At 38.4% G+C, this 72089-nt stretch overlaps 1 protein-coding gene across 1 annotated transcript; it reads left to right on the top strand.

Moving 5' to 3' along the window:
- Positions 1-24824: 24824 nt before the first annotated feature.
- LOC117416160 (myotrophin) lies at positions 24825-61804 on the top strand. Its single transcript, XM_034027232.3, has 4 exons — positions 24825-25120; positions 42856-42969; positions 46850-46933; positions 61102-61804. The coding sequence occupies exons 1-4, from the start codon at positions 25049-25051 to the stop codon at positions 61186-61188; spliced, it is 357 nt and encodes a 118-aa protein (XP_033883123.1). The 5' UTR covers positions 24825-25048; the 3' UTR covers positions 61189-61804.
- The last annotated feature ends 10285 nt before the right edge of the window (positions 61805-72089 follow it).

The following is a 72089-nucleotide window of genomic DNA, read 5'->3' as shown; positions in this document are numbered from 1 at the left end:
CCACAGGTGTGGCCACTCACCAATTAGTGCAGATTGGTGCTAATTGGGCAGTGGCCACCTCATAAAAGCAGGCAGAAATGCTGTGCCTAAAAGGAGGGAGTTGGTGAGTTACACTGTGTTGTTGGTATCTGTGTTGTAGTCTGTGAAAGTGAATGCCCAGCCAGCCTGATGTTAGTGTTTTTTTTTAACTGTTTATATTGGCCCTTGTGCCTGCTCCTTTTTTCCTGTTTTTGTGTTATTTTGTTAGTGTGCGTTTGCACTTTAATCTGCAGCTTACTTGCCTCTGAGTCTCTTTCTTGCCGTGACCCTGCTATAGACACATATTCAATTTACAAAACAAAGAACTTGTGTTTTAAGAGTCTAGGGGTTTCCTGAAGGGGATGTGATCAGCCAATAAGAGATCTGCATTTCCCCCGCATAAGTCTAAAACATTGACCAGACGCTAGAAAAAAAACACTTGAGGGTATTCTCCATTTCAGTTGAAGGTCTTGAGTGAGTTTAACCAATAGGCGAGTCGAAGAATGTCCTTTTTTTTTTTTTTTTTAGACAGGCGACCAATCAGGAGTGAGCAGAGGCGGGCCATAAATCTCCCAGGGTATTCTCTGCCTCTCTTGAAGGCTCTGCTTTAGTAACCAATGAGAAAGTCAATCATTAGTGAGCAACCCCAAAACATGAATATTCCTTGGTTAGCACTACAGTTAGGAGGATTTCGCACGATATTGTTTATAAATATACATTGATAAATACAAATACTTTTACAACATCTAATTATTTCGAATTTTATTTGACACTAAAATAAAAAAATATGAGAAAACAGAGACATCATAGTCGATTTGGTTACGAATTTGGTTACGAGAACTTTCTCTGAAAAATTGGAGATTGTTTGAAAAAAAGGAGATATACACCACAGATCCCTGAGCTGACCCAGGAAGGGAAAGGATATACTCGGCACTTTCAGGATTCAAATTATGAAAGGTATCTGTGGCTTACAGGTAGCTGCCACTTAAAAAAGGCGGGGGGCAGGGAGCGGGTTGCGACGACTGCTACCCCAGTCCATTTTGTCACGACACGCCACTGGAACTTACAGCATTTCATTGGATATCTTAAGCAGTCTCAGATTGTCTGTTTCTCAGTTTTGTACATTACTGTTGAATTTGTATCTATCAAAAAAATAGGATTTAATTAAATACTGTTGTAAAAGCTTTGAAAATATGGCTGATTTTGTTTATGAGGGCATCCTGAAGCAACAAGAGGCAAAAACACAACATAAGAGCTGCTTTTTCCATAACATGTTCTTAAAAACACCTACAGTCCTCAAGTGGTCTATCACCAGATCTTGAACAAATATGAATGTTGGTCATTGTTTATTTCAGAAGGTTACATTTATCTTTGGCAAACCCATATATACCTGCAGTTCCCTCCAGATTCAATAAAAATCACAATGACATTCCACTCCACAGAATTAACCTGCCATTCTTTCCTAGAATCATGCCAAATAATCTCCCTTTTATTACAGAATCAGAGCCCTTCTCCTCTTGGTATTGCACTTTAAATGATTTATATGCTGCTGTTGCTGCTGCTTGTACCTTTGCATTATTTCCTTTCCCGAGCTAATCCTGCTTGCAGTGCACACCGGGACGGGGCGTTGTGACTTCAGTGAATAATGCTGCCCTTCATGTCTGTCTCTTATCGCAGCTCCCCACTTGTGCTCGTGCTCCCAGCCTTGCTTGACAACAGTCAGAGTCGCACGGAACAATTTATAATCCACAATTTTCTTCTGTTGAAATATAATGGAATGCTGGAGAACCATTTTTGTCATATGCAGATTTATCCTTTTGTTGCTAGGCAGATCTATTATTTAATGTGAGTTGGCAGATATGGTAATGTATCATTATGATGATGATTATTATTATTGTTAGTTAATCCTATTGTTATAAAATGTCACCTTGCACAGGGGATTCATTTCTTATGAATCACAAAAACAAAGATTCTACTCAGGAACTTGTATTATTCCTAAAACGTTTGTTGTCATATGTTGTATGCATAGGGTGACCAGATTTTCAAAGCTCAAAACCAGGACACACTGTTAAATAATTGATGAGACTATTTATATAATTTATATATCGGTTTTTTTAAATAGTTATTTAAATAGCCATCCTTGTTTTAATAATGTATTATTTGTATTTTATTTAATTTTAACAGCTTTCTTAGGCCACCCAATTTCAGTACACTCCAGAGTATATTTGTGGCTAAGTTTCACTACCAGTATTGTGTTAGATATGTATTGCTACTGTCTTTACTGTTTTAACTAAATCCTGCTGGTATTGCACGTAATTGTAGTATAATTGAATATAAACTAAATGTAACCGCATGGCAATAAGCATGTATGCCTGTGTTAATCACTTTATATAAATAATGTTCTTGAGTACACAGTTTTTTAATTATTATTATTATTTAGTTTTCAGCTTGCCAGTTACATAAAATGCTGTTCATGTTATTTTGACAAAAGTTATTTTAGAGTGAGCCGCACCAAAGGAAGTGGCTAAAAGCCGAGACTTTTTTAAGATTTTGAGAAACATGTCAGGACACCAGGACCTTTAATAGAAAACAGGGACTGTCCCAGCTAAACCGGGACGTCTGGTCACCCTATGTATGCATGGGATGACAACAATATATACTGTAGCAGAATATAGCCTACAGAACACTGTAGTGTCTATGTTTACAGTGTACTTATGTTTTTAATTATTACAAATATGTTGTACAGAATAACAGTTGAGAAGTAATTGTATTAATGAAGACTATTGTTATCAGTGCAATACCTAGTACTGTATTTCATTTCCACAACAGAACAGGCATATTTGTTGTATCAACACTTTATTTTATTGGTTTATTGTCACTTCCAGATAAAGTCAACTCTGCTAATTTTAAATTTTTTTCCAGGCTCTTGTTGAAAAATATATAATCTTGTTCAGTTTGGTATAAATGTATTATAAATAACAAAATCCCCTGCAAAGGGGATATAGTGAAACCTGTCATGCACACATATGCCTTACTTCGCACATTTTTGCATATGTGGAGAATCTTTTATCCAATTGTCGTGAAACAATAAGTGTTTGAGAATATCATACCCTGGGGATACGTGGGTGTCCGTACATCTGTCCATCTGTAAATTGCACTTGCATTTTGGCATATATCTGGAAAATTGCTTGTCCAATTGTCATGATATTGGTATTAACACAATTTAGCTTTTAATTTAGTTATTGAGTGTTAGATTCTAGTGATTATATGGAGGTGTCTGTGTGTTTGTTCATCCATCCATCAGTACGTCAGACTTACATTTTTCCATTAATCTAGAGAATTTGCTAATCAAATTGTGATGCTAATTTCTATTCTACACTATTTTGTAATACTGTTTATGTCATGATCATCAAACTTTGTGAATAAACAGTTGTGACAAGGGATGTATATTACTGATATACTGTTAATATTATTATTATTATTATTATTATTAGTCATATTAGTAGTAATATTAATATTATTATTATCAGGTACTATATTTTATAATGTCCTAAACACCTGCAGAGCCTTTGTTTCAAGTAATGAAAAAACAATACAAGCTTGTCCCTTCTCCTCCTGATAGATGGCGTCAGCATCTCCTCGCTCAGAGCAGTCAACAAATTCTAGAAATCTTTCCTTAATTTCTAGATTTTCTGTGTATCTCACTGTGACAGAAATCAAATGATTCTTGGTGTTAGATCTCCCTCCCGACCTGTGAGGGGGGTGTGTAAAAGGAACAGAGTACCCTTAACTAAATGGCATGACAATTTATTCCTTGGGGTAGGTGGAAGTCGGTCATTTAGAAGGGGGCGGAGCTACGGTACACAAACTCAGTGACTTGAATGGGAAACAGCGTGGCATCCGAGGACTGGAGGAGCGGATGCGCTCGTTAACCTAGGGGTCATGAGCAAGGGTATAAATAGGGGTCGTAGTGTAAGTGATCTGTTCCTTTGTAAATGGTTAGAACAACCTAGAAGGAGACCGCTGTGATAATAAACGTGAGTGTTGTGTTTGTTTGTTTGCCGCAGCCAGCAACAAACCTGGACACCAGCACTTCCCTGTTTCACAAACGAAGCACTAGTTTCACGCACTAAATAACTGTGTTTGTTTTCTGTGTTACGTGTGGGTGAGGAAAGAACCTGGACTTTGTTATTGGTTTCGGGTCAAACCCGAGGATTACAAACGAAGTGATAGACGCCATGGTATCACTTCCATCATTTATTATTTACAGGTGTTCGCCCTAAGGCTCTGGACATTGTCTAATAAATCAATAAACACCCTTGCACCTGGAAATCATTGTCTGTCTGTTTTTGTATCCGCTCTGCACTGCACTCACCTGTAACCACTCACCACTTTGCCACACTCACACACACTGTCATTTTTTCTTGTCTGAAACTAAGTGCTTCACCAATGAGAAAAGCCATTATCTTGAACTTTCTGAATTATATTACTTCTGACTACATCAGCAGCAATTTATAAGAGCTTGTTTTGAGTTGTGTAGCTTGTGAGACTGAAAGATCCCCTCATTTGCGTTGCGAATGCTTCATCATATTTCGAAAAAAATTGCATAACTCTAGAAAGTTTACATGGTTCGATGACTCTTCCCTCTCATCATGCCCCTGCAATGCAATTCCTTGTTTAGCTAGGTAAAGTAGTAAACTGGTCATTTTTGCAGCATACTCTCTGTTTTCCTGCACCACCGTTTGACAACTGTGCCGCTATAGAGCCTGCTTTCTTTGATTACTTGAAAAAATGCCACTTCTTAGAACACTGCTTATGTATGCCAGATTCTACATGCTTCTGTAGCTTTTTCTTTGTATTTTTCCAGTCCCTTACCCCTGTTTCAGTGAAAGCTGGGTCTTTCAAACCACTGGAAAACTGTTTGCAAGGAAAGCAGAAAACTGTGTCTGCCTGCATACTGTATTCTAAAAATGAAAACATCTTGTAGTATTCCAGTGTAAATGAACGGTTTTGCTTACCAAAAACAGCTTTCAGATACTCTGGTAATTGAGGCTGAGATGGCCCTGTTGCGGTACTGCCAAGGTTAGAAAGAGAGGAATTAAAGCCGGGTTGTTGGTGTCAGCTGAAAACACACTGTGAGCCTCATCTGACGAGCGTTCTTCCCGATGATCAGGCCCAGCACACTTCTGCAAGAGGCAGCAAACAAAGTCTCCGAATCCCATTCACTCGTTTCCTTGACTGGAATGTCTTCCTTGCATTGCCTACATTCATGCCCGCTGCAGACATGGCTTACAAGCAGCTTTTCCCAAACCTGACTTTTTAGAGCTTGGCCCGCTTGAGCCAAAAACATTGTGAATATCCATATTCTCGACTCTAAACTCTGCAACTGACACGCACTGTACAATGTCAAGTCTGTCTGAATTGTTAGGCGTACATGCGCAGTTAAGTTTGCAGGCAGCTACGGTATATCATATACTATATGCGCAGTCAGGTAGGCTTGTTGAAATTTATGAAAGGGAAACATTTTACTAATGAAGTAAGCTACTTCATTAGACATGGTTTGTGATGGTTCGGGCAAATTATTTCGGGACGGCTTTGCCTCTCCCCAAGCCTCTTATATGCGCCGCCCATGCTGTAAACACAATTCTTTAACCTAGATTAGTACTAGATATCATTTTAAAATGAAAATACATAATTTAAAAAAAAATCTTTATAAGCTACATATTTGAGACGTACAGTATATAATGGCATATAATTTATGGAATCTTTTCTTTGCCACAATCACTTAAACCCACCAGTTACCTCCCCTAATGGCTGGTGTGCTTTGCAGCCAGTGAGATGTTTTGACCCCAAAGACATAAGTGAAATAATAAGTGAAAGTGAAGCAGTAGTGCAATAGTAATGGACTATCTGAAAGCAAGTCATGCAGACTTTAACCTAGAATGGAACCAGATATAATTGGTTTAAATTAAACTGCTATACAATGCTTCTTTCAAAGTGGTAACACTGTACTGTAGGGAAAAAAGGAAACGCACAATAGGTAAGAGTTTCCCCCGATCTTCTCCCCAACGTAGAATGTTCAAATGCAGTGAATGACTAGTGTCATCCACCAACTTTGATGGCTTCAAAAGGGCTAAAACTAAGAATAAATAGAAGATGATGAATGATTGTTCGTGGTATACGTTTTGTGTTCCCCACAGAAGGATGTCTCCTGCAGGGAATAGAAACCGTACACCACGAACAATCATTCAGTATTCTGTGCTTTGATGTGGGCTCATTTCTAACCCTGTTATGGCCTCTTTACAATCGTCTTTTTAGGTAGAACCTTGAGCTCAGTCTGTCAATGTATTCGGATAAGTCAGGGGTCCAAATCAAAACAACAATAGACATTTTAGTTGCTATAAAACACATATCGGTGGAAGTATTGTTTGAATTATCAAAACGCAGCTCCATCCTACTGGGCAGCAGTGTGGAGTAGTGGTTAGGGCTCTGGATTCTTGACTGGAGGATTGTGGGTTCAATCCCAGGTGGGGAACACTGCTGCTGTACCCTTGAGCAAGGTACTTTACCTAGATTGCTCCAATAAAAACCCAACTGTATAAATGGATAATTGTATGTAAAAATAATGTGATATCTTGTAACAATTGTAAGTCGCCCTGGATCAGGGCGTCTGCTCAGAAATAAATATTAGTTACACTCCCTTATCACAGCACTCCCACAACAGCTCAGGACGACCTGACCAGCCCTGCAGTTGCACACTTGGACAGGAGGTTCTGCTGTAGCACGATGAGGAGAAACGGGCCCTGTCCATTCTTCCTCGCTAACCTGTGGAGAGCCAGGTGAGCCACTTGGGGACCCCCAATACTATGTCATTAGCTCTAACATCTTGAATTATACTAAAATTAATGGGGACTGAAAATGTAAACATACAGTTGTAGTTAAAAGTTTACATACCCCAATGGAAATGTATAACAAATAAATAACAAATAATTATAGAAAAAATCTTTTGAAGAAAAAGTTTTGCTTTTGAGGATGAGGAAAAAAATTACAGAAATAGGTATCTACAATTATTTATTTCAGCATTTTTTTTGCAAAACTCAAAAAATGCTAATTCAAAAGTATTCATACTGTCACAAGGAAAATTTAATTAATAGCTAGTTGAGGCACCTTTAGCAATAATAACCTCTTTTAAACCATTAAGATATTTGTAAATGAGCTTTTGGCATGATTCTTTAGTGATTTTTGACCATTCTTCAATGTAAAATTGTTCCAGTTCATTCAAATTACGAGGGCTTCTCTTGTGCACAGCCTTCTTCAACTCATACCAAAGATTCCCAATCGGGTTTAGATCGGGACTGAATAGGCCATTCCAGAACCTTGATTGTATTCTTCTTTAACCATCCTGAAGTAGATTTTGATGTGTTCTTTGGATCGTTGTTGTGTTGAAATGTCCAGTTGCGCTTTAAACCAAGTTTTGTAGCGGAGGGTTTCAGATGATTGGCCAATATCTTTTGGTATGCTATGGAATCCATTTTACCATGTACTGGAACAAAATTCCCTGTGCCATTAAAGTGTGATGCATTACCGTTATGGATTCTATCTCTCAGTGAGATGAGACTAAAGTGCTAATGTAAGGATAGGCATAGTGCAAACAATTGCGGCTGCAAAATCCAAATTGCAGCTCTTAATTACTCGCTTCTACAATGGTTTTTGGAGCTTTTGGAGGGTCAGCAATTGCCCAAGTGCAAGGCAAAATTGCGCCTGTTTAGTGTTCCAAAACCCCGCCCAATTCCATGCTCTTTTCTTCATTTGAATGTATTTCAATATAATTTAAATTGATTAATGATGGCAACGTGCTCATTTGATAGCGGGTGCAGAACGCCAGGTGAAAAACATTATTTACATATGCCACATTTTTAGTGGCCACTAAAGTCCCACTTGGTTGCAATATGGGTGTTTTGCAGCTGCAAATCACTGTGCACATATCCTTACATCAGCCCCTAAGAGCTCTATAGTCATCTTCTTTTGCATACTGGTTAAGATGCTTGCTTGCAGTGTGTATGGACACCTGTTTGCGCCCAGTCTTCGCCTGGTTATGCACTGAATGATAACCGCCTCTAATCAATGTTATGACTGTTCCTTGTGGAACATAATTTAAGAAATACTAAAAGAAACTAAAATCCAATGGCAAAATTTTGACTAGAAGAGGAAAAAGAAATCATCTGCCATTGAATGCTTGTTTCTTTGAGTATTTCATGAAATTTGTACAGTTTGACCTACTGTCTTACACATTATGACTGCAATTTACTTGCCACAGTGATGCAGCTCTTACACGTTACAGAACTGATGGAAGAGATTACATTTATATAACAAATTAATCAGTATTATGAGTGACTGCCAATTTACACAAACGTGTCCACTACAGATTGCATGTATTTAAATTAGAATCTGGAACCAAGTACCCATTGTGAAAAATAACATGGTAGCTATTCGGGTAATTAAAAAAAATAGTTACATTAACAGCAACTATTGATCTTTTATATACATAATATATCATTACATACTGTATATACATATACCTTTCTTCTCTTCAGATATGTAGACCTGTGTAGCCTCTTTTAGTACTATGAGAAAAAAAAATCATCCCACATTTAATACAGTTAATTGTATGCTGAAATCCCATTGCAGGATTGTCACAAGGCTGGCTGGTAGTGACACGTCAGACCCGGAAGAAACACAGACAGACAGTAGTGGTGAGTGAAACTGAGACGCAATGGTAGCGTTCAGGTGGTTTATTGCAAAATAAAATGTTTTAAACACAAAACAGGACACGGTACTTACGCCAAAATAAATATATAAACAAAACGAACAGACACTGACACACAGGGACGAACACTAAACAAACACGTACCACGTAGCAATTGTTCACTATTAATTTATCTCCATACTCTCCCGTTCCTTCGCCCTGAACACACAATGAAAATGTGTCTATATATACTGTTGTGCTGGGATTCAATTACTAATTAATTATTCACTTGAATCCCAGCACGTGAATGAATTACGTGCAACCCCGTGCTCACATATTACATACTTTAAATGCACGTAAAGTGATTTGTGCCATCCTCGTGCCTAAATACAAATCTACATTTTTAAATACACGTGAAACACAGACCCGTTTATATCCCGTGTACCAATGACTATACACCAACATTTACACACGCAACATACAACACATAACACACAAATGCACACGGGCGGGGCACATTGCCACACGGATTCACTGCACACGAACGGCATTATTGTCATATTTCTACGTTTGTAAATTCTCAAATTAATAATTGATAACCAGGTAGCAAAAAGAGACCCAGGTCTGGTCAGGTATCTTAAAACCTGATGGGTACCCCGTTTCATGTACCAGTGGCTACCTCTTATTAAAATTCTGTCAAATGCAGTGTTTTAGTGCAAATAAATAATGTGTAGAAATCTGTGAATTTAATTTTGGGACTCATTATGGGTTGGGGTAGCAGTGTCTGAGAGCTAAAAATCTTGTGTTTTAATATTCTCAGGTCATTGCTATTACTAAGCATTGAGCTGAGAATGGAGTCACTTTCAGCCAATCAAAGCATTAATTTCACTTTCCATAAGTGTATGTCATGCACGATTGACTACCAACAGACAAAATTTGAAATGCATGGATAACAGCATATATAATGTATTGTGTTCTTTTTTGAAGTACAACATGATTTAGAATAAGTTAACATTTACAGTTAACACTGCCTCTTATGGTATAAAAGTGTCTTTTTAATTCAAAGAGCGTCAGAACCGCTCAGCTTGACTGTACGATCCTCTTGGTCACCCAAAGTGCACAAGAGAAGACACTCTTATTCCATAAGAGACAGGATCAACTGTTCATATTAACTTATAGCATTACGAGTAGGATGTCCTGGAGAATTGAAAATTCATGTTTTTATTGCACATGAGTTTGCTTATTGTTGTGAAAATGTGTGCTCTTTATTAGCATTCATACCCAACATTCAACACTCTTTTATTGTGACAGATGGGGAGATCTGCGGACTGTAAAAGAGAAATTGATCTAATCACACAACTCCATCCCTCAGTGAGCATTCAAATCATAATCCCAGCAAACAAAGAATCAAAGATAACAAGTGCTGAGAAAAAAAAGAAGGAAACAAATTTAGGGAGTTAAATTACAATCTTGTTTTTAATTTCAGTTCTGATTAGCCAGACCTGAGCATGGAGTGAGGCGGGGGGTGAAGTAGTGAGGAGCCATGGTGTTCAAAACACAGATGATAAACTTGTTTGAAATCCCCCAAGGTAACTGGAAGTATGCAGCACTCCACTCCCTAAAGCTCAAAACTAGGTTTATATTCACTAACACTTAGCATCACCAAGTGCAGTGAGAAACTGAGAGGAGTGCCAGGGGCTGTGTGGAATGCTTGCTGATTAGAGCTGTGGTTTCTGTAACTCCCTTGCTCAGTTCATCTTAAGAATTTGTATCATGCCTACAAATCAGCACCAATAATCAAAAGCCATGAAAATGTATTTTTTTTTTTTTCACATGCCGTGCCCGAAACATTATCTCAGACACCTTATCACATACATACTTGTCTGTCTTTCTGACACTCACACTAAAAAGCAGTTTTTAGCTTTTTTTAAATGAAATCCCTTGTGGGATAGAGGGGGAAAGATAAGGTTGGAATTTTATCTTGAACTCCTAGCCCATTATGATTCCGCTATTTATCCTTAGATGAAATTGTACTGCTAAATGGCAACCAAATCTAATTTGTAGTTTTCTTTTAGTATTGTCAGTTTATTAGTTTAAGAGCCTACGCAATACCGTAATAAATCACCCATTGGACTGAAGTATTTGTTTTGAACTGACTTGGGTTCGTCATTGAAAACAAACTGTGAAACTTGTTAATTGCCAGGTTTTGCCACTTATGAGTGAACAGCCAGGTATATACAGGTAAGCAATACAGAATAGTATCGACCAACTTTCATATGTAAACTTTGCGTATGTCATTATTTGATTAGATATTTATCTTTCATTTAAAATTTAAAAAAGAAAACTGTTCATAACTTCAGTATTACAAATACAGAAGTGGGTTAAAACCCCTCTGTGGTCCTGATTGCTAGCACCGTTTTCCTACAGGAACCTAGGGAGCTTTCTATGGTGCATTTTGATTCAGTCCAGCTGGTCAGATACTTAAAAAAACTATTGATATTACCGCTTAAAGCAGCAAAGCCTCTGCTCTTAACGCAAGCTGGTTTCACAATTAACAGGTTTTATTGAAGTTTCAATGAAGAACCAAATTTTAAAGGCAAAACAATTACAAGAGACATGTAACAACAGTTTAAATAGTAACATTATTTAAAATTAAAGTACTGGAAGCTGAACTGGATTTGATAGCAAAGAATGTCTTAAAAACCTTATCTTCTTTCAAATTGGACACCTAACATTTCCCTAAACAAACTCCCATGATAGCACCCACTCAACCCCGCAATTCAACCTACTAGTTACCAAAATAAAAACTGAAAAGAACAACATAAACCAGGGGAATTCAACAAAACACTGAAATAAATACAGCAGCCATGCAACCATTATCAAATATTTATTACTGTAGCTTCTTACTGAGCACCCAGCAGACATATGCAATGCCAAACAAGATGTACAGCAAATTAATTGAGGAATGTAGACAGCAAACAAGAACATGACTGTAAAAGTGTTTTATAGGACCAGCTTAACCAGCTCCTGAACCAGCAACACCAGCTGGGAGCCACCAGTTCTGACCAGCATACACCAGCTTAGACTACAAAAGAAGACCCGTTTGTCATTGAAATTTTTTATGTTGAATTCAAGACTTTAATGTTGAAGGCAGTGGGTTTGTGAAGCTGACTGGGTAGCTTTCTTGGGTAGAAAACTGACACTGGCAGTCTAAATATACTGCAACATGTTTTTTCTTTCAAACCAAAACACAAGTTAATTTCAATATAATTGAATTAGTGGTGGAAATATGGCATTGCTGCAGAGCTAATGAAACTGATTTGACTTCATTAAAGTGAAGCACAGCCATTATTCATTTGCAGACTAAAATGTGTCAGTTGCATTCTGAGATTTTTAATTTAAGCACAACTGTCCGAAGAAGAGAATACTGCATTTCATAAACTGTGGAAAAAACTAAACAACCATTAAGCAGTGCCAGAAGGAGGCAATATTCCTATTGATGTTTGTATAGAATATTAGACTTGAATGCATAAATAGACACTGACTATGAAGAATTGCTATAAATACAGTTATTTTGTATTGTGCTAGTAACACAGCAGGGTAGACTGCTGTCCCTTCCATTAATAACATGTGGTTCAGCACTTTCTTTTGTTCAAAGCTGTCACTTCTTGTTCTGGACCTTGTGGATTGTATTAGTCTTTCCTGCTTTCAGTGACTGCTTTTCAGGTGCCCAATTATTTTATAACCAATTTTAAATGTCCATTTGTGCTCCCTCACAGCAGCAACTCCCAACAAAAGTACAAGAGAACTGAGATCAGTGGGTGTCGTCCAATCCCACAACCAAGGCAATCTCTTTACACCAAGGAACTTGACACTGAATGTTGGCAAGCTAGCGGCCTCTAGAGGACAGAGACCATCCCTGTAGGTATTTATTTAGCAGACCAGATGCCTTTATCCAAGGCGACTTACAGAGACTAGGGTGTGTGAACTATGCATCAGCTGTAGAGTCACTTACAAATACGTCTCACCCGAAAGACGGAGCACAAGGAGGTTAAGTGACTTGCTCAGGGTCACACAATGAGTCAGTGGCTGAGGTGGGATTTGAACCGGGGACCTCCTGGTTACAAGCCCTTTTCTTTAACCACTGGACCACACTACCTCGTATCTGCTTGAGCTCACCAGCTGTCTGGTCAGTAGTGTACACTGTAATGGCAACTTTGCACAGCCAGGCACAGCCAGCTCCCTTGACTATATGACTCGTCCTGCACACCACACAGTCGTGTCTTTACCAGGTGAGCCCCTTGGGTACCTCTCAAAACTGCAATGTATTTTCATGTTGTAAGTAACCTTTGCTAAGAGCAAGTATTTATCATCCAGCGAATTGTTACCCAAACAGCAGGCACAAGGCGGTAGATGTTTCCATTAGGTCTCCTGTTTAAGCATTCTCCCAGATGTAGCCATTGTTTGATAATTGGCAGAAGGAAGACTTAAAAGAAATCAGAGAATCCACAACATTTTGTATTTGGTGTCCATTCTCTTTTCCCTTCAATGCTGGCTTCCAAGAGAAGAAGCTGTGCCATGAGTCATGTGAATTAATTACGATTTCCAAAACAATCTATCTATAAAATTACCCATTTATACAGTTGGGTTTTTACTGGAGGATTCTAGGTAAAGTACCTTTCTCAAGGGTACAGCAGCAGTGTCCCCCACCTGGGATTGAACCCACGACTCTCTGCTCAAGAGTCCAGAACCCTAACCACTACTCCACACTGCTGCCCTATATGAAATGTACTAAGAATTATTGCTTTTGCTGCTGTTCTGCATTGTAGCTGGCTTGTGTCCAGGTTCCCTGTTACTTTTTCAAAAATAGAAATTCCGCTTGATCACTTTCAACTTTATTTCAGAACACTGGACCAAATAATAAAACTTTTTAACCACTTTAAGCAATGCAGTGTCTAGTGCAGAAATATATTTAATATATTAGGACTGAAGACATTGTATTTTGTATCTTGCTCTTAATTGTACTGTAATTCTTGTCATGTATTTTTAGTATACAACTGTAGGTCACCCTGGGTAAGGGCGTCTGCTAAGAAATGAATAATAATAATAATAATAATAATAATAATAATAATAATAATAATAATAATAATAATAATTAAAGTAATGCAATTAAAAAGTTGTTTCACCAGGAGATTTGGCAGGAGATCAGCACGCCTTGTTCACCTGGTAGAGTTAACAGTGCCATGGGAGGATGCTGTAGATGAGGCGTATGAGAGGAAGAAACTGCGGTATGCTCAACTAGCCACTGAAGCGGAACAGCGAGGATGGGGAGTTCGGGTTTACCCAGTGGAAGTGGGTTGTCGAGGATTTGTGGCACACTCTACAACCCGGTTTCTCAGAGACGTCGGATTCAGTGGCCAAGAGTTGCGTCGCACAGTGAAGAACTTATCTGAAGCAGCAGAGAGGAGCAGCAACTGGCTGTGGTTGAGACGGAAAGATTCTGGCTGGGGACAGGTAAGTAAGCTGGGCTGAGTTGAGTGGGGGACGGAGGGGGGTGATGCTGGGACGCCAGAATCACCGTCGAGCCCTCTTGAGGTGTCGTGGGCTAGTCGACGAAACACTGAGGATGGAAGGTGCCCACTTGAAAACCCCAGAGATGTACCCTACTTAGCTCAATCCAGACGGTTGTCATGCTGATGCGCTGGGGAGGCCGCACTTTGGTTGATCCCCGGAGCCAGCATCGCAGCCGTTGTGTGTGCTGATGCGCCAGGGAGGCAAAATAAGCTGATCCCTGGAGCCAGCATTACACTTCAGCCATTAACACCAGACAGAAGGATATCTACATCATCATATGGAAGGAAACGTAAATGGATGGAGACACATATGGATCACATTAGTTTACTGTAAAGCTACGTCTTAGTTGGTGCTTATCTTGGCGAGAGCCGAGTTCAAATCAGCATAAAGTTTTAACATCTACTCTCGTGTAATGGAAATCTTAACCGGTAGAGGGAAGGGAAGATGCAGTGCAAAATAGATAGGGTTGATGAAGTAGCTGCAGAAAATAATATTAATTTATAACTCTTTAAATTTAGTGCTATTTTAATCAGAAATCTGAAATCTCAGCCAATTTGCTAGCAACAAGCTTCTTTGTACACGTAACTCCCAAACTCACAATAACTCCAGTACAGTAACTATTCTCAAACCAAATCCGCTTTCTTGGTTTTGACTGTGACAGGAATGACACGAGGTGTCTTGTATATATAACACATTTCTTCTAATAATGTGACAGTGTGAACAGTATCTATTGTAAGAAGCTGAGTTGGTTACTGGTAACTAACAAATTTATGAAAAATATTCATTATCATTTATGAGTACAGGTGGGAAATTAGTTATCAGTGTGTGCGTACAACTGACAAACACTTACTGCAATTGTCTGGAAGCCGTGTGATAGATTAGGACATGAAACAAAAATGTGTTAAACACCCCTGTCTTCTTCGCACGCTGCTGGAAATCTAATTAAGTGGTACACTTGATGCTTGGTTTCTTTGAGGCCCGTTGGAACTGCCTTCGCTTACTTCGAATCTCCTTTTCCTCCCTCCCTTGCACATATATCTTTCAGATTTTATTCAGGCGGCATTGACGCTGTTAGCATTGGTGAAAATCTCATTACCTCCTTGTTATTCTCTCCCTAAATACAATTGAATGTGCTCGATAGCAATGCCTCTGCTGGATTCCTCTTCCACAGTGCTTATCTAGTTTATTGATAAACATGCCGCCTGTCTTTTCGTAATTCACAAAACGGCCTGGAAAGAAAACAAACTTGGTCCAAATATGAGCACAGAAACCTATTGTGGCTTAGACTTCTCACAAATATGCAGTTAGCTAAAAGGGAAGCTTACATGTTTGAGATGTGCATATGTAACCCTTATTTCCTACATCCCCCTCAATATATATCTGATCATAATGGTAGATATACAGCTCTAAAGATTGAAAAAACCCAGTATGTGTTGATTAAAAAGAGTAAGGTTTACTCTTATGATTAGTGATAATAGTAGTAATACTAATAATACTAATATTAATAATACAGCCAATATAAATATATATCAATTGTAGCTACGTTGTGTTTTATTATAATGTATAGACTCAGATGTTTAAGACATTTATATTGGTGAACCAGCTGGAATGTTGTAAGAGTTTTTAACACGCATTCCCTGGCAGAACAGCGACCTACAGGGCTGTATAGTGATGCTACCCATCTCTCTCTCTCGTCATACTCTGCCAGTGCCCATCAAATGTGCTCTTTATAGGACACTGGGTCTAACTGTAGAGAAGCCAGATAAGCAGCTGCTGTCTACAGCATTGCTGTCATATAACCTGACTACAGATATAGAAGAATACTGTAGATCAGTGGTTCTCAAACTTTTTTAGCTGGGGGGCCTCCCTTTGGAAATGTTTCAGGCTGTGTCGCCCCCACACCCCCACCTCATCCCCCACCCCGTGGTGCAATATCATATGAAATTACTGTACATCAGTGGTCCCCAACCTTTGCTGGCCCATGGGCAACAACACAGAACAAGTAACGCACCACGGACAACATCATACTTTGATCTACCTATCAGCCTGAAGAAACATGTATTTGTGGTAAGCACAATATAGGAGACAGAATTGCTCTTGCTCAGCCTAAGGACACAGTTATGTGTGTAAAATAAAATACAGGACCTACATCTCAGGCAGAATATAGCACACAGGGAGGCACCAAGGGGGTCTGTGGCAGAGATGGCTGCAGGGGGTGACGTCAGACCAGGAAATGAATGGAGACAACAGAGTGGGGTAATGAAAAGCGCTGCGACGCATTTAATTCAAAACAAAACCAAAACACTGACATGAAAGAAAAGGGCACATTGGCCAAAGTAAAATAACACACAAAATAATAACACTTATTATCAAAACGAGTACCTTGGTTCGCTTATTTGGTAGCATTCACTCTCGCTCGCACTCTTACTTCTCAAAACTCTCCTCTGCTCTGAGCCCAGAGTGGGTCTTTTGTATTGTGGCTGGAGCCTTAATTACCCATTAAACAATTACCTTATTAAGGCTCCAGCCACATTCCCACGAGCTTTATCGGGATGGGGATTTAACCCCAGCCACGCCCACTACATATTACAAGACCAGCTTTCCGTCGGTCTCAAAATAATAAATAATAATGTCGGACGACTTTCGTCCATCTGCACACAAATACAATATAATAACAATAATAATAATAATAATAATAATAATAATAATAATACAAATACACACAAAATACATACAAGGGGTGGGTACCCCGTCACAGGGTCCCAATTTAATTATGAAGGGGCACTTTATATTCTACAGTGTTTTCACATACAATAACATGCCCTACAAAAACAACTGTGTTGATTGAAAACAAGAAATTTGCAATGGCATAATCTGAAGCAAAACTCCATTAAATTAAGTGATAAAAAACCACACACGCACACAATTTAGCGAATTCTGAAGTGCCTTGTGTCAGATTTGCACGTACTTTTATTGCTCTGAGCACACTATTAAACTCAGGGGAGACGTTTAAGGAGGACAGAGATGTTGTAAGTGGATTGTTCGTGCACTAGACTTACAATATGTCCAGAAAACTTTTTAATAATCAAGAAAATCACACAGATTAATTTAATTTGATGTTTTAACGAATCAGAACAGGAATAGTGCTCCTTCAGTTTATTAAATGCTTAAAAGTGGATTGGGGGGTTGCAGGCCACAGCAAATCTCAAGTAATAGTCAGTCTGGGAATTTCCAGTGCCTTTACAGGTTTAACAGCATTAATACTTTGTGAGAGACAGCAAATTAATCTGAGTCAACAATCTCCCTCCCAACCTGTGAGGGCACTGTATAACAGGAACAGTGTGACCTGGACTGGATGGTTTGACAGTTCATTCCAGGGTCAGTTGGAAGTCGGCCATCCAGAAAGGGGGCAGAGCCACAATACTAGAAGTCATCGCCTTAACGGATGGATTCCAAATACTGTAAAATAACCGTGAGCGTTTTTGTGAGTGTTTTGTTTTGTATTAATAGTGTTTGCTTTATAATTAGTAGACAGCTAACAACCAGGAGCTGTCGGTGTCAAGCCAGCATCCAACCCGGATTACAAATACTGCACCAGTCACAATCACTGTATTATTTATTTCTATTATTTATTTCTTAGCAGACGCCCTTATCCAGGGCGACTTACAATTGTTACAAGATATCACATTATACATTATTTCACATTATACAGATATCACATTATTTTTACATACAATTACCCATTTATACAGTTGTGTTTTTACTGGAGCAATCTAGGTAAAGTACCTTGCTCACGGGTAAAGTACCTTGCTCATGTTTCATGTGCAGGGGGTCTCTTATATGTCCCCTCTCTTATATGTTTCAATCTTTGCTAACTCTAAGAGGTAGCCTGGCTCATGCCCCATGAAACATCTCAATAAACACCTTGGTTAAATGGCTCCCTCATTATTTGTAATGATAGGTTCAACTTTTTTATTTTTAAATGTGCTGCAACGTCCGTGGAACATTGAAAAGGGGTCTCCCACTGAAGTAGACATAAATAACAAAAAGAACGAAACTGGCAAAAATGAGTTGCCAATAAAATCACGGTGCTTAATGAGTGCTGGGATTACAATTATGTTTGACTCTTATGTCCAATGGTACTAAAGTTTATAATTTAATAGAGTTTCCAAATCACATTCTGAAATCCACTGACATAATTATGCCATGTCGTTTCCCTTCCGGGTTGATGATTTAGTGTATCGTAGCCCCGCCCCCTTTCTACCGACTCCCTTCTAACCCTGGGAATGAATTGTCTGGCCATCCAATCCCTTTACACAGCACCCTCACAGGTCAGGAGAGAGATTTATCACCAAGAATCATTCTGTTTCTGTCACAGTATACACTCACAGGGGTCATTGATCATCAATATGCCAACTGTAGACAGACGAGCCATACAATTACACAACAGCTTCTTGCTCAAAGGTTAATGTAGCATTGACCTGGCTAGCACTTATTTCATGTATTTTTACTAATATATGTCTACGTAAATTTGATAATGATAGTAGTAGTAATAATAATAATAATAATAATAATAATAATAATAATAATAATAATAATAATCGGAAAAAATCTTTTGACCCATCAGTGTCACTTTCAATTCTACGCACAGATGTTTTAATAAAGTTTGAACATTAAAGTACATGGGGCTAAATAATTCCAGTAAATCACACCTACTATACTGTATATTGCCATCATTTCAAACCAGTAATCATTTTACACATAAACATATCCATTATACACCATATAGAGCAGAAGAGCTGAAAACAAGTACAAAGGTCTAATTAAGCAAACAATCAGTTCAATTAATGGTATAGTTAAGAAATTGAGAGCTCAGTTGGAATGAAAACCAGCAGACACAGGGGGTCCCCAGGACTGAGTTTGAGAAGCCCTGATATAGAGAGTACCATTCTCTCAGCAATGTCATTCACATTACACTTTGCCATGGGGGATGCTTTGTTTTTTGTTCACATAAAACAGTAATGCACAGTGCTACAAAGATGTTTGTTATTTATTCACTTTTTATCTGAAAAAGACAAATCAACATAAGAAAGCAACACCTTAGGTCCTGGGATATTTAAAGCAGAAATAAAACAAAGTTAAAAAGTATTTGATTAGTTTTCATTTAGTTAAGGAAAAATTTTTCGTTATATTATTTACTTGTTGATTCAATGTGTATGCCAGTTTGGCAGCAGACTATTAATTAGGGCAGCAGTGTGGAGTAGTGGTTAGGGCTGTGGGCTCTTGACCGGAGGGTCGTGGGTTCAATCCCAGGTAGGGAACACTGCTGCTGTACCCTTGAGCAAGGTACTTTACCTAGATTGCTCCAGTAAAAACCCAACTGTATAAATGAGTAATTGTATGTAAAAATAATGTGATATCTTGTAACAATTGTAAGTCACCCTGGATAAGGGCGTCTGCTAAGAAATAAATAATAATAATAATAATAATAATGCTGTTCAGAGGTTTTTCGTGGAAAGACACTTTAGATGGGATTTAATTACATCTTAGCTCTACACCCAATGAATACTGTGAGTGTACTGTATATACAAAAAACAATCACTGTTGTAAAGGCAGAATAAATGTGTACAAAATAAATGTTCTTACCTACATGTCATTCATCTTATTTGGTTTCCAGTGCTTGTTCTGTTTCTGTTTTTCATTTCATCCTTGAAACTTATTTCTAAAAGCTTTGAGCTCAGCATGGTTCACTGGACTATGATTTATTTCTAAAGACCGTTCCTATGTAGGCCCACTTGTGCAGCTTTGCTAATTGTTAAAAAGGTGATTATTAACAACACTAGCACTAGCACATTAAATACAAATGACAAGAAAATGCTGACAGCCAAAACATTGAATAAAAACAGGTGATAGAAAATGTGACAGAAAGACCAAACTGCATAATAAAATGTAATTGAAGGGAAATATTTTATTAAGAAAACAAGTCTTTACACCATGGAAAGCTTTGATTTACCTCCGTAGTCCAGAATTCTTATCTGGAATACCAGCTACTTACACAGACGTGCTCAAATTTGTTGGTACCCCTCCACAAAAAACGAAGAATGCACAATTTTCTCTGAAATAACTTGAAACTGAAAAAAGTAATTGGCATCCACCATTGTTTATTCCATATTTAAAAGAAATCAGACTTTGCTTTTGATTTTTTATTCAACATAATATTGTAAATAATAAAACAAATGAAAATGGCATGGACAAAAATGATGGGACCGCTAACCTAATATTTTGTTGCACAACCTTTAGAGGCAATCACTGCAATCAAACGTTTTCTGTAGCTCTGTAACAGGGGAGATCTGTGCTGACTCTTCTGACGTGTTCATAGTGCTGCAGGGAGAGGGCAGCAGCTCGTCAATATCTGCCTGTCAGTCATGGCGGTGACACGGAGAGGGGAAAGAGTGGGTGTGCGGACTTTCCTTCTCTCTGAGTGGCTGGGAGGCGGGTCTTGGGGGAATTGCTGACCCTATAAGTTTCATTCTGCTGTTCCCTCAGGTCTGCCCACGGAGACGTAAAACGGCGTGCGGAAGCGCTGGAGGAAAATCAGCCGGGACGAAAAATCCCGGCGAGACAAATAAATAAGAAAACAAAGAAAGAAAGATTTAGCAGTAGCGGGGAAAAAGAAAACTCTTGGGCAGCCCCAATAAAGTGGATAGCAGGCTGAGGGAGCCGCTAGAGTAGGACGGAGACCCGGGCCGTACGAGTAGCGACGGTTGGGGAGAAGCTGCCGAGTGCAGCACTTTTTATTTTGTAGATTTGTTTACTGTGTTTTGTTTTCTCTGTTTCTTTTGCCTTTTGATTAGTATTTTTTTGTTCTAACCTCTGTACCCTGTACCGCTCCGGTATAGTTGTGGCTCTGTCGCTACCATAGCTGGTACGGCAGGCCACAGACAACAGCGCCCTCTGCGGGCTGAACCCAAAATAAGTTTCTAATAAAACTGGGCACCTGTGCAGTGTTTTCAGCCTCATTTCTGTCTCCTGTGTCAGTGAATTACCCACCACCCTTCCACAAGCTCTCAATGAAACTTCTGCACCTGTGGCCCACTCTTCCTGAGCAAACTGTTCCAGCTGTCTGAGGTTTGATGGGTGCCTTCTCCAGACTGCAAGTTTCAGCTCTTTCCATAGATGTTCGATAGGATTCAGATCAGGACTCATAGAAGGCCACTTCAGAATAGTCCAATGTTTTGTTCTTATCCATTCTTGGGTGCTTTTAGCTGTGTGTTTTGGGTCATTATCCTGTTGGAGGACCCATGACCTGCGACTGAGACAGAGCTTTCTGACACTGGGCAGGACGTTTCGCTCCAGAATGCCTTGATAGTCTTGAGATTCCATTGTGCCCTGCACAGATTCAAGACACCCTGTGCCAGGCGCAGCAAAGCAGCCCCAAAACATAACCGAGCCTCCTCCATGTTTCACTGTAGGTATGGTGTTCTTTTCTTTGAAAGCTTCATTTTTTCGTCTGCGAACATAGAGCTGATGTGGCTTGCCAAAAGCTCCAGTTTTGACTCATCTGTCCAAAGGACATTCTCCCAGAAGGATTGTGGCTTGTCAATATGCATTTTAGCAAATTCCAGTCTGGCTTTTCTATGATTTTCTATCAAAAGTGGTGTCCTCCTGGGTCTTCTTCCATGGAGCCCACTTTCGCTCAAAAAGCGACGGATGGTGCGATCAGAAACTGACGTACCTTCACCTTGGAGTTCAGCTTATATCTCTTTGGCAGTTATCCTTGGTTCTTTTTCTACCATTCGCACTATCCTTCTGTTCAATCTGGGGTCGATTTTCCTCTTGCGGCCGTGCCCAGGGAGGTTGGCTACAGTTCATGGACCTTAAACTTCTTAATAATATTTGCAACTGTTGTCACAGGAACATCAAGCTGCTTGGAAATGGTCTTGTAGCCTTTACCTTTACCATGCTTGTCTATTATTTTCTTTCTGATCTCCTCAGACAACTCTCTCCTTTGCTTTCTCTGGTCCATGTTCAGTGTGGTGCACACAATGATACCAAACAGCACAGTGACTACTTTTCTCCATTTAAATAGGCTGAATGACTGATTTCAAGATTGGAGACATGTGTGATACTAATTAAAGAAACTAATTAGTTTGAAATATCACTATAATCCAATTATTTATTATCTTTTCTAAGGGGTACCAACAAATGTGTCCAGGCCATTTTAGAATATCTTTGTAGAATAAGCAATAATTCATCTCTTTTCACAGCTTCTTTGCTTTATTCTATGACATACCAAAGGCATGCAAGTATACATGATAAAATAGCTTTTAATTTAATCACTTTTCAGGAGGAATGAAGCATTATTTCAATGAGCTATAAGGGTACCAACAAATTTGAGCACGTCTGTATAAGTGGCAATTTATTTCCTTGTCCATAAACCATTATACAAATTTCAAACAGGGTACTGAATACAAGCAAGGCGAGAGCAGCTATTTATGTGATTGTGGTGCAGCCAGCTTGCATTATACACTACGTTATCCTATATTTTCTGTATCCCTAGTCACAAAGTTTTATCAACTGTTATTTAAGACTGCTGTTTTCACAGTCTGATAAATAAGTTTTGAGGAATTGCATAAAAGTTTGATGCACCTGAAACTTTTCTAGATTGTTGTTAAAAAAGCAAACAGCAGTGTACATTAGCATTCTAGGATGGCTTCATATCAGACATCACTGATATACATTTTATATCATTAAAACATACTTCTAAAACAATAACTGCACTGTGAATAGGGCTTAAGGAAATGCACATTGATCATTAATAATTATTTTATCTATTAGCGATAATTAAAAACATGGATGATTATGTTGGTGCAAATTACATGGTCTTGTTAAAAATACTCACATACATACTTGCCGACATTCGGAAACTGTTCAGCAGGGCGCTCATCTCTAGGGGTGGGGGTGTCAATAGCATCATACACATGGGAAGAGTCATACGCAGAAAACACTCATTATCATAATAAACATATCCCCCCCCAACTCAACACAACATGACCATCATGACAGTAAAAGTAGACATAATGAAGCGTTCTTACCTTTGTATAAGTAAGTGACGTGTTAGCGGAATGAAGAGCACAGCGTGTGGTTTTCACTAACTCTACTGTGGAGAATCTTTTTTTTTTCTATGGGTAAATATCAGGACTTTCTTCCTATGAATCGGGACGCAGGACATTTGCTCGGAAATCGGGACTGTCCCGACCATATAGGGACTGTTGACATGTATGCACATATTGTGTTGTTGTTTTTTCAGAAGTCTGTGTTATGTGCTTTGACTATGAGTTGAGAAGCTGTGCTTAGTTCTTGTTCACTGCCACAGAGAAATATAATGTTGTCTAGATCAGCCTAAGTGTCTATATTAGTAAGCATTAGCACCCTCTATTGCACAGCAGTGTACTGCCAGCAATACAAAAGAAGACTACATTTTGGAAGACAGATAAGATTTATGGAATTATTGTTTTCTTCAACCAATTTGAGTTCCATCACAACTGATTAGTGGTTCACTGGATATATGTAACAATGTCACAGAAGTAATAAGGGTGACTCTAAACAATGACATACTATTGCAAACCACTGCAGAGCAGTGCCGATCTTGAATTGGTCTGTAATGCTGTCTCTAGTGGGTTATCTGTGTTCATTTATGTCCCAAATCATGTTTAATTTTACACACAAAAGTTTGGACTGCTTTTTTAGAAACCAGATATTGTTGGTCTACCAGTTTGTTTACATTTTAGCTCATTTTAGTTTTCAGGTGTCCTTCCTTGAAGCCTTCCCCTTACACAATGTACTGCACTTAGTATGATTTACCATATTTTTAAAAACAACAATAAAACACTACAGAAAAATAATCATCTAGATTAAGTTTATTTTTGTGTTACAGGTTTGAAAATGATTTTTTTTATGTGTCATTTTTCTTAAGAAGTTCTAATTGTGGACCGTATAGTGTCTAATGGAGCTGAACAGGTGGGCCCCTGGCTACAGTACCTATGCTTAAACATGCTTCCTCTATGCTTTATTACACTTTGCTATGATTTTACTATTGGAAAATGTTGTAAAGGTCCTGCCACTCTTGCTCTCTGAACTAAACAGCTAGACTCCTTGTGGCAGTATACTTTTTATATTTTTTATTTTACAGTTTGACAAATTATTATAGGTGTATTAACCAATATAACATGCTAAATAATTTATTTTGAATACACATTAACATCTTTTCTGTTATCATAACTGCAGAATAAGAGGTATTTATCAATGTAAAAGAAATTAACAACAGCAATAATAATAATAATAATAATAATAATAATAATAATAATAATAATAATAAAATGAGTCGCCATTTTGGTAAAGGAACCGCGCATTCCTGTAAGCTTCACGGTAAATCAATGACGTTTGAACGCAAGAGTATTACTTCCGGAGCTGCGGGGGCGGAAGTGTTTTTTTTTATTATGGAAAAAGGCGGATCATAAATAGCTTAATGTGTGAAAGTTTATTTTACACATATAAAACATTTACATAGTTTTATTTGCAGCAGGTGACGGGGTGGTTGGAAAAAAAAAAAAAAAAAAACTCGCATCAGAGTCGAGACGCAGACAGGATCATCTAATTTGAAAACGCAGCCGCAGTACCACGAAGCAAGCAGCTGCACAAGCAGGAAAGATGGGGGACAAGGAGCTGATGTGGTCCTTAAAAAATGGAGATCTTGATGTGGTGAAAGATTTTATAGCCAAGGTAAATGGGAAAAGAGAAGATGGGTGGTACTAACTTTAGTATAACGGGGTTCCGGTTAATAAGATGTAAAATAAATCAACTGTAAACAAAAAAAACGAGGCCTGTCGTAACACAGAGTCGGGTTTAATGTCGTTGCTGCATGTAGGGGAACTCAAATATGTATGCACAACGCTAGTGCCACTGTCAGTGAAAGTACAAAAGTTATAACATCGAGACCGTTTTGAGAAGTGGTGCCTGTCAGCCATCGATTTCAAAATGTCAAGTTCAATCCAAGTGCAGTGTGTCTTTTTTTTTTTTTGAGAGCAGAGTAGGTAGGTTGGGAAGGCGGCAATATTTTCTTTAAAAAAATACAATTTAAATATATTACGCAGACAATGCTGATGGTTTTACAATAATATTATGGCAAATGTTTGCACCAGTTGCCCCGGAGATAGTGGCTGACTGTTGATAGAGCGGTAGGTAGCTATGAAAAGGCCCAGCTGTCAACCTGAATAATATTTTTAAAAAAAAACCGCTGACGCATGTTTTGTCTTTTGAAGTTTGACAGAAACGCATTATATTAATACAATGAATTATATTGCGTATTGTTATGGACAGATAATTCCAGAATATAATGAGCCTGCTCTTTTCATTTCCGTAGTGTGTTTACTGATAGCCTGCTGTGTGTGTGCACAGGCATAAATCTGGGGCGGTACCCTGACTAGGGATGAAACGATAGTTAATTTCCACGATACGAGTAGTTGTGAGCCCACTCTTTCACTATACACCGATTATCACTTACTTTAACTGAAGAAAAATAAAAAAAAATACCAGGTTATATGTTTTTTTTCTGTGGGATATGGTCTGCAACACAAGGAAGCTACAGACTTTTAAAAAAAAAGAGTAGGGTTCTGGCAAGAATGAAAAAAAATACTAGCACACAGGTGGAAGAAAAATAATCTTAATGGAATTGCCCTTGTATTACCTTTATTAATAGTTACAAAAAATAAAAAAAAGTATGTTCTTAAAGTGACCTTGCTTGTTGACTGCTGACGTCTTTTAACTCCACCGGCTGGTACTTAAGGGCAAGTTGTTCCTGCTTTCATTGTTGTGCGTTTGCCACATTCTGTACATTGGATGTACATCCTATGGTATTTCCCCGCTATATATATATTTTGTAGGCAAAGTACACACTGATGAGTTTACCCTTATTTAGAGAGAAAAGCATCTGTTCTATTTCAAGCCATGTTGAGTGAGTATGTGACTATCGTTTTCTACGATTATCGAATAATTTTAGGATAGGTTAGGGTTAGCATATGATCACGAATATTTGTAATCACGATATATCGTACTACTGAAAAATTGTTTCATCCCTAAACCTGACCACTTTTTTTCCTGAAAATAAATGTAAACTGAACAACTTTTCACATTATCACAACACATCTTTATTAATTGGAACAGTCAAATTAATGCTACACTGCGGTGTGACATGGGGTGTTCCAGTTCTTGTAAAGATGCTATTACCTTTTTTTTCTGTTTTCTTAGACATTTTTAAGTTTGGAATTTACTTTCTTAATTAACTACATTTTCTAAGTACAGTTGTAGTAGTACTGCTTCCATATCTGGTATGCCATATAGGCCACATATTGTGTTAACAGTGAGATGATCCTCTGGTTATAATTGTACCATTGTGCCCACCGTAATACAAGCATGATGAGTCAGGTTAGAAGGAGACAACTCATTTATGCGCAAAAGCCACCCACAACCCACAATAGTGGTTTGATACATCAGGAGCGAGAAGTATTATGTTAAATACATTGTTTTCCCAGCTCTGTGAAGTTGGCCCCCCTACAAACAGCACAAACGTTGAGTCATGTCATTCGTTTGTGCCATTGAAACAAACGTTTTTGCTATTATGGTTTGAGATATTAACAATAATTTTTCAGGGGAGTGACGTCACTCAGCCCCCCTCCAATAACCAAATTGAACCAAACTTGTCTCATTCGTTTGTGCTGGTCTCTGCTGCAAAATGAATGTTAGTTCTGTTTTCTTTCAAGATTTATTCACGATTCTTTTAGGGTGTGACGTCACAGTCCCCCTATAACAACAGGTTTAAACCAAATATGGGTCATTCGTTTGTGCTGCATTAGTGCTGCAAAATTAACGCTAATGCTGCTTTCCTTCAATATGTATTGACACTTCTTTGATAAGAATATGTCACTTGGTAAGTGACACTGCTTACACAAGTGAATACTAACAAAATAAATATGAATAGCAATGGAAGAAAGTTCAGTCTTTCTTTCATCACTGGCATAGCTTTAGTCCGGTTTTAGAAAAAGTGTGTCCTTGTATTCACTTACTGTTTCATAGTGTAGTGAATCTGAAACAAGTGTACATTGAGGATGTATAGAAATGGCAATGTTGCGATTTTTTTTTTTTGCATCTCAAATTTTTCAAGTTCTACTTAATATTATTCAGTCCTCTTGCCTTAAGTGTATGTACATTATGAACACTGATATTCTGTGAAAAACCCCAATATATACAATTATTTCCCTATTGCAATTTATACCCCCCCCCCCCTTCCTAACATACACAGTCTTAAAGGGATGCTCTGGTAACACAGCACTAACCAGCTGACCTAGCACTAACGAATGGTATGATGATGATGATGATGATGATGATGATGATGATGATGATGATTATTATTATTGCCACCAGTATATACAAAACAGTAAGACACCTTATATGTGTGTGGTCCAGTGGTTAAAGAAAGGGGCTTGTAACCAGGAGGTCCCCGGTTCAAATCCCACCTCAGCCACTGACTTATTGTGTGACCCTGAGCAAGTCACTTAACCTCCTTGTGCTCCGTCTTTCGAGTGAGACGTAGTTGTAAGTGACTCTGCAGGTGATGCATAGTTCACACACCCTAGTCTCTGTAAGTAGCCTTGGATAAAGGCGTCTGCTAAATAAACAAATAATAATAATTCTCTCTACCTTTATAAAAATGTCCACTGGGATTGTGACACAAGTGTAAACCGCGGCACCAAAGGAACAGTAATATGATCGAATGTATGGTCTTTTGTACAATGACAGTATAACTGTACTGTGGTTCATGTGTGTACCACGCGGGGCACCGCTGTACAGCATTAACAGTCTGGGGTATACTAATTGTACATATTATAATTAGGGCTTCTGTTTTTCGGGTTTTATTAATTGTATTTTTCTGTGCTTATTTTTTCCTATTTTTGAGTTTTATGTAATCGTTTATTGTTTTACGGGGTGGGGGGTGGGGGGTGGGTGGGGGGGGGGGGGGTAAGGAGACTCAGAGTCAGGATGTGCAGGGAAAATAAAAAACTTTTATTATTATTATTATTATTTATTTCTTAGCAGATGCCCTTATCCAGGGCGACTTACAATTGTTACAAGATATCACATTATACATTATTTCACATTATACAGATATCACATTATTTTACATTCAATTACCCATTTATACAGTTGGGTTTTTACTGGAGCAATCTAGGTAAAGTACCTTGCTCAAGGGTACAACAGCAGTATCCCCCACTGGGGATTGAACCCACGACCCTCTGGTCAAGAGTCCAGAGCCCTAACCACTACTCCACACTGCTTTTAATTAAACAAAATACACAAAACAAAAGGCACAATTGCCAACCAAAAAGACAAACACAAAAACAGGCTCTAAACAAACTATACCAAAAATAACCACTCACTCTCTCATACGGGTCTTCTCACTCTCACAATCACTCACCAACTAACATACCCAACCACTCCCTTTTATACAAGTGCCTGGGCAGTTTGGGCAATTCACACCTCATTAGCCCAGGCACATTCCTCACACAAACAATACAAAAAACACAAAACCACCACAAAATAGGCTGCATCCCATCACACACCCCTACAAAATAATTGTTACTATCTTAAACCATAGCTGCACAAACGTTTGTTTCAACGGCAAAAACCAGCACAAATGAACTAGACAAGTTTGGTTCAGTTCCTTTATTGTAGGGGGGCTGAGTGACGTCACTCCCCCAAAAAATATTGTTAATATCTCAGAAACCATAACAGTGAAAACATTCATTTCAACGGCACAGACGAATGATATATGACTCAGCGTTTGTGCTGTTTGGAGGGGGGCCAACTTCACGGATAGTGCAAGTTTCAAGCGCTGTCTTTATTAAGTCTATGCTTTTATCATGTACAGTAATTCTAAATAAAACAAGAACAGAATAGAACTCTGACCCAAGTACAGTATATTTCTACATATGCTGCTTATCATTCATTGTAAAGTAACACTCTTAAGTGCCAAAACACATTTGTCACTGTAAGGTTTTTTTAGTACAATATGTGTTTCTTGTATGTTTGTTTTTGTCGAGCCCCTATATGGATGTTTATAAAATGTGACGCATTTCGATTCTTTTACTTCTATTTAGCTGTGTCGACTCAAGCGATGAGGCTGCAAACAGTATTGGTAGCATTAACAGCCCTGCGATTGAGAACCTCTGCTGGGGGGATATAGTGGAGGAGGGAGTACTGTAGCCACGTTACTGTCACTCTTAGTTTTGCAGCAATCTGAAGAACCACTTGTCACTCAGATGAAACCAGGAAAGGGCTTTCTTTAGCTAAAGTTACTGAATGTATCAGCTGTAGGCTCTGTTTTTCTGTCTTTGCCATTTTGTTCTGTATACTTAGTGTTCTGCATTTTCAGTTTTTATATTAAAAAAAAATCTGGGAATTTTTCGGAGTTTATTTTATTTTTTATGTTAATAAATAGTTTTTAACTGAAACATCTGTAAAAATCGGGGGGGGGGGGGGGGAATCTGTCTACACACTTTTACATGTGTAATATGATGCATAGAGATTGTAGCTGGTACTTTGCGAACGTTTGGGCAATCGCTTTGCTGATGGAAATACAGAAGGTATGAACATGACATCCGTACAAAACAGAAAATTGACAGAACTGGGCGGTGAAAGCCATCGGGGAAATGTGTCAAAAATCACACTGGACATTTCCATCAATGCGTTACACAAGTTTACCAAAGCATCACCATTTTCTGTCAAATATTTAGGATTAAGATTGGCAGTGTTAAGCAGTGTTTTAGCTGATGGACAGTACCGTCACACAAAGTCACCAATACGTACCTCCCTGCAGTCTGCAATAAACAGTGGCTGTCCAGCAAAGCACAGCGCTCTGACAAACTCATTAACATATTCTGCGCTCTCTTTATTAAAGCACGTGTAAAAACTTCAGTTCACTTTATTGTTTTAATTTAATGTCGCTTATTTCTTTTATCGTCAGCGGGGACGTCTATCTCGGTGCAGCAGTATTTGTAGTGCTGTGCTGCTTCTGCCTCATCTGACCCACTTTTGTTATTTTTGCTTTTTGTATACTTCAAAACATTTTTTTCTTTCAAATATTCATAAACTGATTTACGTTTTCTCCCCATTCCTCATCCACTAAAAATATTATATTTTTGTGTATTTCAGTTGAGTTTTTGATCAAGCTAGTAGTTACCACTCCCAGCAATTGCCAAAATAATCAGACTTTGATTGGCCAACATAATCAGGTGATAATGTGTTTGTGAAGTGACAGAGAACCACGTTTGAATGTTATTTCATCCTCTGTCTAAATGTCTGCTGTATCCTAGGATACAATGTAGGGCTGCTTATTACAATGTCAGAGTCAAAATAAAACATAATTTTAATCAAAATATTGTGTATTTCCTAGAAAATATTGAATAATAGACAAAAATCAGGTATAAATCAGTAAAAACCGACGTCCTGTTAAAAAAATAAATAAATAAATCAATCCTGTAATTTTTCAGTAAAATTCGGAATAAACTGGAAACATGGAACACTATGTATACTATATATATCCAGAGAATTCAGTTGTGATGAAACTAGCTAACAACTTTTTTTAGTCTTTCTGAAGTTTGTCTGAATGTCACACTTTTTCATTAATCTAGACATCTTGTCAAATTCTAATGAAACTTCCAAAGGGCATTCTTTAATGAAGAGAATCAGAATCTGGGGGTATATGGAGGCACTCTGTGCGCCTATCCGTCTGTATGTCACATACAGGCTACTTCATATTTTTAGAATTGTTTAGTAAAGTGTGGTGAAACTTGATCTAAACATACAATAGAGCAGGCTATTGATGTGATGTAAAGGTATTTGTATCTGTCTTCCATATAAAAATCATTACTATCATTTTGCTGATTACTGTAGCCACTTCTGCTATCTTGGCCATCTACAAGATCTGTCCGTCATTTTTAGATAAAGGTTATATGAAGAGATGTGCTTATTTAATCAAAATTAAAGTCTGTATAGAATAGAAAATCATTTTTTTTGGCTTTGGGGTCATACTTGGTTTACTTTCACAATGAGCAAGAAATTAAATCTCTGTGATCAATGTTTTGGCACCGAGAGACGTAAAACTATCAGTAATTCCGGAAAATACCGGCAACGCACCGATGACGTTACTAGGGGAACACACCAGGAGCAGAGGAGAGATATACATGGCTTCAGACTGAAAGTGATCGTTATGAATTTCTCCAAAGTTTTGTGTAGTTTGTATTACAATAAGGCGGGAGTGTGGTGTGTAATGAAAGAAATTGTGGAGATGAATAATAAGTGGTTTGAGGCCTGATTCTGAATGTTGTTCTTGTATACAGTTAACCCCGACTAGCAGTTCATTTATGGCAATAAAACAAAAATTGTTTTTCTATATTTGGTTTGTTGTATCATTTATATCTTGCAAATAGTGTTTACCGATTCCCATCCACTTCAGTTATAAAGCATTGAATATTACAAGGCCGAGATGACATGCATGGTCACATATAGCTCTTCAACTTCATTCATGAAATAAACATTTAGTGAAATTAAATAGACCTAACCTCCTTGTGAATTGCAAGTAATTATTATTATTATTTCTTGGCAGATGCCCTTACCCAGTAATGTGCTTTTGAACATTACCTGAAAGATAACATTGAAAATCGAAATCTTACCTAAAAAAGCTAAATGAGTGGATTCATTCTTTTGATTTCTGCTTCAGGAATCTTGAGCACGCAGTGTGTTTGTACTGGTTTATAGTGCTCTGACGTTACTGTTTTTATTAAGTCAACAATATGAAAGCCCTGCTCATTTTTATTTTCTTTGGGTAGTTTTGGGCCACAGAGTTTTTTTGATAACCGTATATTGTATAATAATAATTATGATGATAATAATATCTGATGTCTGAAAAAACAAATGCAACACTTACAGAGAACTGATTATGCACAGTGAATAGCCTAGTAGTATTGAGCACTAGTGCACAGGGTAAGAAAAAAATCTATGGTAATCATTTTTGTATCTGTATGAAGTGTCTTTATAGATGCAGCTGTTTAAAAATGTAGTTTTGATATCAAAGTAAACGGTACGAAATTGTTTAAGGCTGGTAAAAAAAAAAAAAAAAAAAAAAGTGTTATCGTTTCTAAATGGTTCCACTATTGTCAGGGGAAAATGAATCAGTGGTAACTTACTTGATGGTTGTCTTCGTGAACAGCTGTCTTTTGTAAAGGTAAATTCATTGTGTATCTCAATGGGGGTTAAGGGACAAAGTAGTTTGCTCCAGTGAGGTACTTTTTGGTCTTGAGATCATGCTTGGGGGTTTTTTGATACTTTTATAGAGTCGTCTGCAACAATGTAGAGCGGTAAGATAAACATCAAGATGGGCTTGTCAATCTCGAGACACACACATCCTCTTACCCCTGATAGAAAGATCTTAACGGATTTTTTAGTTGGCTATCAGGAAATGTTATGCATTTTACAATATACAAGGAGTTGTATCAATAAGTAACATGTTAAAGTTGTTACAAATCGGGTTGAAATCATCTTTGGTTATTAAGAAAATGTCTATAAAACTTTGAATGTTTTTCTTTGAGCAGTCACTTGAATCTTTAGGCAATATCTCTGTAAAGATATATGTAAATCTGATACTCTGATTGAAATGTAATCTGGGGGACTGTCAACAACACTGCAACTGCGATCCAGCCTAGAACAAATCAGATTTAAATTAGTGGAGAATGTAATGTGTAACATACTTTACTGTGTGTCCAGTATTTTTCATTAGTTACTGTAATTTAAATAAAATGAACTGTTCACAAACATCAGTCAAATGGAAAGCAACAGAGAATTGCAAAAATTGCTGGGAAATCAATTAAGCTTTAGCAAGAAATAAAACTATTTCTTTGTAGTGTTTCAATTCACAGTCCACAGCTATGTTGTATGTGTGTTATCTAGAATGAATCATTAGGGCTGTCACTGTAGTATCTTTGTTTTTTAAGTGTCGACTAGACAACCAATTTGACTGTTACCTTAACTATTAGAAAATAATTCGTTTCTTTCCTTAATAAACCCACAGACAAGATTCATTTAAAAATAGCATGCAGTCAAATGTGATGCTTTTCTGCAGATTTAATAAAAATTAATCAGTTTACAAATGGTCTTCTTCCTTAAAGGATTTAAACAATTAAATTACTAACTTCCATATGTCTGGGGCTTTTGGGAGAGGGATAAGTTGATAATTTAGCAAAGCATGTGGGGTGGGTTTGGTTTAATCATCAGTCATGGTTCATGATAGGCAGGAAAGTAAGGTTGTGGGTAGAGTGAGTTCGAGATCTCTTTTAAAACTAAAAAGAATAAGCACAGCAGCAATGGAATGGACAGTCAGGATGATAAAAAAAAAAAAACACATCACTGCTGCAGCAAAATTCTACACTGCAAAATACTTGCTACCATTGCAATGTTAATTTAGAGCTCTGACCTTTTAAATATGTCGTCACCCCCCTCCCCCGCCCCCCCCCCCCAAAAAAGGAAATTGATGAGTCATTTGGCTGCTTGAATGTCTAGGGGGAGAAACACACATTAGCTGAAATACTTACTGTACAGCAGTGGAATGGCCAACATTTAGCCGACTTTTCTCTGACGAGCTGGAGAGGGCAGGAAGTGTAAGTTTAGTAACAAAGTGTTACAATGCTTCATGTGAACTACAGTACACTTCTCTTGTCATTTCTAAGTTGCCGTTACTTTTAATTAAAAAACACTGACCTGTATTGTATAGCAGGATTTATATTGTATTTAAAGGCCTACTGAGCGGAGGCTTGGTCTGAGTCTGCAACCACACACTCCCCAAGCAAGCATCTTAACCACGTCTCCACCTTCAGGGGTCAGTCTGCAACAGCTGTGCATCACGTGCCCACCTCCCCTCCGATGTGATCAAGTGTGAACCGAAAATCACCCGCGCCCAAGCTAGCATCTTGCCACTGTTGTTTATTTCATGATGCTTTTACCCTGGTTAGGGCTCTGGACTCTTGACTGGAGGGTCGTGGGTTCAATCCCAGGTGGGAGACACTGCTGCTGTACCCTTGAGCAAGGTACTTTACCTAGATTGCGCAGTAAAAAAAAAACAACTGTATAAATGGGTAATTGTATGTAAAAAAAATAATGTATGTAAAAATAATGTAATATCTTGTAACAATTGTAAGTCGCCCTGGATAAGGGCGTCTGCTAAGAAATAAATAATAATAATAATTTTATTTTCATTGATTTAGTTGCTACGTGTAGCGAGGTACCGTTTTATTTTTTATTGAGCTGTGGGGTAACAGCATTCCTAAATGTTATCATCCGCATTTTGTTTTAGTTCTGAAGGTATTTATGTAGTCATACATGCATATGACTTATTTGTGTAGGTTATGAAAATTGCTTTTGTGACCTCTTGGTGTACGGATAAACTTAACATGGCTATCGGTTACAAGACGTTATTACTCACTGTGAATTTAGGACCATGGTGACCTGTTTTTGTGCTACTGGCACCTGATTGACTGAGTTATTGAGGGATATTGCAATTGTCATTACATTCTATTCCACATATCACTGATGTGTTGATAGTTTTCTGTATGTTTGAAACACACTCAAAGGTTCTGCAATACCTAATTTACCTAATTTAGGGAGGCTCGATGCAATACCATGACAGTATCATGATATTCGATACTATCACGATACTTTGGATCTTATGTTCATTACATGTCAAATGGCTGCCAAATTCCTTTTTCTGCAAATGCAAAGTGCATAAGAGGCTAATACACAGTTAATAATGCTACAGCATGGAGGAATACTTGCTGTTTAAATATTTCCAGTTTCAGTGTATTCAATGGTCATTGCCAGCAACTATAAAATTAAAATAAAACTGGTAAAAAAGTGCAACCCTTAGTATAAAATACACCGTTTTTTTAATTTCTTGCATATAAAAAGAGAACTGGCATTTCGGATAGCTTCAAATACTCCAATTACAAGGAATCTCTAAATTCTTATATATAACAAAATAACACAGAAATACTTTACTTGAAGCTAAGGCTGAGGCGATACATCGATGCATCGTATCATTTGACAACTGTCGATAGTCATCCTGTACATTGTTTTTGTGTAAAGGAAAGCTTTTTTTTTTTTTTATTAAATTTGGAATTTGCAATTATTTTTTGCAGTAAGCACAGAGCTTCTCTGCTCCCCTCAGGTCTGACGCACTGAATCTGCATGCAATTGAGCTCACCTTCTCCTCCCTGCCCCGCCCCCTGTGAGTGTTTACTGATGGGATTGGATCTGTGCAGGAGTCTTCAAAGTAACAGAGCAAGTTAAGAGCGTTGTGCTAGAATTACAAATACTGTATCGACCGAGCTGCAATGCCTTTCGATGTTTGACAATTATTTTCTAAAGTAAGATGGCAAGAGAGAAAAGTAAAGAAAGTAATGTTTGGGCTACTCTGATAACACAACTAATTTGCGTGACCATTTAATGAGATGCAGAGGTCGCGCTAGCCTTTTAAAATGTGCATTTGTAAAAAGCATACCATCTCAAAATCTGCATTTTCAACCATAACATCTGCAGATATATTATTTTCCAGTGTAACTATTTCATATTAATGAAGTTAACATGCAAAACAGTACACAATATAAATAATGGCAGTAGAAATAAACAAAGACAAGCTTTGCATGAAACACCCAATTCATTACATAAAAATCAGTGTTGTGAAACATGTACCAATGTCTCTGCAGGTAGCTGTCAACATCAGAACTAATTATATACAGTTTTGCTGTTTTAAAAGTTATTTAATTTCTTTTAGCACCCACGTCAAAAAATGACTTGTGCTCTTTCCAAATTAAAGTCTTAAACACTCAGGAGCTTTAGATGTTTTAGATGATCCTCACGTAAACAAGAGCGTCTGCTGGTCTGCCCTCTGTTCTGACAGCTAAAACAACTTTTTATTTGTATTTTGCTTTGACCCACCAACTGATACAAATCAACACGAATAAGGTAAAAAAGAATAATTTAACCTATTTTATACGCATTGATTTAATCAATTTAATATGCATAATAGTTTTTAGAGCGTTACTTGCAACGTTACACAGTAATCCACAGCTCCACATGTATTACTGCGTTTTGTTTTTTTTACCCTTTCATGTCGATGAATCAGCTTTTTTTTTTTTTTTTCTTTTTTTTTTTTTTAAACATACGGGTATCTTAGAAGTGGTCCTGAAAATGTGAGCAAGGAATGTAAAAATGGAACACTTATGGAAACTGATTTACATGGTTACTTCAAGAAATGGCTTGATTAAGTTCTTGCTTGGATCAATAAACAACCAAATGAGCAAGATGGGCCAAATGGACGACCTCTTGTTTGTAACATTTCTTATGTTCTTAAAAGGTCACTGCAACATAACACCTCAATGAATCAATACTGTTGAAATATTGTAGAAAGTAAAACAAGTAAACAGTATAAATGCTAAACTAGACAAGCCTGATTGATTCATGTACTGTAAAACATTTTTTTTAAAACATTGTATACACTGTGCATTCCTTTAAATAGATTTCAATATTTTGGAAACCACCACTTCCAAATTTAATAAAATCAGTTCATCAGATTAAAAAAAAAGAAAAAAGAAACAAATGTATTTGTGGCAAATAACTGCTTCTGATAATATTAAAAACACTACAGTACGCAATTCAATAGTGAAAAATTTAAAGTTCTACATTATACCAATGTAGCCTTCCTCTTTTTTTTCTTTTTTTAAAATTTAGTAGTCACCAATTCGTTTTTTGTTATTTTCTCCCCAATTTAGTAGTGTCCAATTATTTTGTTTAGCTCAGCTCACCGATACCACCCCCACGCTGACTCGGGAGGAATGAAGACGAACACATGCTGTCCTCCGAAGCGTGTGCCGTCAGCCGCCTGCTTTTTTACACACTGCAGACTCACCATGCAGCCACCCAGAGCTACAGCATCTGAGGACAACGCATCCCTGGGCAGCTTACAGGCAAGCCCACAGGCGCCCGGCCAGACCACAGGGGTCGCTGGTGCGCGGTGAGCCGAGGACACCCTGGCCGACCTAATCCTCCCTCCCCCCGGGCGGCGCCCCCTGGGAGCTCCCGTCCTCAGTCTGCAAAAGAATAGCCTGGACTTGAACCGGCAACGTCCAGACTATAGGGCGGATGCCTTCCACTTACATGCTATTGGAATATAATTCTGTTTAATGTATTCAAGCCAAATGTCTCAGTCAAAACAATGTCCCAGTGTACCTTAAATAAGACATTTTACTAGCGAGAGGAGGCCATTTGGCCCATCATGATTGTTTGGTTGTTAAAAATCTTGCAAAGAAAATAAATTTGGCAAAAGACAACCATTCTGGCTACTGTAATAAACTTTAAGTGCTTTTCATTGCGTTCATGGTGAACCTGCAGCCCTCTGCACTGGCGGACTTTTGCAGTGTGACTTCTAAAGGTCCTGTGCTTTCCTCTGCAGGTGAAGCGTCACATTAATCCTATTGTCTGTAGAGAAACTGATATGCCAGCAATGAAGTCTGTATTCATCCTGGTCTTTCCAGCACTAATGCATTCAATTCACAGCTATCACATTACATACACAATACAGATTACCACAAAATCCAAACAATATAAAAACGTTGCTAACGTTTTTGTCATGCAGTAGAGTTTTAATGACATGTCAAAGTATATTTTTGCAGCTTACAGCAATTGCACTGTAATGACGAAATAAAGAAGCATCAATGAACTCCCTTTCGATCAGCTTCTAGCGCATTCCTGTGCCTTTATTTTATAAGTAATACGTACTGGGGATTCACTTAAACAGAAGAAGCTACAGTAAAAGAAAAAAGTAAAAACTTCGGCAAAGATCGGGGTGGCGATATGAAAGATGTTTTCACAAAATTGCTGTTTCCTCCCTTATTTTTCATGTCTTTAAAACACTTTTGATATTTTGGCTGTCTGCCTTCAACCAGATTGCTGTTGTCATCTGGCTGAAATCCAAAATAGTTCCACGCCAAGCTTCTTTCTCTGGCATTCACCATTACAGCTGCAGTAATTACATTTTCAGAGAAAGCGCAGCGTAGTAGTTGTTCACTCCTGCTAAGCGGAAATGAGTAATCTTAGTTCATATTGTTTTTAAACCCCACAATTACAGAGTTTGTTGTTTTAAAAGCTAAAAAAACAAAACAAAACGCAATACTTTGTATTTTTATTTTACCCTGATATTAGGTATCGTAGGATTTTGGTATCATCATATACCGTAGGTATTGATGTATACCGCAGACCACTACCTAAAACTAATATTTTCTAGAGAGAACTAACTAAAGGACGGTACAGCAGGGATGGAAATAAGACTCCCATTGCATAGCAGTTTGATCCATTCCAGGTTGTATTATGAGTTTATTAAGACACACCTGATGTTGTTACCTATACACTGGGGCTAATCAAGGACATATCAAAACCTGGAATAAGTGAAACTGCTATGCAATAGTAATCTTATTTCCATCCCTATACAGATAAGATCATACATGTAGGAAAGGGCAGGGACACATTTCAGAATATGAATTTTACAAATATAAGTACTTGCTTACGCTCTATTAACAGCAGGGATATTGGCAGTTGACATTACACTGTATGCTCTGTAGATGTTTTACCAGTTATGACTGTCTTGTTACTACTGTATTCGTTGTTTCTCAGGGAAGGGAACCAAACTCAGTCTTGGTACTCTTTTATGAGATAAAGCTTCCCCATCTGTGGTGTATTGGTTCTAGATCAGTTTGTGGCCTGCAATTCGAAACGTAACCAAAACAGCTACTATCCTCAACACTCTTAAACAGGAGGTTTTTGATATTTTGCATCCTCTATGAAAGAACTAACTGCCAGACAGGATGTCACCAGAGCTGATCTTCGACAACAGAAAGACGAAATCAATCAGTGCAGCGCTCATATTGATGCTATGCAGGATAAGATGGTGGACCTTGAGGAAATCATCGCTGTAACGTCAAACTGGAGTTAAATAGAGTTAAATATTGTGCATTGCGTATACGCAGATGGCCCTCAGGATTCCAACATTTGCATAATTTCCAAACTGCAGTTAAAGGCAGCATAACATACAGATTATAATGAATCAAAAAATTATGTCTTCATTGGATAACCATGAAATATAAATACGTTTACATGAAGTACACCACCCACTCGATATGTCGCGGGTGTCGAGGTCCACTATAAATCCACTATATATCAAGGGCCATGATATAGCGAGAGACCCATAGAAAAACATAGGCTAACAAATACTGTACAACCACTCCCTCGTTTTATCGGGGGCGTCAGGGTCCAATATAAGTCCTCCACGCAACCCGCTTTTTCTCATTTTTCATATAAAAAGCAGTACACCGTTTTAATTTGTACTGTGGAGGGTAACTGCTTCTCATCAACTTCATTCCAACTTCACTCCAATTAATTTCATGAGTCTTCCTCGCCTTTCTCAAATACACAAACCCGCTGCATTGAAAGAATCCATTCCCAACATAGGAGGCTTGTTGCTAGGGAGCTGACGTCACTGCCTTGTGATTTTTGCTAGTGCATTGCTGCCACACATGACAGTTGGCTAAAATATAAACCGCTTCAGCAAATAGATATTTGATTTGCTTTGTGTTATTGTGCAATACGTGTGTATGATAACAGTATGATATTAATGTTTTGATTTTAATTGTTTTGTTTGATGTGCAGTACGAAATAAACAAACAGTGATTCTAAGTGCCTATGTATATTGCAGCTAAGGCATACGCAGTTAGACTGTAAAAATGGGGAGCCAACTCCAGGACTGAATAATATAATAAAGGTTTAATATGTGCAATGGTGCATTCCAGCCACCTCTGTTACCCATCACTACTGTATTGGTATCACCTGGAGCTTGAATAATTTAGAGCTATAGAAAGAAATGATGATTTATAAAATATTTATTCATACGTTGGGCTGCAGTGGCAGGCTTAGTGTGGTTAATGTGTCTTGTTCAAACCATTTATATTTGTTGTAATACAAGATTGATTTATACAATTAGTAATTTAACGGTGAACAATTTTTTAATTGATTACTCGAGTAAATGATTACACGTACCCATCTCTAGTCACAATACTGTTTCGTATGGTAAAGAAAGAAAACACAACAAAACTACTAAAAAATAAAATAAAAAATACAATTAAATATAAAGTTTAAGCCAGCATTGTACTGTAAATGCTGACCTAAACAATCCAGTAAATAGCTGAAGGCAGGCAGTAACAAACTAAATACTGTGACATAGAAAAGGATGGAACAAAAGTTATAAAAAGTAAAGCAAACCCACTGTATATACTCCTTGCCAAGGGCTGTAATTACAAGAGCTTTCAGAATCATGAAAGTAAGTCACAATGACTTGTATTTTACACATGTATAAAATGTAAAATGTAGCTTTGACAAACATACCCACCTAGACTCTGATACACTCAATAACTTGCTACAGCAGTGATTTTTAACCTTTTTAGATTAAGTATAATTGTTTCCAGCAGGGACCACCAGGTGTACCAGTAACTGTGTAATCTTAAACGGCTGTTGTAAAACAGAGACCTACCCCATTACAACCGGTTTTCTCACTGAAAATGTGACGGCATTATCTAATTCTTTGACAAGAGTTCACCACAATCAACAACACAGAGTGGCTGCTTTGGTTCCCCATCAGTAATTTTAAAAGTTGACAACAAATACCTCTCATCATAACTTCTCATTTCTCTGTGATTCAGTGGTACAAACAGATTGATACATTACAATGGTGTGATTGAGGGAGTATTGTGGTTGAGGAGTCATATCATCATAAAGAACAACTGCGGGTGCGTACCAGTTGCAAGCCTGTCTTGTACCAGTACTGATACGCGGACCATAGGTTGAAAACCACTGCTACAGAATGCATTAACCAAGTTCCATCACAATTGTAGTGTTTATCTTTATATGTAAACGTTTAAATATGACATGCAGATAGACTCTGATACTTTCAATAAATAATGAATAGTGATAAATAATGTAAGAAGAGGTTCTCTAGATGTTAATATGTAAGTGTGACTGTTAAAGATTCTGATACTATCACCATTGAATAAGCAGTTCTTTAGATATGTGCAAATACAGTGTGACATACCAAATTTGTTATTTGGTTAACGTATAGGCATTTATTAACAATCAATGCATTCATGTTTTATTTTTCAAAATAAAGAACAAACATTTTTATTTTTTATTTTTTAAACAGAAGATCCAATAACTAATATTTATATTCCATTCTCTCTCCATTTCAGCTAGCATGGCACAAAGATTTTGTGCACTGTGACTCTCATGGCATTCGTTTGCAAGACGTAAGACTTCAGTTCGAAGTGAAATCTAGCATTTGAGCAGTCACAGTAACATATCCCTCCATGCATCTGTAGTGATACGAATGCTGTCTTGTCATGGTTGTACTGGCTGGAGAATTCATTGGCATTGTTTTTTGCGAGTCCCAGGCGTAACTGTGTCTGATATTTGGTTGTGACAGATTTGCACAGCTGACCTTATCGTGCCTTACCGAATAGTGAAAACTGTCCAGAGTAGACTGATATTTGGTATTTCCACAGTAACTCAGTTCAGCATTGCATAGTTTGCAAACTTTTGGTTTTATCCAAATCATTTCCTTTCCCATAGACACGAAATCCAAAGATTGCCAAACATCACTTTTCCATCCTCCTTCCTTTGCCCCAAAAATTACCAATCTTTTTGGCAGTTTCTTTAATTTGAAAAAAAAAAACCCAACATATTGCCTTAAGAAAATGTGAATACAATAGGCCTACTTCTGATTTGGCTTGTCCAATGCGAATGTAGAGGCCTAAAGAGTATCCTAGCAACGTGCTGATGTTATCTGCCGTACTAGCACAAAAAGAAGCGCATTCTCACACACTCAAAGTTTTAACCGGCAACAGGAGACAAAGTGGGTTCTAATTTGATGCATCGATTTGTAATCGAAGCTCTGGGAAATTTAAGGACAGATGCTCAATGATTGTTTGTGTTTTTTTTCTCTGATTTGCTGTTGGGGTGCCTAGCTTAAGATTCTGAACAAAAGGTAAAAATAGGGTCTGATAAATGTACCCAGTGGTCTTCAGTGAGACTTATTTGTTTGACTTGTCCTCCAGGGGTTGTCTTTTTTTTATTCCAAAACGACTTATCAATTCAAATTAGGAATGTAGTCTTTTTAAGGTTAGAACACATTTTAAAAAGTCAGACTACAATCCCCAACAGTCCATGTGACGCCTCAAAATGGGCCAAAAGTTGATACCCAGGATTGCCAAGATCATGGGTGCACTAACCTGAAGCCATGATCTTGTGTGCTTCTGCAGGGTGAGGATGTGAACCGGACACTGGAAGGGGGAAGGAAGCCACTTCATTATGCTGCAGACTGTGGACAGACTGAGATGGTGGAGTTCCTCCTTTCCAAAGGAGCAGATGTCAATGTGAGTACAGAAGCACTACTGTGAGCGGGGAGAAATTTTCACAATCCTTTGTGATTATAATGTCTTTTATATATCTTTTTGCAGGTACATTTCATTGCCCCACTCAGACCTCAAACTTAGTAAATTTTTTAGCATCCCTGTCTAGAAATTAGATTTAGCCGTGCCACCACAAAATGTTAATAACATTTCAGTTATTTGTAAATTGCTCCCCATTTTTTCAGACTAATTAGCATGCATAAAGTGAAACAAACAAAGAAAACATTAACCAAAACGAGAAAGCTGTTTGCCTAGCAAATCACACCAATGTATGCTCACAAATGAATATGCGCATAGATCTATCTGTCAGCGGATGGGTCTTTGGAGTGTTTTGTGGGAACCCTTTTTTTTTATCAAAATCTATGACTGCCTGTTTTGTTCCCCCAACATTATGAACCTGTACATGAAGTTTGAAATTAATATAACAAGGTGTTCAGAAGTTATAAGGGCCAGAAGCTTTCATAGAAAACATCCAAACACAAGAAAACATATGAAAACCACATGAGTGTTGTGCAGCAGCTTGTGCACAGAATGAGATCAGTGCTGCAATGCACCTTTTAATACATCATATATGTATACAGTTGTAACTATTTGTCTTCATGCAGTTCCGAGCTGTTGGGGATAGGCACATTTTAGAAGTTTAACCAACCACATCTTGCAATCTGTCATGCCTGTCAACTTGCCAATGCACTTGTTAACATGTGTTGAGGTAGGAGAATAGTCATTTAAAAACAAACATGGTTGTTATGGGACAATTACAGAATGAAATGGCAAAGTGTTTTATGTCTTAAACCTCCGAGCTCCTAATTTTAAAAATATAGCGTGACTACATTTATTACCAGTTGTGCTTGCATTTGCTAATAAGCTTCATAAGGTCTTGCAATTGAAAGGGGTATAAAACCTTTTTAGGATTAGAATGTGATAAGTGTGCCTAACAAGTCAGGTGCGGACATGGTGTATTCACAATTGTAATGACAGGTGCATTCACTACTGAATCAGATTTAACAAAGGCAGAACTAAATTCTCATTAAAACAGAAACGACAACAGTCGTTGCAGTAATTGCTTTCAGATACTTATCAGATGAGTTTGAGGAACTGCGCATTAATTCTTGGATATGAAGTACTGACTACAATGTTTGGCAAGGAACTCCGCTCTCTGCACTTTGAACACTATGGGTGATTATGGCTGACAGGGAATTACAAGCACCCTTACCTTTTGATGATGTTTGCAATCATTCTCGTGGTTCTTATTGCAATTTACTTTTCAATAGTCGTTATGAAACAGATTTGATTGTTTTCAGGAGCTTCTCTTTGGATCCTAGTTGCCTGCCCAGCATTGTCTAGTACACAGGAGTGCATTGCTAGCAAAACGAAAGGAAACTTATTTCCAAAGTGGCAGATCAATAAATTGCACCGACTCCTTACTTTTTATAAAGAAACATTTTGTTACAGTATCTAGCCTAGGTTACATATGTGTGAAGCAACTGCTGTAGAACTACTACACTCCAAAATTAAGTAACACAGTATTTCAGATGGTGCAATCTTAAAATAATTGCTCTTTTAATCCAGTGTTGCTCACGCCAAAATCTGTAACAGCAGGAAATAGTCTCAAACCCCACCACAAACTGCTGTATAGCACAGCAGTACCATGCCTGTGAATATATCATGAATATATATACAGCTCTGGAAAAAATTAAGAGACCACTGCAAAATTATCAGTTTCTCTGGTTTTACTATTTATAGGTATGTGTTTGGGTAAAATGAACATTTTTGTTTTATTCTATAAACTGCTGACAACATTTCTCCCAAATTCCAAATAAAAATATTGTCATTTAGAGCATTTATTTGCAGAAAATGACAACTGGTCAAAATAACAAAAAAGATGCAGTGTTGTCAGACCTCGAATAATGCAAAGAAAATAAGTTCATATTCATTTTTAAACAACACAATACTAATGTTTTAACTTAGGAAGAGTTCAGAAATCAATATTTGGTGGAATAACCCTGATTTTCAAGCACAGCTTTCATGCGTCTTGGCATGCTCTCCACCAGTCTTTCACATTGATGTTGGGTGACTTTATGCCACTCCTGGCGCAAAAATTCAAGCAGCTTGGCTTTGTTTGATGGCTTGTGACCATCCATCTTCCTCTTGATCACATTCCAGAGGTTTTCAATGGGGTTCAGGTCTGGAGATTGGGCTGGCCATGACAGGGTCTTGATCTGGTGGTCCTCCATCCACACCTTGATTGACGTGGCTGTGTGGCATGGAGCATTGTCCTGCAGGAAAAACCAATCCTCAGAGTTGGGGAACATTGTCAGAGCAGAAAGAAGCAAGTTTTCTTCCAGGACAACCTTGTACTTGGCTTGATTCATGTGTCCTTCACAAAGACAAATCTGCCCGATTCCAGCCTTGCTGAAGCACCCCCAGATGAGTCCAATTTTCAGCTTTGCCCAACACCTGGTCATCTAATGGTTAGACGGAGACCTGGAGAGGCCTACAAGCCACAGTGTCTCGCACCCACTGTGAAATGTGGTGGAGGATCGGTGATGATCTGGGGGTGCTTCAGCAAGGCTGGAATCGGGCAGCTTTGGCATGAATCAAGCCAAGTACTGTTGTCAGTAGTTTATAGAATAAAACAAATGTTCATTTTACCCAAACACATACCTATAAATAGTAAAACCAGAGAAACTGATAATTTTGCAGTGGTCTCTTAATTTTTTCCAGAGCTATATATATATATATATATATATATATATATATATATATATATATATATAAACATGAAAGGGAACTGAAACTACAGCAGTTATAACATGATTACTGTACTGCTGTATATGCAGTACAGTAATCAGTAATCATAAATAAATTCACTCTGTCTTGACAATGTTCACAATAACTAAATCACAGTGTGGTTTAAAAATTGTAAAAGCTGTACTGTATACAGTGCTGCTTTTTTATAACGCTGTAGTCAGCCGTAGGTAAGGGACTGTGCAATTGTGTTTAGCCTTATTTAAGTGAGTAAATGAGAGCCACGACCATACTGTATAATTAAGGCTGGAAGAGTTTAAATGGTAAACAAAATTAAAAAATCTTTCCGTTTAACATTAAATATACGTATACCCCCTCTTTCCACTCCTCAATAAATGAAAATCTAAACATTTCCATTCACTTTTTTTTACTTCCTCTGCGCCTTAGGCTTGCCCCACCCCTCCTCCAGTCCAGTTCACCGTGTGATTAACCTTTAGCCAGTCAGAGAAGTCTGGTAGAACGCAGTGTGCAAGCGTAATACGTGTAGATGTCGTTCAAGTCGGTACAGATAGAATTATTCAAAAATTAAAGAGAGTTCTGTTTGGACCTATTTTGAAAAAGTTGAGGACGATACTGTAAAATGCAGTTTGGTCAAACTTGCTAAATTATCACTGAGGTTCCACGGGTAGTTGTCAATCATCTCTGGTTGAAACATCCTCACTTCCAGCTAGATGAAGACCGATCGCGTCAGCCCAGGATAACACAATTTGCATGTCATCGCTTTTGTGATACGGTAAGGGCAGATAAAATAGCTGATCTAGCAGCAGAGATGATTGTGATAGACTGAGTTGTGGAAGGACAATGATTTAGTCAGCTTCTGTCTTCTATTGAGCCTGACTACAAACTGCCTTCCTGCCCCTTTTTGTGATGTGTAGAATATTTCGTCTTTACGATACTGTGAAGGCTAACACTGAATAAAGCTCCACACTGTCACTGCAGAGCAGTCATGTGAATGTATATGATGTATCTCAGCAGTGCCTCTCGTGCATGAACAGTTCTACAACTAATAATATCCTCACTTGTTTACTCTCTGCAGGCTCCCGACAAGCATGGCATTACTCCCCTCCTCTCAGCCACCTACGAGGGCCATGTCACCTGTGTCAAACTCCTTCTCTCCAAGGTACTGCTTCTCTGTTTTACAGCTTTAGAGGGAGTGTGCTATCTTTTTACACAGGTTCCTCTCAATGTATTGGGGAAGGAAGCTGCTTGCAATAAATGCATCCATTGCAATGGGGTGCAAAGTACTGGAAACAATGCAGTATGCCTTAAGTCATTTTATTTCACAAAATAATTGAATAAATCTTGCCTGTTTTGCACTTCCATTAGCTACATTGGTCTCAAATGTGCCATTACTGAAGAAGCACATGTTTATAGCAAACATGTATTTTCATTTTAAAACAGACACACCAAGTTCTCAGATTGCTTGCCTTACCATCCAGGATGTCTGTTCCTGCTTTGGTCATTTGTGGAGAGTAAACAGGAGAAGGATTTATTAGTTGTAGAACTGTTCATGCATGAGAGGCACTGCTGAGATAGGTCATATAATTCACAGGACTAAAAAAAATGAACGGAGAGTTACACATGAAGGAAGGCGATCGGACACAAGAATCCTGCTAAGTTTTGGGAAAACTAAAATGCTAAATGAAAGGCAAATTATCAGCTTTGCCAAAACAAATATTGAATTTGTTTAATCAACATTTGACAAAGGCACGATTTGCATTAAAAAACAAGTCTAATTCTAGGTCTTTAAGCTTTCGTTTTATTATGCAATAATTTAATTTTGTGGTAACACCTCAAATGTAATTTTAGAGTTATTGAGTACAATGAAGTTCTAAACGCACTTAAGTCTAGAGATTAATACATCATGATGTCCACATGTTTATACTTAATGCATCAATTTTGACAAATTAAATGCCTCATTTGGAAATTGCATTTGTTACACCATTATGAAAGGATGGAGATGATTCAGAATAACTATAGACTCCTTTCTAATTTGTCTGTTCTGGCTAAGGTCCTTGAGTCACTAGTTAATGTATAGTTAAAGCATGATTTTAATTCTAATAACATTCTTAATGAAATGCAGTTTGGTTTTAGGTCTAATCATTGTACAGTGACAGCAAGTTATGTAAGATATTACCTTGGCCTTGGATAAAAATGAAGTATGTGCATCTGTGTTCTTTGACCTTTCTAAGGCCTTTGAAACAGTGGATCATGAGCTCCTGACTCAGATTGTGGATAGTGCTATAGGTGAGAAGATGGTTGGATGGTTTAATAATTTTATAAATCGAACCCAAAGTATAGCGTAGATTAGTAGTGCAACCAGCACCCTCATTTTGTATTAAATTATTGTGTAGGCATTTATCAATGATAATCGATGCATTGACATGTTTTTTTTTTTCCAAAATAAAGAACATTCTTTTTTTTTTGTTTTTTTTAAACTGACGATCCAATAACTAAAAACACAGTTGTGCATAAGTTAAACAAGCGCGCAACGTACATTCAAATTAGAATTTGTTTAACAACTGATAAGAATGTGTGCGGTCGCATCAGATGTCCCTTTAACATTGTAATAATAAAAAATACTATGTTTTAACAGAAGTAATTTCTATCTGAACTATGGTTGTTCAATACTGTTAACATTTTATGTCCAAAAGCAAAAGCAACACATTTGAATTAATCTCACAAATCCTGAGAATTTAACTATTACTAAATTCAGCTTCTTTTTATATAATATTGCCATATAATCCAAACACAACATGCTTTGAAACAAAATAAGGTAATCGGTAGATTAAGAGATTAAAAAAAAAAAAAGTATTAATTTTTTAAATCAAGAAAATGTGAATACAATAGGCCTACTTCTGATTTGACTTGTCCAACTCGAATGTATAAAGTGTGTGTCCTAAGCAATGCACTAATCTACCGTACTAGCACCAAAAGAAGCACACTCACACACTGAGATGGATTTATTTCAGGGAGTATTGAGTTTAAAAAATGATTTCCTCAGGGATCTGTACTCAGACCAGCCTTTGGTCATTAGCATGCAGATGATACTATATTGTATTCTAATGGCTCTTCACTTGACAAGGCTAATTAATAAAAACTTGTGGGAAGCTTCCAATATCATTCAGCAAATAAGTTTCAAATCCAACAGATCTGAAAAAACAAAATCAAATCTCTTTGTCTAACTTTTTTAATTGAAAACACTGGAATGTTCCTGCATTGAACAAGGAAATAATTGCAAATATGGTTTTAACAGAATTTTACAACACATCAATATGCTCTCAAAAAAAACTAAATTGGTTTATTTTTATAGACATAAATTCTGTTTTTCTGAACAAACATGAGTACATTGAATGACTGACTGGTGATTATTTAGTATCTACTGGCACGGTCTTAATAAAACTGGATCCTTTGTACCATTCTGTATTACGATTTATAACTAAGGCCCTGTGTAAATCACGATTTCACTGGCTGCATGGAAATTGTGAAATTAGCAAAAAAGAAATCACAGTAATGAAACTGTACAGCTCTACTGTGTGCCTGTGTGTACTATTCGCCATGCACATAATGCTGTGCAGTGATTGTCATGTGACTATATGCTATCTAGGCAGAAATTAAAATACTACACAATGTAAACAAGAAAATGGATGTGTCAAGGCTAAAAATGTGTACAGCAGATCACGTCAAGCAGTTTCCAGCAGGAGTTTTACACAGCGATGGAGGTAAGCTCGTTCCACTGGCACCCTCTATAGTTCCTGAGAGGAGCAGTATTCGTCATTGACAGCACCTAGACTTGATCGATGCAGATTGTCTCTTCTCTTTTCTGCGAGGTCCCAGGTGTCCTCCTCCATGGAGTTAGGGACGTCAGTACTGTTCATAGCACTGCTCACGGCAGAGACAGACGTTATTAATCATTACAGGCAGTTTTCTTTTTAATAATAAAATAATTTAAACCATGCTGCAGGTATTTTAGCCTCGTCTAGTAGGTTTTATCTTTGTGAACGTACACTTATCTGTGAAGTATTAACATTTTCTTACCAAGGCTATAGTGGAAGTGTCTGCATATACATGTCACACTTTGAGTTTTCATCTAGAGAACTGCTTATCCAATCATGATACAACTTGGTTCAGACATTTATTAGCAGATGAGAGCATCAAAGAACCTGACTGTTAATCCTTCTGTATGTTCTACATGCATGTGTCGCTCTCCTTGCATTTGTACATGTACAAACTGTTGATGTAGATCATTGTGGTTTTTCATGAACGTGCAGCTCTAATTTTTTATTAGAGCTGCACTTTGCAGGGGATGTATGTTGAGGATACACCATGAACGTTTTCATAGAGTAGCTATTCCACGAATGAGGATAGCCGAGTAACCCACAATCCCCTGGGTGTCCTATGAGTGAAATATTACAGGACTCTATGAAGGTTCATGGAGTATTCTATTTATATAACAATGATAAGTATGGAAAAGAAAGTATGTTTAAATCTGAATTAAGCAAGTGAATTCTTAAATTCCTTAGATCAAGCTTCGCATCTGCTTAGCAACGTGCTGTAATTTGGAGCAGTGAGATTCGCCTAGTCATACTAGTCATAAATGAATGCAGGATAGATTAAAAATGTTTTTCAAAGCTACATATATCAACGCTTGTTAGCGCTATCAACATTATCACAATGAATAACTTCCTGTGCTATTGGGCAGTCTGACTTCATAGTCAAGCTGCAGGCAGAGTATGTGACATACTGCATAAGAAGTAATGAGGTTCAGTTTATAAATCTAATGTGTCAATATGAAATTCACATAAAGAAATAACCAAAACATCTCACCACTGATAATGACAGTAGTGATAATGTAGCTAATGCTAATAAGAGTTTAGATCAAAGAGGTTTGAAAGTCTTAACATTTTTAACTCCACCCAGGCCAAGCTTGTGACTTCGCAGAAGGACTCTGATAACGTGGTTACAGTCAAAAATGGGAGAAGCTGTTTTACTTTGTTTGCTATTTTAACAAATCATTTGGGAAGGGAAATTGAGTGAATTGGGTCATCAAAATAAAAGTGAAAGATTACCAACACATTCACCCGTTCTAGTTTTGTTCATTTTAATATTTCAGTAGTTGTTAAACAGAAGAATTGCCAGATGTGTTCATGCCCTGTGCCATGAAGGTTGTTTGGCTTGAAAGAGGGCCGTAGTAGTTGATTGACCACTCTGCAGTGGAAGGGTCTTCCAGTTTGTTCTTGACTGCAAAGTTGTCTGTTGCTGGGGATTCCACAGCGAGCGTTGCATTGACTCATTGCATTCAAGTGGACACCTGCAAGGTTGTCCTTTGTCCTTGTGGAGTCGGTAGCTCACTAACATCCACTATAGAGCACCTGAATGTAAATAGCCTTTTGGCTTGATTGTGGATGCCCGCTGACCTTCCATTCTCCTGAGCTGGGAACATAATTGAACATTCCACATTGGAGAGAGAACTGGGTGACTGGACACTCTAAAATAAAAGTTAAATATTAGGATCATTTTTATAGAGGTAAATAACAGGTGCTGTTTGATGCCAAGATAATTCGTTTTATTGTGATTTTATAAACTAGTCTCCTTTGCATTGGCTGACATGGCACGCTTGTTGTTTTAGCCCCAAAGCAGTAGATTGTTCCTGATGTCCCAGTGGTCAAATATTGTGCTGTTTTCTGTTCATTTCCTATACTAGATCCTATAACAGAATACCAAGTAAATACAATAGCGTGCAGATAGTGTGGCCACCTGGAAAGCCTTCATATTTTTTTTCTTTTTGTAATATAATGTACAGACTATTTAATATTAAACTTGTTGGCAGAGATGTTATTTTTATAATTTAAGGGGTAGTAACCAACATTTTCTTTCCTCTCGGCTTAATCATTTTTTGTTTTTCGGTTTTACTTTGACACTTTGACTAACTGTAGATTCACTCCATGGATCTCAGTGACGGCTGCACAGGAAGGGAATCTGATGTGTTGAGCTAGATACATGTGCTTCACCCATGTTAAAATGAAAATAACATCTGGAAAGTAAAACAATGTGCAGAAAAATGATAGGACCTTTGAGAGTGTTGGTATGCTTATTCAAGCTAAGATAATATGTATATAAAATTGGTTATTACGTAATAGTATAGTACTGTATATAGTTTTGTAGCCTTGCACTTCTGTAAAATGCATTAACAGTATACATTTTTAGAAGTGGTTTGCAAATGCAAATAACTGTCTCTAGGTAAAGGCTGAAGCCAGGGCACTTATACTGAAAGTGTAGAAGTAAAGAATAAAATGAAAAACATGGATACAGGGCTCATCTGAAAGGGTCATTTAAAAAAAAAAAAAAATATGTCCTTGATCTTTCAGCCGGGTTTATCTTTGTGAAGGTACAGTGATATGTGAGGTTATTTAATGGAGTAATAACAAAGTCGTTAACTTTTATTTTCTTACAGCCTTATATCCCTCTGTATCATCACACTCTAATCTAGAGAACTGCTTTTCCAATTGTGACAAAACTTGGTAGGACATTCATTATCACACAAAAGTATCAGAATCTGGGGATAGAAGGAAGAACTGTCTGTTAATCCTTTCTTGCATATTTACATTGTGGTTTTTCATGAAAGTAGGACATAATTTAGTTATTTAAAATGTGTTTTAGATCTTACTACTTCACTTTGCATGAATAACTTCATCTTGCATGAATATTTTTTTATTTAAAGTGCTTCCTACTTTCTATTTTAAACTTACTTTTACTTCCATTTATGCACTCTTATTCTGCTCTGCAAAATTCAGGGTAGTGACTCGAATCTGCCAAGTTGCCCTTCTCTGTATCATCCCAAGTTCAATAATGTTTTTTTTTGTAGTGAGGTGACCAACACTGGACACAGTATTCTAGGTGGGGGTTTAACTGGAGAATTATATAATCTTAGCATGACCTCCCTGGAGTATTTCACACTTTTTGCAGTACACTTTTTGCCTTTTAATTGTCTTGTCTGTAATGTTTTTGTATTGGATTAATCTAAATGGGGAAATAAACAACTTCCAGGGCAAACAAACAGCTCCTCTCCATGATAATTAACTAAAATACAAAGAGCTGTACTATTTAGGGTAACTTTGCTCAATTGATTAGGGAAATGCTTCTGATTTTCGTCACGATACATGACATCCACCAAATGGTTCTTGAATGATGACTGTGATTTTTATATTTGCAATGAAAACATGCCATCCCTATCTAGTTCAAGTTTTAGCTTATCCTTCAAAGTACAATATGAGCACATAATATAGCTACCCACCAGGTGTTGATACTGTAAACTGAAAACAATGACTTGCCAGGGTTGCTGAAAAGAATAGCCAGCAAGCAGCTTGTACTTGCAATGGCCAAGTCCGCTTCACTTTACTCTTGGTGTGCTTGTGTCAGTTTGCTGATTGGAATTGCAGTTGAACTCAGATTCTTGGCCTAGATGTTACTGATTTCTCTGAGCATCATAGTGTGGTAAATCTCTTGAATACTTTATTTGGCATATATTTTACGGTAAATACTGTTTCCTGCTACTGTACCAAAAAAAACAAACATAAGTACTCCAGCTTTTCTGTTCCGTACCACAATCGTTATTGCTGTGTTGCCTGTTAGACAATGTGGGCAATAATCCTTACACTATCAGCGCACTAGAGCGGACATTTTGAAAAGAGATTGAAACTGCTTTTAAAATTATAAGTGTAAAAAGTTGTCAGGATGTTAACAATGAAAAGAGAAATTACAGGTACAGTATTTAACCCAGGTACTAATTCTTTAAAGCCTTATTAATCCTTCTGGGGTGTGTGCGTGTCTAGAAGTGATTTATTGCTGCTGTACCCTTGAGCAAGGTACTTTACCTAGATTGCTCCAGTAAAAAACCCAGTTGTATAAATGGGTAATTGTATATAAAAATAATGTGATATCTTGTAACAATTGTAAGTCGCCCTGGATAAGGGCATCTGCTAAGAATTAATAATAATAATAATAATAATAATTATTATTATTTAACCAGATGGTGGAACTTGAGGCTTTTCATCTGCCTCCTTTCCAGTCTGACGGAGAGTGGCAGCTCCATACGCTTTGCCCGTTGCGGGCACTAGCGTGTTATGTGGACAGAGTTGGAGGCAGTCTGAGCAGTTTTTTGTCTTCTGTCTGTCCCATGAGAAAGCTCTGTCTAAACAGGCTGTCAAGATGGATTACATACATAGCTAAGACTGCATATGAACGAGCCAACTTGCCCCCTCCAGAAAAGCTCACTGCCCATTCTACCAAGGGCATGACAACTTTGTGGGCTTTGTTCCAGAACGCATCTGTCAGGGACATTTGCAATGCAGCAGTATGGGCTACTCCCCATGTTTTTACACAGTTCTAACGGCTGAATGTCGTGGATCCACAAGTGTGGAACAAGTGTTAAGGGTGGCCTCGAGCATGACCCTTGCAGCATAAATAAATTTTTTAGCTATAGCTACTTGTACTGGGGTTCCTCATGGTAAAACGCAAGGTGGCCGTTGACTTAGCCTTGTAGCATTCCAGTTGGTCTCCAGTATTGCCTTGCGACAGCTTTGGTATTCATACCCATGAGGTAATGGTTACATTTCATGCTTGATGGTGAACGTTAGTTTATTATCGTAACTCTGGTTCCCTGAAATAGAAATGTGACCATTAACCTTCAAGGTCGCTGCGCTCATTAGTGCAGCAGGTCCTGAAGGAAAAATGATGACTGTGTCGGTGCCAGCAGTCTTTTTATGCCCTCGGGGGCGGGCAAGACTGCGTCACTGGCACTGTGTGCAGCTTTGATATTTCTGTTTAGGTTAGACTGTATTAAAGGATTAATACCCATGAGGTAATGGTTACATTTCTACTTCAGGGAACCAGGGTTATGATCAATCAGTATTTATTTTATATAGCGCCTTTCATAGTGGACCACCATCACAAAGCACTTTACAAGATAGTGAGGAACATGCATAATACTTTAAGTACAGTGAAATACAGGGCATAGTACATTTAAATACAAACAATAAAAACAATGCAAATACATTAAATACAGACATAATACATTAAATACAAGGCTAGGATGTGAAACGTAAACATTGTGGATGCGTGTGTCATGCAGAATCATACGAATAAGATGGAGTGAAAAACCTGAAATAACAATTTAGACAACAGCTAATAACAGATATCAGGCTTAAAGAGCATTGAAAGCAAGAGAGAACAAGTGGGTCCTGAGAGATGATTTGAAGTGAGCGACTGTGGAAGCTACACGCACTAAAGCTGGGAGAGAATTCCAGAGAGTCGGGGCCATGAAGCTAAAAGAGCGCTCTCCGAGTGTGGTGCACTTTTGCTTGGATATAACAAGCAAGCCAGAGTTCAAGGGCCTCAGCTTGCGTGCAGGGACATAACGGGTCAGCAGGTTGGAGTGATACTTTGGACCTGTGCGATGAAGGGCTTTGTAGGCAAGCAGGAGAATTTTGAAGAGTAATCCTGAACTTTACAGGTAGTCAGTGCAGCCGGGCAAAACAGTGGGTAATGTGATCATCTGGTAAAGATCCTAGCAACAGCATTTTGAACCAGCTGCAATCTGTTTATAGTGCGTGACGGAAGACCACCATAGAGAGAGTGTTGCAGTAGTCGAGTCGAGAGGAGATGAATGTATGACAGAGGGAATCCGGGAGGGAAAGGTAGGGACGGACCTTTTGAGATGTTTTGGAGGTGTAAGAGGGAGGATTTGACTACAGAGGAAATTTGTGCATCAAAGGAGAGGTTACTATCCAGAACAGAAGTACACCAAGGCTTTATACAGTGGGGGAAGGCAGCAGCAGACAGTTTCCGAGGTTCAAGGAAGCAATATTGAGATTCGTGAGTTGAGTTTTCGATCCTACTAGAAGTTGTTCAGATTTGTTCGTGTTGAGCTGAAGAAAATTGGCAGACATCCAGACCTCGATGTCTTGGATGCAAGCTGAGAGCCGGACCATGGCAGAGGGACATCCAGCGTCTAGTTTTCTGGAAAGGATTGAAACATGAGGCTATGTTGGTGGATGAGGTGACCCAAGGGAAACATGTAGATGTTGAAGAGTAGAAGCCTCAGAACAGACCCTTGAGGGACACCGCAAGTGACCAGGTTTGCGTCAGCACTGCTTCCATCATAGGAAACAGACGGCATGCATCCAGATAGGTAAGAGGACAGCCAGGAGAGACAGGTTCCAGAGATCCCAGCATACTTCTGAAGGCGGTCAAGAAGAATGCTATGATCTATGGTGTCAAAAGCAGTAGTTGGGTCCAGGAGGACAAGGATAGAGAGAGCAGCAAGCATCAGCATTAAGCAGAAGATCATTTACAATCCGGTGCGGAGCAGTTTCAGAATTGATGCGGCCGGAAGCCAGACTGCAGAGATTCAAGCAGATTGTTATCTGTGAGATGTTTCGTCAGTTAGCTGGTTACAGCCCTTTTCAGGAGTTTTGTAGAGAAAAGTAAGATTGGATATAGGACGAAAATTAGATGAGACAGCCCTGTCGAGGGAGGTTTTTTTGAGCACCGGTGTTACTCAGGCAATCTTGAGGGCAGCAGAAACCAAGCCTGAGTCCAGGGACAGGTTGAGAGTGTACATATGTACAAGATTTGTCGGCCAGGGGTCCAAGGGGCACACGGCAGTAGTTGATTTCAGTAATATGCTGGAGATATCGGTAATGGAGAGAGCAGGACGGGCAAACGGATGGAAGTCAAGGTGATCAAGTACTATACTGGGTTTGTTGCAGGCGAGCGTAGCATATATGGTGTCAATTTTGTTCTGAAAGAGGAGAAATCATGACGGGTAAGAGGAGGATGAACGGCAGATGGATTTATCAGCGGCTGGATGCAGGATTTGGTCCGTGGTTTTAAAAAGAATATTGGATTTACCGTGTCCCATGGATATGATTTCTGAGAAGTATTTCATGCTGGCAGCAGCGAGCGCACGCCTGTAGCCACAGGTGATTGGTCCAGATCTCTCTGTGAACCGTTAGTCCGGACAACCTCCAATGATCTGAGTAAGGGCGGCGTTGTAGTGGGTCACCGCATCATCGACCGAAGACGGATGAATACCAGTCGGTGGGGAAGAAGAGACTCATTCCGAGAGTATTATAGGATTTAGCAGATTCTTGGGACGGAAGAAAATAACAGTATCAGTAGTAGCAGAAGGTGAAGGAATATTAATATTGGCAGTGATTTAAGAAATGGTCAGAGAGAGAGAGATATCTGAGATGGAGAGATTGGAGATGTCGAGACCCCTGCTAATGAGCAGATCCAGAGTGTGTCCACGGGTGTGAGTGGGGACGTTGACAGATTGAGAGCGCCAAAGACAGTCACTAGAGAGAAAGAAGGCAAATCAGCATGGGTGTTGAAATCACCTAGGAGTAGAATATTGTCAGTTGAAGATTTGGGACAACCTCACAATTCAACACAGCCCAGACCAGTTAACAAAACTTAATTACAATTATTAAATGCAGAGAGTTACCCCAGCAACAACGATTTAAACTATCAAATTAACTACAATCCACTTACCTTGGAATATGTTGATTTGCCCAGCAGCGAGGAGTTCAGACAACGAGCATAGACTAATAAAGTTGTATCACATTGTTTAGAAGTCCATTAAAACTGTTAATGTATCAAGAGATGGAAAGCTTTGCCCTGATGTGAGCATTATTTTTATTCCAGCACCATCTTCTGAAGTTGATTTGGGAAAGGTTTCTAATGAGTCTTGGTCAAAGCAGCCTGAATTTTATTGCAGATGAGAACCAAAGACAAACCTTAATTTCTCTTATAGAACAACTGGGTCACCGCATTAAGTATAGATTTTAAAGTTGAGATGTTTCTGATGAACCAGACCTGACATCCGCAAATGAGAGTTATGCCACCGGGAGGTCGATGAGCAGGTGATAACTCTTTATACCTAGTCTCAGCTTTCTAAAAATAAGCAGGCACAGAGTAATTAAGTGCCTCATGGCAGGGGATTCTTGCTGGCCTCCTCGATAAAACAAGAGGATGGGAAAGTTAACGAGGTTGGCTTGTCACAGAGTGCTATTGTGGAGTGTAACGGGGGAGATCTGTGCTGATTATGTGGCGCATGCGTGGTACTGCAGGAAGGGGGCAGCAGCAGCCTCGTAGATCTGCCTGTCAGTCATGGCAGTGACACGGAGAGGTGGGGAAGAGGGTGTGCTGGCTTTCCCCCTCTCTGAGTGGCTGAGAGGCGGGCCTTGCTGGATTGCTCGGCCCATAAGTACTGCGCTAGGTTATGTATTCGGTTGGCTGTAATTGGAAAACACACAGAGCCGCTGGCTGAGAAGGCCAGTGGTTGGAGCGAGCGACCAAAACAGGCAAGCAGGCTGAGGAAAACAGCCAGAAAAAAATAAACAATTTTATTAATCTCTGGTTACGTACCCAAGGGGACGTGTGTAGTGATAGGGGAACCTCGGCCACCCCAGTGTATAGTGCATAACCGCTTAGGACAGAGACCCGTGCTGACCGGTTTAGCGGCAGTGGGGGCACTGCGTAAGCAGCACCTTTATTTTGTAGTTTTATTACTGTGTTTTATTTTCCCTTTTCATTTCACCTTTTGTTTTCATTATTATTTTGAGCACCTGTGAGTGTGCCAGCTTTTAACTGTTTTACCAGTATTGGTATTCCTGTGGTTCTGTGTATTGTTGTCAGCGCCCTCTGTGAGCAATAAGACAAACGTCTAAAATAATAAAACTGGGCCCCAGTGCGGTGTTAGCAAATAAAACTTCTGTCTCCTGTGTCAGTGAATTACCCACCACCCTTCCACAGGGAGTTAAAGTAGCCCACCATTTTATAAGCTGCAGTTAGTTTGCTCTGACAGTGAAGAAATCTGTCACAGGCAGACCAATATCATGAGAGGCTAAGGACCTCGTTATCTGAGGCAGAGAGATTGTGTTGGGGTGGGCTTTTAGTGATTGTATTGGGAGTTTAACCCTTAGCGGTCCATTGTCGGACCTGGTCCGACATTGCAATGTGGAGTAGTGGTTAGGGCTCTGGACTCTTGACCGGAGGGTCATGGGTTCAATCCCCGGTTGGGACACTGCTGCTGTACCCTTGAGCAAGGTACTTTACCTAGATTGCTCCAGTAAAAATCCAACTGTATAAATGGGTAATTGTATGTACAAATAATGTGATATCTGTATAATGTGAAATAATGTATAATGTGATATCTTGTAACAATTGTAAGTCGCCCTGGATAAGGGCGTCTGCTAAGAAAGAAATTATTATTATTAATTATTATTATTCCTATCAGGTCCATTGTCGGACTCTGTCCGACATCATTTTAAAAACGCAAAAAACGGGTTTCTATTAATTTTTTCAGCGGAAAAAGCCGAGAAAACCATTCAATTGCCGAGTGGGAGCGACAGGAGCCGAGACAAGCCGGGGAAAAAAAAATAAAAAATAAAAAAAAAGGCGTATCTCATGATTAAGCATACATGCCCCTGGCATTACAATAGGGGCGGGTATAAGGACACAAGCTATGTGATACCACACCAGCGCACAGAGGCTATCACGGACATTTGCAGAGCTTTTTTGAGATGTTATAGTAATAAAATAATGACTTGGATTGCATTATTGAGGAGTTTGGTGATAAAACGAGTGATCAGGAGATTATCGATTGGTATGTACCACTATTATTATTATTATTATTATTATTATTATTATTATTATTATTATTATTATTATTATTATTCATTTATTAGCATCTGTGAAAGCGATAGCGAACGAAAGGGTGGGGCGGGGCTGGAGATGCCTAGTGAGTGCTTTGTTGATATGCAGGGCCTTTTAAACCCGTTTGACTGTGGAAAAAAAAAAACTTTTAAACAGCGCGTCTAAAATTAACTGTGCGTGTGAAAGTAAATTGCGCCTGACACGCACTTAATAAATGGACTGCAAAGGGTTAATTGTTGCTGCAGGTGCCATGTGAGCTTCCCTGCCAATCAAACAATATTTTATTGGGTTATAGCATGGTGACCATCTGTGTACTGATGGTGTTATGAATATAAACACAGATGCTTGCAGTCCTATGATTTTTATTATTTGCCATACAAGTTACAAATCCAACTTGCCTAGATTTTGAAGACATCAGTAAGTTTATGATTGTAAAACACTTTAAACAATCTACACACGTAATGGTGATACTGTATATAAAACACAAGTATACAGAACTTGTGGAAAGTTTGATTGAATGTAACCTTAGAACAGTAATGCAAACCATGCTTTTATTTTATTTATTTATTTATTTATTTATTTATTATCCAGGAAATCCTTATTCCCATGCAATCGAGCTTCAGAAATATGTAGCTTGTTAATGTTATTTCTTGTACAGCTTGAAAATGTGGTTTGTGGGGTTAGGGAATGCCATGGCTTTATTAGAGGCTGTGCAGATTGAGCAGCAAGCCTCCCAGAGACCGTCTGGAGTGAGGGATGATGGGATTGAGTGATAAATGTCAGAGTGGCATTGATGGATGGATCCATCCCAGGAATGGCTGACTGATTATTTATGGTGCAACCACTTAATAACCTGGGTGGAAAAGGAGAAGGCTGTTTCTCATCCTTGTATTAAGGAGGGAAGCCACTTCTCTTGAAAGTGATACTCGCTCCATTAATCACAGTTGCCAGTTCACTGTATAGATTTCCCCGTGCTCAAGAGCTACCCAGAATATCAGAGCTCTGTTTGCAATTGATGTCTGCCTGGTCCAATGAGCAGGTTTAAATAATTACAGTTTTGTCCTGGGATTAATTGTGCAATGTGCATGTAATTGTGTGTCAGTTCTGAGAGTGGGGAAAGAAATTACTTTGCTCTGAGAGGCCTGGGGTTAAAAGCATGGCAGAGTTTGACTTTGGCAGCGATCCAACACAGTCCCGGGTTTCAGAACTACCCCAGAGCCGAGAATTTGTGCAATAAGGAATGGTTTGATAAATTGTCCCTTCTCTGTAGCTGGTTGGAGAACATTCTACAGGTAACCAATACATTGCTGCACATAGACTGGATTGAGATGTATTACTGTATGAAAACTTCTCTGAGTGTGATGAGTTAAAACAATAAATAAATAAGAAGCCGTATAGCTCAAATTACTGGCAGCTTAATGAAACAATGGCTACCCAGGACTGAGTTCTGGGCCATTGCATGCGTCTTACCCAGGGTAGAAAAAAAGTTCTACAGCTTTTTGCTGTATGAGCTTGTGGTGGAGAGTGCAGGCAATGGGAGCGCTTCAGTGTTTTTCTGTTTCTTTCTAGGGTGCAGATAAAGAAACGAAAGGACCTGATGGGATGAAAGCCTTCGAAGCAGCAGAGAGTGCAGATATCAAAGCTCTTCTAAAGTGAGCTGGAAAAGGATGGATTGATGGAAAGCTAAATGGATGAATGCATTTCCTGTGGCCTCGTTACTTCCTGCCTCTTGTTTTCTCACTCTGTTGTCTGTTATTGCCTCCTTTATTGAATCATGCATCCCTTAAGGACCAAACTGAGGGACAGCGAAACACACCCATGGTGGAAACCAAACATTTTCTGACATAACAAATTTTAAAAAAATGTATCATGATAATAACATTAATAACCAACCAACAAATAACCGACCAAGACCTAAATTGTAATAATAATAAAAACTAGAGCACTTATACATAAGTAGTTGGTTAATAAAAAACTGTTGATGGGGCACTTTTGTTAAGATACATCATCAATAAAAAAAGCATCTGATACTGATTTTTAGGGGTTTTTTTCTTCATTGTGGGCCACATTTAGACTGTCATTCCCTGACGGAACAGTTTCTGTCCACCAGGGTGTGGCACACCTGAAATCAGTGTTTAAAGAATGAAGAAATTAATAATGATTTGTTTGTTTTGCATATAAAGTGTATTTTATAGCCATGGAATTTTGGAAAAAAAAATATGGTGTGACATCTGTTTATTGGGCATAAAAAAATGAAGCCTTGTACCTTGAACCTGCATCTTTCAGTTCTTGCTTTGCCATTCCAGTGTTCTGTCTTGCATCTATAGGGTCGCTCAGATCTTTCATCAGTGATCCTTTAAATTGGCTCAAATGTAATGTTTTTTTTCCCTGGTCAGTATCTTTACTGCGTTCTAGATTCTGTTCACAGATCAGTTTGTGTCAGTCAGTTACCACCCTAAAGATTGATGCTCACTTATCTGGCTGGTTTCAGTCCTACTGAAATTGTCAACTTATGCCATTGCCTTAGTAAATTGTTGTATAAAGCCTTTTTTCCATAAACAAAGTGCTATTCTGGGTAAGGGTGGGATGTCAGCATATAACCACATCACAGATAAAGGCCATAGTACCTCCTAAATTGGATTCCAGCCCATCCCATGGGTATGTCTTGCTGCACAATCAGTAGAGAGAGTTCAGTGATTTGATTGTTCATCTTGTCTGCCATCTTTCCCAAGATCTTAGACAAATTGTCTTACCTAGTGGTCTAAGTGTGGTAGATTTACGAGTAATACCAAGTAGAAAAGTAACAGAAACTGGCACTCAACTAATCGCTTGTCAGATGATTGAGACGTAATTGTGAAGTGGGCAGTTTCAGATACAGATGTACAGTTGCAGTTGCAACCATTAACATATTAATGGCATTTTAGAGCATTAATAAATCGTTTTTAAAGTCCAAGCAGTTTTTAAAGATAGTACACAAAAGGTAAAGCGTTAGAAACCAGTACAGTAAAACATACTACATAACGGCATATAATTCAAACTGATTTTTGGGTCCGGACAAGATTTTTCATTTCTAAGTATAAAACCATTCTAAAAAACTAAAACAAGACCTTGTTTATAGACTCATATCCCGCTGGTGCCATTCTGAATTGTGCAGTTGTTGAACAGCAAGAAATGTCTAAACATCCACACAATGAGCTTGAAAGAAAGAACACATGTGTTTTTATAAAAATAAAAAGCTGAATATTTACCAAAATCAACACAAAAAGAGTGAAGTGAAATATTCATAATCATGAGGCAAACCATTTCAGACCTTCTGAAAAGTAAAGATGCATATTTAAAAGCAAAACGGAGAAAACCTAAATGCCAGCAGAAAGTGCCTTAATCGTGCATGCAGGTACAATACAAACAAGTGAACGTCTTTCTATGGGAATCGTTTAAACAAGCTTATCCGGCACAATGATCCTGTCTGAAGTGACACCAGATTGTACAGGTTTTACTGTACATTCACAAACAGAGCACAAGACTTAGCTGCCCTTTTTTATATATATTTTTTTTATATATATATTTTTTTGGCAGTGGTGACTAGTCAGCCTATACGACTCCAGTTAGGGCATATAAAACAAAATGCAGGGGCTGTGGGAAGGAACCAGTCACTACACGGCATGAAATAAACAACACCACAGCATTTCAAAGATGTATAATGTTAGTGATGCAGCCAGGTATTATATACGGCAGTCCTCATCCTGCCCTGCTATCTTCAGTACACACAGATAACCACTGGCCATGTGCTAAGCATGATAACTTGACCCCGATGACTGTCCAGCTGAACCAACCAAAAGAGTTAAACTAACTGTCCATTGAGGATGAGTTTCAACCTTCTGCCATAGTATTTCACAAATACGTTATTTTTGAATGCCCAAACAGTTGCTGGTGTATGAAATCCGTATGTGACAGGGATGGACGAGTGGTGACGTTAGGCCAGAGTCAGGAAGGAAAAACACAAAGGCAGTACTGCAGTCAAAAAGAGGATGCTGCGCGCCGTTTATTTCAATACAAAAATAAATAAAAAGTTCAAACAGAAAAAGACTATGCTCGCAGAGCAAAATAAAAAGGTTAAACAAAAATAATCACAGACACAAAATAATATATAAATGATCCAGGTCAGGCTGGGCAAATCGCCTTCACTGTTCCTAGATTATTATTTTTTAAAGTTTTGTTTTCTCACTCCGCTCCTTGCTCTCGTACGCTCCTCTGTACAACCCAACATGAGCTGGGAAAACTGCAGGCTTATATACAGGTGATCATCTCCCGATTTAGCAACAATTTAAACAATTAATTAACTCGGAAGATGGTCACCTTCTGCACAAGGTTTTTAATTACTGTGGATGGGCTTCCCATCCACGCTTTTAAAACAATACAAAACATTTGCCTACGCCGTCAAAATAATAAAACACACAGTGCTTTGCTGTCATATTTATAAAATAAACCATAACAATAATCATACCACAAAACCCTGAAGGACGGCACCTCGCTCGTCCAATATAATAAATACATAAATCATAAAACAAACAAATACAAAATAACATGGGCGGAGGTGGAAACCCCATTCTAAAAATAAACAAATACATTTAAACAGCAGGGCTTTCTACCGCCCTGCTACACCGTATTACACTTGCAGATCCCACTGTTACTACGGTTATGCTTTCTGAGTAACTGCCTCTTAAGTATTTGTCGGCAGTTGTGATATAAATCAAAACACACCTATTTATTAATGGGTTGATTTCAAAACAAGAAAAGCTGCCCTTCCCGCACCTTTACAATGAACTTCTGGCAATTAACTTCTGCATTGATTGTGTTAAAAGCCAATTGGAAGGGAATTGACATTTTACTGTAAACGGACAATGAAAATATGTTGCAAAACTAGCAGATGCAACTGATTCATCACGTAAACGTGACCCTTAAACTCGAGTTACTGGGATATGTATTTCTTTGTCGAGTTTAATCCGAGTTAACCCCTAGCCTAGGACTTAAATCCCACAATTCACTACAGAGATGATGCATTTCTAAGAAAACTAAGAAAAGTCAAAACCAAAATGATTTTATACCAAAAGGCTGAAAGAAAGGTAAGACAAATAATTGTATACCCTCCAACTGTAGAGATTTAACCGGTACAATACCTAATTTCTAACTTTGGTACCAAATCCCCACAAATTGATTCTGTGTACCGAATTTTGAGCTTCATCTGAAGCCTTTTTTTTTTTCCTGCACGGCCGCACCAGACCATCAGAGGAATATATTTTGTTATTATAGAATTTGGTTAATTTCCAAGCAGGAGCAGTCGCACTCAAAACCATATTCATGACTTGTTCCATTTCCCCTCAGAAGAATATGCAAGGTAAGAATTCTTAACATTATCACACATGGGGCTGGGTGCTGGAGATATTTTTCAGGGTGTTTTTGTGAGGCTCAAACTCTTGTTGGCGCCAGGCATTGAAATTTCTACAACTTCTACAACTTATACATCAAAACACAAATTCACAAATCATAGTTGATGGATTGTCTACCTGGAGGCGGGACAAAGAGCGAGTGCTCTGGCAATAGGTTAGTGTTCCGGTCATGTGATTGCTCTGCTGGGAGGAGATGTGATATTAAAGGCATTATTTCATCAGACTGAACAGAACTGGACACCCTGATTTGGCAAAACCATTCCACCTTCCTGCCGTGGAGCGTGCTCTGCTTGATGAAACCATCCCACCTTCCTGCCATGGAGCGTGCTCTGCTTGATGAAACCATCCCACCTTCCTGCCGTGGAGCGTGCTCTGCTTGATGAAACCATCCCACCTTCCTGCCGTGGAGCGTGCTCTGCTTGATGAAACCATCCCACCTTCCTGCCGTGGAGCGTGCTCTGCTTGATGAAACCATCCCACCTTCCTGCCGTGGAGCGTGCTCTGCTTGATGAAACCATTCCACCTTCCTGCCGTGGAGCGTGCTCTGCTTGATGAAACCATTCCACCTTCCTGCCGTGGAGCGTGCTCTGCTTGATGAAACCATTCCACCTTCCTGCCGTGGAGCGTGCTCTGCTTGATGAAACCATCCCACCTTCCTGCCGTGGAGCGTGCTCTGCTTGATGAAACCATCCCACCTTCCTGCCGTGGAGCGTGCTCTGCTTGATGAAACCGTCCCACCTTCCTGCCGTGGAACGTTTTCTGCTTGTTTGGTCAAACAGCCTGGTTTGCTCGAGGCACAGTTCCACACGGTGAAACTTTTGTACTTGATAACTTTAATTTGAAAATCAAATTGATGCCTATGATCAATACATTTTGTGCTCAAGGTGAAGCAATTAATATGTTTCAATATTAACAAAATCGAGTTATTAACCCAATTTATTAATCTTGTTACATAATTGATGTATTAAAATGTTTGGATATACTGTTACTTGATTGATTACTGTCTTATTCACAGTCATCTTAAAATAACGTTACAATATGTTTTTGTAAGTTTTTTTTTTACTTAGTAGTCGCCAATTATTTTTTATTATTTTTCTCCCAATTTAGAATATTCAATTATTATTTAAGCTCGGCTCACCGCTACCACCCCTGCGCTGACTCGGGAGCGGTAAAGACTTCACGTTCTTGCTCCAGGGTCCAGTAAATGCTAGCGCCGGCACTGAGTACATGCTGCTTACTGTGTGTTTTCTGTAAAACATTGATATCCTGTCAATTAAGAAAAGGCTTAATCATGCAAAGCTTGTTTTAACATAGTCTTTATTACATCAAAGGAAAGTTATACAAAAAAATATAGATGATCTTTTAACTTTGTGACATCTGGTTGCAGATTGCATGGTACAGATAGAAACATAAGTAATGGTATAATTCAACAAAACCTGTGTAGTAGAAGGAACAAAATTGATGAAAACATCAACACAAAGACTAAGCCCTGATATGAAGACACACCTAATACACACATAGGCTATGGGTTTAGGCCACTAAAAACTGAGTATGTAAAATCAGCCACCAGAAGGAACAAATATTACGTAAGAAAGGTCCAACCTGCTTATGACAACTGCTCAAAGGACGATCTGCTAGTGGTGTATACAGTTTTAGTGTAGAATATGTTGAAACTGATAAAGAAGTACCAATACTTGAAGTTAAAATGCAATACCTGTTCTAAATTGTTTAATTGAACCACTAAAAACTCCATCCAGACCCTGAAGTTCTTCCTTATAGCATGTTGCCTGTTAAACCTGGCTTGGAATGGGCCTCCAGGTCATTTCAATGACCATTTTCAAGTGTCCATTTTTCTTCCTGTTTATAAATTATTAAATATAAAATGCCATTGATGTGCATTATGCACCCATGTGATGCTTTGTTTTTCTTGCAAAAACTCATTTTTCCAGTTGCATTTCAGAGACTATCAAAAACAATTTGGGCTGCCTATTTCTCTAAAACATGTACACAAATGGAACAAGTTTTTGACCTGTGATATTGGATTGAATATGTCTGCACAGAAACAGAAATACAATAGAAATGTATCTGTTTGAAATGTCACGACAGTATACTGAAAATATTATACAGGAAACACTTATAGAAATAATATTTTATTACCGTTTTAAAAGGATTTATTAAACGCTGATACATTTCTGGGACAATTAAAACCTAAAATAAGTGTAAGGAGTTATAAAATACAGTAAAAGCTGTATTTAAAGTCTCCTGAATTGGTGGTGGAAAAGATTCATTGTGTATGTTCCTTTACACGATATATAGTATTCTAATATGATGATACATACACAAGTACTACACAGCTACTTAAGAGGCCAACAAATGGTTCTTGAATGACAAATGTGTTTGTCATGTGTTTTCTAGTTAGTTTGAATATACACTATGATCTCTCTGTTCCATTTAAGTTTTGTCCTATTACGAAATAGTCCATCAATAATGATCACTTGATCTAAAGTAGCTCATCGGGAGCATCACATGCATCATGATACATATCATATTGTGATGTGCATATTGTGATACGTAATCATGACCTTTTTTACACACAAACTTCGTCCTACCGGGAAGCCAAATTATCATTTAGAGATATCTCAAATTAATTTCTAGATATCTCTCATTATTTTAAGATATATTCAAATATTTTAAGATATTTAAATCAATTTCAGATATCTCTAAATAACTTCTTGTTCATTTTGAGATATCTAAATCATTTAGAGATACACTGTATCACTAAATAACTTCCTGTTCATTTCAAGATATCTCTAAATGACAGTTTGGCATACCACGCTAGCAAAACATTATTTAAAGATATCTGTAAATCAATTTGAGATATCTTTATTTCATTTTTTAGATAGCTCAAAATTAAATTAAGATATCTTCAAAAGGGTTTATTTACAAATATGCCATATTCATTTAAAGATATATCTTAAAATGCAATTTGAGATATCTCTAAATGATCATTTGGCTTGCCATAGATCTCATGTCCACTGGGAAGCTTTCATTATTGTTAGGAACTGGTTTCAATATATAAATACATCTGGTGACATACAAAATCATCTATTGTGCATTTGATCCTAAAAAAGGTGTCAGGCTTTCTGTAGGAACACAACAGGTTAATAGGATTCAGCATGTCTAGAGCCTAGTCTATTCACACCCCACAACCAGAGAGATGAGGAGTGTAGCTTTTTGTGTTTGTCTTTTGGGTTTTAAACCTATTTATAATTGTAATCATTCTGCAAAATTCTAATAAAAGATGAAACTCGGTACACTGATAAGCGAGGCCCACTGGCTCGACCAAGTTCGACTCCCTAGAAGTGCCAGGTGTTGAGACAATATAATTATTGTGAGCAATGAGGGAGATTGTAAGTTTGAAAAAAAATATATAAGGGCAACCAAGAGGCTGTCTTTGTCTTTAGTGTGAGTTTTGTTCAGTTAGTCAGAAAAAGGAGCTTGTTTATAACAACCAACAGCTCTGAATGACATCTAGCAAAGGGAAGAGCAGGAATTAACAACTGAACCGCAACACTGCTAATACCATCCAGTAAATACCCACAAAGATAATATGTCAGTGTGGCAGGGCAGGGATGGGGTTAAAATGGATAGCTGGATCTGTTGAAACCCTGATGCCTCCCGGCTCCAGTGGGACGACGGATTGAAAGACCTCCTTGGCTGACTGGAGGAACAAGGTTGGTGTCTTGCTTGCGGGGATTCCAGGCACACGGTGGTATGCTGCCCCCTCCAAGAGGAAGAGGGGGAGCTGCCTGCCCAAATGCCAGAGAAGACAGAATTGCATGCCCCAAAATGGAAGAGGAGGAGCGGTCGTTCCCAGACGCGAGCAAAGAAGCTGGTGCCATCCCCAGTGCCAGAGAGGGAGGAGCTGCCTGCCCGTGTGCAAGAGAGGGAGGAACCACTATCGTCTCCAGAGCCAAAAGGGGAGGATCCTCTGCTGTCTTCAGAACCGGAAGGGGAGGAGACTCTACCATCTCCAGAGCCAAAGAGGGAGAAGCTCCGCTGTCTCCAGTATGAGAAGGGCAACCACCGGGCCAACCTCAGCAGCGGCTACACCTGCAAAAGCCACCTGCACGACTTCCGGAGGGTCCAGTGCCTGCACTTCCGGCGTGTCCCGAGCCTGCCCGTCCGGAGGGCCCAGAGCCTGCATGTCTGGAGTGCCTTGTCCTGTGACATGCGCTGTCGCTGCCGGAGAGCCCTGCGTCCTGGCCTGCGTTGTCACTGCTGGTGTGCCCTGTGCCATGGCTTCCGTGGCTTAAAAAAAAAATAATAATAATTTGAACATGGTGACGCTCTTGAATTATGTTATTAGGTTCTGCAGAGTGCTTATTCAAAGGGAATTGTCTGCTTTTAACTGGCCAATTATCATCGTGTATGTTTTGCCTCATCTCAATTTAAAACTTTTAAATCTCAACATCAACAGATCGAAGAATTGTAACAAGATGGATTTTTTTAAACGCTACCTGAAGATGTTACACACTATTATTATGCTTATGTGTTTATAATGTGGATCTGCATCGGCCACACAAAACCCGCCTGTCTACAGATTAAAAGGCGACAATGTGTTTTTAATTGAAAGCACTTTGGAGATTATACACACAGCACAACATAATTGTGTGATTTAAAAGTTTAACCAGCTTTCAATTGAAATGTGTCGCTTCAGTGAGACTTTAAAGGAAAATTATTTGGACCTGCTGTATCCGTCCCATCCCTAGTGTGTGTGTGTTTGTGTGTGTGTATATATATATATATATATATATATATATATATATATATATATATATATATATATAATTGAGAGGAATGGTAGTTCCTTGTACAAGTTAGAAAAACTTGTTTCAAACTACTGAGAGTATCTATACAGCTCAAAGAGTTTAGCTGTTTTTACCATGTTGCAGCAGCAAAACTAAATCACTTAGAATTACCATCTGTACCAGTATCAAAAGTCTGAAACTTTCTAACCTCAAATGTGAAAAAAACGTGCATACCTCTTATACACAATGAGATATGTGTCGTCAAACTAAGGTCAAATTGTTATTCTCCTTCTTCCTCTTCCGTCTACTTTTTAAGGGTGTGTAGCGACTATTCAAACAGAAAAAGTAAATAACTGGACATCTACCAATCATGTGATTCCACATGTTGGTCAACGTCAAAATAAACCAGGGAATGCAAGCAGTTTGATATCCACACCATTTATATTAAACAAATTATTTATGTTTTAAAACAGCACATATCCCAGGAAAAAAAAATTACCGTGGTTTGAACTTGTAATATCAAGTTCTTGAAACGCACACGACCTTAGCCCGCTGCACCACTGCACAGTTGTTGAAATACATTTGTTTTTTAAGCTTACATCCAAGCCTGACCAGCTTCGATTTCCTGTCAAAATTTCTAGTTTCTTGTTTGTTTGGTAGATACCATAGAATGGAATTGCACACAAGAGTGGCATGTAGCTTCCTTGTCTAAATCCACAGCAATTTACATTTATATACCTATATAAAAAGTACAAGTTTCATGTAAAAAATAAATAAATAAATAAAATAAAAGATATGCGTAAAATTAATAGCGCATCAAAGTCACCGAGGTTGAAACATTTAGCTATGAGTCAACAGTACCTACCAACAAACACAAACAAATGCGCGCGCTCACACACACAAACAAACGTGCGCGCGCGCGCACACGCACATAAACTCACACACTCACACAAGTCCTTTCGTGGATATAATATAATGTGAACGTGAGCTGATTCAAATAAAAATGCTTTCAATCTATGATTCGTTTGGTTTGTTTCTTTTATATGCAACCGCTTTGCACTTGAAATCCCCGTCATGGTCGCTGGACCATACTGTCAATTTGTATGTTTTAAACACAGCAAACAACAGCTATTTTCGCAGCGGTAACTAGCTCATCTCCCCAAAACACATTTTAGGCTTACAGCCCTTGGAATAATAACTGCATGAAATGTCCCGTGAACTATTTTGCATAAACCTGCCCAACCTAATTATACGCAATGTCAATTCGCTACTGAGAAAAATTTAGCGTGGCTAGCTGCTAGTCAAAAATGGATCAACAACATTACATGAGTGGCTCTACAAAAAGGAAATTGGAGAAGGAGGCCAAAGCAACTTCGCTTTTACAAAACATCACGTCAATAAATAGGAACCTACTGTGTCACTTGATGGAAGCCAAACATTTAGAGTAGAGACTTTCAATGTGATAATTGACAGGTTACTGTCTTGTCTCAATCACCGACTGGGTGCCTATAAGGAGCTGAACGATCGCTTAGGGGTTCTCTTTGAAAACGGCGTATCTGACCGCAGTGACACACGCAAACGGCCAGCAGAGCTTGCTGCTGTTTACTCAAATGACCTTGACCTCAACTTCGGTGATGAACTTATCCAGTTCAAATTCTTCATTCAAGAAGAGCCAAACAAATATCCTACTCAACTGCTTCTAATTCTGCTGCAAAACGGACTCCATTCATCATTTCCCAATGTGTTCATTGCAAGACACTTTTTAAACATTCATACACGTTTATAACAGGGCTGGTGTTTAAAATCTAAACAAAAATGGCACAGATTAGTTCCAAATGACTAAACACCAGTGTTACACCTAATGACGTATAAACACTGCTGTTTAGGAATAGAGCACTTCTATTTGTATTTTTTTTTACTATACACACATGCCATTTACATACAAACATTTCACACATCTATGGTTTTACAGTGCAAATGTATGAAAAGAAGACAGATGTAGCCATAATACAGTCAAATTTAATGTCACTGAAATTGAAATGTCCCAGGCCGAATATAATGCATGCTGTGACTTTGATGTTTTGTGTTTTTAAAATGTATTAATGATCAATGCAGTGATAAAATAACTGCAACTTTTATGCATGCTTTCCTGTTTAAACGGTTTACATCGATTATTATGATTTATTTCTTAGCAGACACCCTTATCCAGGGCAACTTACAATTGTTACAAGATATAACATTATACATATATCACTTTTTTTTTTTTTGTTTAAACATACAATTCCCCATTTATACAGCT

The sequence above is a fragment of the Acipenser ruthenus genome, chromosome 7 (assembly GCF_902713425.1).
Source record: "Acipenser ruthenus chromosome 7, fAciRut3.2 maternal haplotype, whole genome shotgun sequence".
Taxonomy (NCBI): domain Eukaryota; kingdom Metazoa; phylum Chordata; class Actinopteri; order Acipenseriformes; family Acipenseridae; genus Acipenser; species Acipenser ruthenus.
The sequence above is the reverse complement of the archived record's forward strand: the minus strand, read 5'-3'. Positions and strand labels throughout refer to the sequence as shown.

Bases quoted from the DNA above. Each gene is read 5' to 3' on its own strand.
- LOC117416160 (XM_034027232.3), top strand. From the start codon at position 25,049: ATGGGGGACAAGGAGCTGATGTGGTCCTTAAAAAATGGAGATCTTGAT. The intron at 25,121-42,855 runs GTAAATGGGAAA...GTGCTTCTGCAG, and splicing joins TGAAAGATTTTATAGCCAAG to GGTGAGGATGTGAACCGGAC. The intron at 42,970-46,849 runs GTGAGTACAGAA...TACTCTCTGCAG, and splicing joins CCAAAGGAGCAGATGTCAAT to GCTCCCGACAAGCATGGCAT.